Consider the following 72,089-nt stretch of genomic DNA (forward strand, 5'->3'; position numbering starts at 1 on the left):
TTCCACCTACAACTTTGAAACTTCACATGTAGTTGCACCTTGATGAGTTCTACATGCCACAACCATTTTTGGGTCACTAGGTCAAAGGTCAAGGTCACTGTGACCTCTAATATAAAACTTTAACAAAAACCTTTACATTGCCTCTAAAATCAAAGTGCTTCCACCTACAACTTTGAAACTTTATATGTAGATGCACCTTGAGTTCTACACGCCACACCCATTTTGGGTCACTAGGTCAAAGGTCAAGGTCACTGTGACCTCAAAAAAAAAAAAAATTCTGACAAGCTTTCACAGCCGAGCGTGACACCCGTTATGCGATGCTCTTGTTTTGTTAATCTGTTGCTTTTAACAGCTGTGTAATTCTTTTTTAGTATTGATGGCCATTTGGCCACGTCTCTTCTTTCATACAATTACTGTACTTCTGTTTTTTATAATCTGCCTCACACTTCTGACAATACAATAGTATACCACAAATATCATCTTGCATAAAAATTGATTCCATGAGATTTGCATTTTCTTTGGGCAGACAGACAGACAGAAAGACAATCGGGCGGACAGACGGACAAGCAGACAGACAGACCGACTAGTTTATTAACGTTTCATTTTTTGTACATAACACGACAGTAAAGCAGTAAACAAACTTTATATGGGTACAAAACCGCTCTAAAAGATTTAGGAAAGACGTGTTAAACATTTAAAAAGAGTTCAAAGATTATACGCATCGTAAAAACTTTCACATTTGTTAGAAATATAAACGAAGATCCTTATGGAAATTAAAATGATGAATTTTCTTTTTAAACAATTTATAAAAATATATTAACACACATCAATGCAATGTGTACATTATTAACTATTAGTTAGTTATGAATTACAAGGTAATTACTATTTGATACGCAATTGACACATCTATGCGTCGCTTCATTAAAATGTCATGACATGCTCTGGAAATGGGTTTAATGAGGCATTCATCTCACAGCAAGAAGTTCATTTTCTTTCTTGGGTTTAGTGCGTTGATTTACCAAAAGAGCACCTTTTGTAAAAGTGGCTTTTATATTTGGGTATAGCGGAAACATCATTAAGGCACGCTGTTCACTTTCGACACACGCATCAGATAAAACAATATTGTTCATTTTCCGGTACACCTTCATAACGTCCTGTTTCTATACGAACAGGTGCAACACCACCGCGGAATTTTGCCAAGGCACTTCGTAGTGTTCGACCTATTGTAGTACACTTTACGTATGGCTCTACAGTGACCTCTGTCTTAAAATGCCTCTAGTTTCGTGTAAATACCCACATTTGCGCGTATTTGACCATGTTCTCTATTAACGATGTCTTCCCATTTACACTTAAAATCGTTCAGCATAGCTTAAAAGTAACTATGAATTATTGAATTTTGTTGATCTTTGCTGTATATAAGACACGGCCAAGAGCGGCATTTTGTAGATTTGTATTGACTGATGTAATGATTGCTTTGTATCAGTTGTTTCGTCGTGCGCCCTGTCTAGTTAAGTAGTCAAAGGCATGTTTTATTAAGTTATGTGGAAGATGTCAGGATCCCCATTTGTCACTCAATCATTTTTAGAAAATGGTTCGATTGGTTTCTCCTCTTTAAATGTATGTGCAATGGGAAAAATCTTTGGTCAGAACATTAGCTCAATGACTCGATTTAGTTCAAAATTAGCGTAAACAATGTTTTGTCTAATCATCATTAATAACATTTGTCCCAATCGTAGCTCGGATGAGGTCTCATTTGGGTCATGTGGGATCAAAACTGGGCCAATAAAAAGCTTTCGAACACTCTTAAGGTAATATTGGTTATCGCAATTGTCATTAAATTTGCTCTGAACATTTGTTCTAATGATTTTTTTGACGAGTGAGACATTGGTTAAGTCTAGAGAAATAGTAAACAATTTCACATGAGCTTATCAATAATAAAGCAGAAATTATAACCCAAAATGACATGCATGCTTAAGTAATATCTACAGCATGCATTAAATTCTACAAAATTTCGTAATTAAAAAATAGACGACACCTTTCTTTGTCTAGTAAGTCGCACGAGTTGTGCAATTTATGATAACAGTTGAAGTTTAAGGACATTGACATTGCATATTGACGTCGAAATGAAATCACGGTAAGGTTCATTTAACAAACGGGTATTTTTGGGCCTATCCTATCCACTTGTCCTCCGATGACGCACATTTGTTACCTTAATTTGTCTTGCTATTCGGGTTGCAGTTAGACTCGCCTTTTCTTAAGCGTACACACTCCTCGTGGTAATAATTATTGTTATTATTGTAAATTATGTTCACTAATTAGACAATTATATCCTATTATGATGATTGACATAATAATGACACATATTTTTGCGAAAAATTTACACTTATCGCGTGGTAAATATGAATAATGTTTACACAACTGTTTATATCGCAGTATCTATACGTGTATCACATACTGATTTTACCTTAAAAAAGACACTTATCGAAACAGTTTTCATATTGACAGAAGATAACAAACTTTTCACTCGGGTCGTTCAAAATATTAACATGGACGAATCCGTGATTGGTAGATGCTTTATTGTGGAAAAATGACATGGCAGTTGCAGACATTAGTTTCAAAAATATATGATGGTAAATAACATGTTTTTTTCATAAATTATATTATTATAAACATTTATTTAAAAGCAGTTCACCTATTTTTATCCTGAATGTGTGTTAGTTTTATTTCACTTGTATTTAATTAATAAGAATAAAACTTTACATCAGTCATTTTTTTAAATGCGAAATTATAAAGGTGTTTTATACGTAGGTCAGAATACAAGAAATGCTGGTTTTTGGATTATTTGAAAATTGCGTGTTATTTTAAACCATTTTTACATTAAGTCGTAAGCCTGTTGTTAATAAACGAAAATATGTTTTGTTCGACATTCATCGAGTGAAACCTCGTTGGAAGATTGCTTTGAACACCTGAGGTCCATTTGTTTATACAATTTAATTTGTAATATACATTTTAGATACGTGTACATATAAGGACGTTGTATGAGAGAAGGAATATTTTGGAAACCGTTGACTAGTTTCCGTACCATGCGTTTGCTCTGTTATTTTTTGAACAGTGTATTAAATGTGAAATGGACCGATGCTTCCATACATAAAATTATGTCAAGAGCGATAAGAAATACTATTTTCGTTGGGTATGTTCGTGTTATATTTATTGTCCTAATATAAAATAAAACTTTTACTCTTCAAAGAATATTTTTTCGACAGTTAGATACGCCAAAGAAAATTGAATAGACTACAAAAAGGTAGTCAACACACAATCAAAAGATAAAATAAGATATCACAAAAATAGACAAACACGTTTGTTGACATTTTGGTATTTTGTACAACCTGAAAATGAAATCATGAGTCAGCTTCAATACATGTAAGTTAGTTTTCAGTTTTGCAGAAAGAAAATATGTCCAGGAAATAACAGCCAGATTGTTTTAAATAAAAAAAAAATATAATTAATACAAATGCTGTAATGCTGCAATGTATAGAGAAATTTTATTGTAACTCAAACACATCTTGACACAATTTCGTATTGACGGCATTAATCTTTGGCCTCTAATAGATGATCACGTTGTGTATAATTTGCCCAAACGTGTATTGACAATTATATGTGTAAAGAGTCTTGAGAAACGTCGAGACCACGTTTTAATGGTAAATACAATGTTCTGGTTAAACATGCTTTTATAAACCAAATGAAATTCCAGTTGCATCAGCACCATTGACCGAAGTTGTTCATGGTAAGTACAAACGCTTAAATTTGTAAAACTGGGGTCATCGCCTTGGAATGCTGAAAAACAGACCATACCACGTTGTAGATTCTATGTGGAAATACATTGGTTCAGATAAATAGTAAAATGGTATATTTGGAATGATTATACAAATGTTTTTCGTCGACGAACAGTGTTTTCCTGTTTCAGTTCATGTTTTCGGAATGAAACTGTTGACTGACATTGACAGATCTGAAAAAGTGAACAGAAACATGAGATTTGTATACAATTATATATATATAGATCTAGCTGGATAAGGATAAACGCTGATAATATCATAATAATTATGGATATGCTTCGAAATGTTCAACGAACACGCATTATTATCAGCTTTTATCCTTGTGGACCCTGTATTTACTTTTACGCACTAACTATTGTGGTTATTAAGTAAAATAAGTTAAAGAAACACTACTATATATACTATAGACTTAAAGCACAGCATTATTTTTTAATCGACCTGTCAGTTTGACATTGCTTACCTCGTTTTTTTCATCCGTGGCTGAATCTTCAGTTTCCAGATGACAATTCCGCTAATTATCAAAGCAACCGCCAACACGGAGCTAACTACGACGCCAATTATCACGGCCGTCTGATTTTGCGGTTTCTCGGGCTCACAAACTTAAAATAACACAACATAACGAATATAGTGCATATAGAAGTAGTTGTTAACTTACACTATGCTGATTTCTGCTCCATGGTATACGCTAAAGATAACATAGAAATAATAGCATAGTAATGTGGACTTGTTTAAACGAACACCATATGCATTGCAAACACTCACACGCAAGTAACATTATTAAATAAATATACATACTTTGATGTCCTTAAAACATATTGTGAATCAAAATGAAGACAATATTCGTGTTTAATGACTGTTTACCTTGTGTCCAGGCGTATTTGTTGGTGCTCGGCTCACATTGATAGCATTCATCACTGATATGTGAACCGTATGATGCTACGCAGGTCCCGTCAATGAAACAGAAGTCGTCCTGGAAGTTAAAAAAAAATGTTTTCAAAACAGTTTACATATAATTTACTTGCATGATATAGCGAAACTAAAGCATTGTGTGATACTGGATATAGTCTGTAAAATATGTGGTGTAAACAATATCACTTCTAATTAGTTTTTTTTCTGTTTCTTATACGTGAGTCTTAAACGTCCCACTGTTATCTAAATGGTTTAATATAATTCGTCTACTCTACCTTTAATGTCACTTCGCCTAGGTCTAAAACTTCCTGACAAACAGAATCAAATACAATCATGGACACAGGGCTTCCAAAGTTTGTCCCATCGTTGCTTATAGCGATATCATACTTCTTCCAAAACAAAAGACTCTCCGCCACAGAGCGTCTTTCCCTTGATGGATCTTCAGATGCTTGTACGCAGCACACACCGGTAAACATGTCGTCATATTCACCCGATAAATGGACTGGCGTTTTACCTAATATGGTACCATCTGTCAATCCCTTACAAAATAAAATAAATATAGTGTGTATTTGTCACTTGCTGTAATATTTTCATAGCTTACATTTTTATATGTTATATATTAATAGAGGTATTACATTATTAATATTTAAGATAATAAATGATGATAATAACAATAATAATAAATAAATGATTGTTATTAAAATAATGAAAATAATCATAATTATTATTGTAAAAATAATAATAATTATTATTATCATAATAATAATAATCATAGTAATCTTAAAACATTATTAATAATATTATTAAGATTATTATAATTAATTATTATTATTATTCATTTCAGCGGTGCATACATAATTTAACAATTACCTTAATTTTAGTAAATCAATACAAATTGATAACAACTTATTTAATATGCATATTGATAATTAATATTGCTGAGAAAATGTATACCGATGCACACTTTTACATAATGATGGAAATGAATATATATTGCATGCAATCTTCTTTTTTTATCGAATGACTGAAAACACACGTTCACATATTGAGGAACACATAATAGCTAGATGATCTATACATTTTTTTAATTGAAAGCCTGAACACAGAAAAATCCTCAACAAAGCCAATTGTGTTTCGACACTTGACTTACGACTTTCGTGTTTATCTGACATGAAAAGTTCTGTAGTAAATTCATGGTCCTGACGTAAAAGCAAGTGCATCCGTCTCCATCTGTCAAGTTGCAGAGACCTCCACCCTCTATGTCGTCAATTATCAATGCCACCCTCTCATCGATACTGCAGTCTGAACCATGTGTGTACTTGCTACAAATGCAGGTTCCTAAAATTTTAGAAATCAATTCATGTGTTATGAGTTTTTATAAAAGACTTGTAACCGTATGCACAATTTATTAATTGGTTCTGTAATTTTATCTTAATTTTAAAACGATATTCCGTTAATTTTATGACACTTTATAAATATGTTTTTTTTTCTGAAATAACTATTCATAAGTTCGCTACTAGAACTATCAATAAATACGGTTATTGTTACGTCTGTAAGCCCTACAATTAAACAAAATAATACAATTATAATGTCAAACAAGACTGTTACCTTCATCCGAGCATACCCCCTGTCCGCTGCAATTTGAAGGACAAGAGTTTTTAATGAATGTTTGGACTTTATCAGCGTTGTTAGCAACATATTCTGGATCCTTAGCGAGTTCCTTCTCAACAAGTCCATTCAGTGAATCTATGTGAACTTGTGCCAGCGAAAGATCGTCGCCAGCCTGCAATCCATTGTAGTGTCACAATAGCATTTTTATATCTCATGAAATACTTTTAAACCAATATCTATGTTGGTTTACAATTGACACATGCTTAATTAATTCATGATAGTTTAAAACGCATACAATAGTATTTGAATATATTCTTAGTCATAATAATGGTTGAACTATCAATATTCTTTCATTGATGTGTATCTATGTTTAACTTTAATTTCTTTGAAACAACAATTTTAACAGTTGCGGTAATATTTGAATGAACTTAAACGCAACACAATCGCACCTGTACATCAAACATGCATTGGTTGATGACCTCATCGGGGCTTTCGCCACCTAAAGACTCTGCGTTGTTCGACACTGCGACGGAACCGTTTATGGCAGCCGTGCAATGCCTGCGCGCCACCTCCACATCTATACTTGATCCATTAACGCTCATCTCGCTTCTCTATAATAGAAAGGACAAACATAACAAAAAGATTAAAACTGATTTTCATATGTTAAACCCAACCATTGTTTTGGCGATCAGAGGTCATATTAAATACAAATAGCAATATAACTAACAATTGATGCGTTGAAAATAGTTCTAGTTCGTGCAAGTTGTTTAATAAATTTTGGGTATTTTATATTGTGTATTTATCACATGTCATACCCTGTTTCCCATGTAATATAACCATTACATATATTTTTATGTTACACATGTGTAATATACCTTTAAGCGTTTTCATTGGCTTAGTTTTCGTTTATTGACCAATCGCATTTTGTTATTTTGCTGAAATGACGTTGCAACGTCAAATGACGTCAAGAAATGCAAACAGCATTCGGGATTTATCATTATGTTTGCGTAAATAACTATTTAATTTGCTCATTTAAAAGCATGTGATAAAAAGATCTGACACTCGTTGTCATATAATACCATATTTTATTAAACTCGTCCAGGAAAATCGTTAGTAAGCTCGCCAAAGGCTCGCTTACTAAGAAAATTCCTGAACTCGTTTAATAAAATATGATATGATATGACAACTCATGCCATATCCTATATATATTGTATATACTGGTAGGCGTGTACATTCAATTGCGTTAATGCGACAGAATGTTAAACGGAATAAAATTATAAAGCGATTCACAACAATGTCAAGAGTTGAAGATGGAGAGTAAGTTGGTTCCTTTTTCCTAGTTCCTTATTCCTTATTCGAATAAGGAATAAGGAACAGTTCCTTATTCCTTATTCACGATTCCTTATTCGAATAAGGAATAAATAACGGTTCCTTATTCCTTATTTACGCTTAACATATTTGACTAAGCTTTTAAAGAAAAATAATGCAAACAATTCTCAATTAAATCAAAGCTAAATAACAAGAATACATTTAATTTGTGTATAACGATACATATTCATGTTTCTTCTCAGCGTTTTAATAGGATTTTTTGAATAACCCGAGCCGGCATTATCTACTTCGAATTCTAACTTCAAATCAACCAAACCTTAAGCCTGTATACTTATTTAACATTTATGTGATATAAAAATGCAATCTAGTACATTTCCTAATTTTTGTTTTCATTTAAACTCAATTTCCTTTTTCGCGGCCGAATAAGGAAACGGGAACCAGTTCCTTATTCCGTATTCAAGCCGAATAAGGAACCTGCATTTTTTTACTTAAACATCAATGAAAATGATCAAAATTGTTCAACATATAAATGAACATCATTATATACATGTGTATACATAGGTTGGATATTTAAAATACGCATTGCAATACATTTTTACTAAGTTTTAAGTAATGATACACCAGTTCCTTATTCAGTTTGAATAAGGAATAAGGAACTGGTTCCTTATTCCTTATTGAAATCGAATAAGGAACTGGAATGTACTTACTATAAATAATAAATCAAAATCGAATAAGGAACGGCATTTTCTTACTTAAACATCAATGAAAATGATCAACATTGTTCAGCATAAAAATGAATATCATTATATACATGTGTATACATAGGTTGGATATTTAAAATACGCATTGCAATACATTTCTACTAAGTTTTAAGTAATGATAAACCAGTTCCTTATTCAGTTTGAATGAGGAATAAGGAACTGGTTCCTTATTCCTTATTGAAATCGAATAAGGAACTGGAATGTACTTACTATAAATAATAAATCAAAATCGAATAAGGAACGGCATTTTCTTACTTAAACATCAATGAAAATGATCAAAATTGTTCAACATATAAATGAATATCATTATATACATGTGTATACATAGGTTGGATATTTAAAATACGCATTGCAATACATTTCTACTAAGTTTTAAGTAATGATAAACCAGTTCCTTATTCAGTTTGAATAAGGAATAAGGAACTGGTTCCTTATTCCTTATTGGAATCGAATAAGGAACTGGAATGTACTTACTATAAATAATAAATCAAAATCGAATAAGGAACGGCATTTTCTTACTTAAACATCAATGAAAATGATCAAAATTGTTCAACATATAAATGAATATCATTATATGCATGTGTATACATAGGTTGGATATTTAAAATACGCATTGCAATACATTTCTACTAAGTTTTAAGTAATGATCAACCAGTTCCTTATTCAGTTTGAATAAGGAATAAGGAACTGGTTCCTTATTCCTTATTGAAATCGAATAAGGAAATGGAATGTACTTACTATAAATAATAATTCAAAATCGAATAAGGAACGGCATTTTCTTACTTAAACATCTATGAAAATGATCAAAATTGTTCAACATAAAAATGAATATCATTATATACATGTGTATACATAGGTTGGATATTTAAAATACGCATTGCAATATATTTTTACTAAGTTTTAAGTAATGATAAACCAGTTCCTTATTCAGTTTGAATAAGGAATAAGGAACTGGTTCCTTATTCCTTATTGAAATCGAATAAGGAACTGGAATGTACTTACTATAAATAATAAATCAAAATCGAATAAGGAACGGCATTTTCTTACTTAAACATCTATGAAAATGATCAACATTGTTCAGCATAAAAATGAATATCATTAAATACATGTGTATACATAGGTTGGATATTTAAAATACGCATTGCAATACATTTCTACTAAGTTTTAAGTAATGATAAACCAGTTCCTTATTCAGTTTGAATAAGGAATAAGGAACTGGTTCCTTATTCCTTATTGAAATCGAATAAGGAACTGGAATGTACTTACTATAAATAATAAATCAAAATCGAATAAGGAACGGCATTTTCTTACTTAAACATCAATGAAAATGATCAAAATTGTTCAACATATAAATGAATATCATTATATACATGTGTATACACAGGTTGGATATTTAAAATACGCATTGCAATACATTTCTACTAAGTTTTAAGTAATGATAAACCAGTTCCTTATTCAGTTTGAATAAGGAATAAGGAACTGGTTCCTTATTCCTTATTGAAATCGAATAAGGAACTGGAATGTACTTACTATAAATAATAAATCAAAATCGAATAAGGAACGGCATTTTCTTACTTAAACATCAATGAAAATGATCAAAATTGTTCAACATAAAAATGAATATCATTATATACATGTGTATACATAGGTTGGATATTTAAAATACGCATTGCAATACATTTCTACTAAGTTTTAAGTAATGATAAACCAGTTCCTTATTCAGTTTGAATAAGGAATAAGGAACTGGTTCCTTATTCCTTATTGAAATCGAATAAGGAACTGTAATGTACTTACTATAAATAATAAATCAAAATCGATTAAGGAACGGCATTTTCTTACTTAAACATCAATGAAAATGATCAAAATTGTTCAACATATAAATGAATATCATTATATACATGTGTATACACAGGTTGGATATTTAAAATACGCATTGCAATACATTTCTACTAAGTTTTAAGTAATGATAAACCAGTTCCTTATTCAGTTTGAATAAGGAATAAGGAACTGGTTCCTTATGCCTTATTGAAATCGAATAAGGAACTGGAATGTACTTACTATAAATAATAATTCAAAATCGAATAAGGAACGGCATTTTCTTACTTAAACATCTATGAAAATGATCAAAATTGTTCAACATAAAAATGAATATCATTATATACATGTGTATACATAGGTTGGATATTTAAAATACGCATTGCAATACATTTCTACTAAGTTTTAAGTAATGATAAACCAGTTCCTTATTCAGTTTGAATAAGGAATAAGGAACTGGTTCCTTATTCCTTATTGAAATCGAATAAGGAACTGGAATGTACTTACTATAAATAATAAATCAAAATCGAATAAGGAACGGCATTTTCTTACTTAAACATCAATGAAAATGATCAAAATTGTTCAACATATAAATGAATATCATTATATACATGTGTATACATAGGTTGGATATTTAAAATACGCATTGCAATACATTTCTACTAAGTTTTAAGTAATGATAAACCAGTTCCTTATTCAGTTTGAATAAGGAATAAGGAACTGGTTCCTTATTCCTTATTGAAATCGAATAAGGAAATGGAATGTACTTACTATAAATAATAATTCAAAATCGAATAAGGAACGGCATTTTCTTACTTAAACATCTATGAAAATGATCAAAATTGTTCAACATAAAAATGAATATCATTATATACATGTGTATACATAGGTTGGATATTTAAAATACGCATTGCAATACATTTCTACTAAGTTTTAAGTAATGATAAACCAGTTCCTAATTCAGTTTGAAAAAGGAATAAGGAACTGGTTCCTTATTCCTTATTGAAATCGAATAAGGAACTGGAATGTACTTACTATAAATAATAAATCAAAATCGAATAAGGAACGGCATTTTCTTACTTAAACATCTATGAAAATGATCAAAATTGTTCAACATAAAAATGAATATCATTATATACATGTGTATACATAGGTTGGATATTTAAAATACGCATTGCAATACATTTCTACTAAGTTTTAAGTAATGATAAACCAGTTCCTTATTTAGTTTGAATAAGGAATAAGGAACTGGTTTCTTATTCCTTATTGAAATCGAATAAGGAACTGGAATGTACTTACTATAAATAACAAATCAAAATCGAATAAGGAACGGCATTTTCTTACTAACAAAAACATAAATAGGAATTAAAGAGATCAATAAGTCACTGTAAATATAGGTTGGGTATAACAAATATTTATTGAGGTACATTTCTATTTAGTTTTTTATAATTATAACCCAGTCCCTTATTCGATTTCAATAAGGAAAAAGGAACTGGTTCCTTATTCCTTATTCAAATCAAATAAGGAACTGCCATTTTCTTGCCAAAAAGATAAATTAAAGTGAACCAAAGAGACCAGTACATCAATGAAAATCATTATAAATGTAGATTGGGCATCAAAAATATGTATTGTAGTACATGTCTACTATTTTTATTTAATTTTATCCTTGTTCCTTATTCGATTTGAATAAGGAATAAGGAACTGATTCCTTATTCCGTATTCAAATCGAATAAGGAACTGGCGATTTCTTAATAAAAAATAAGTGAAAATGAATCACTGAGATCAATGAATCATGAAAACCACTGTTAATGTAGGTTGGGTATAACAAAATAGTTATTGAAATACATTTCTAATAAGTTTTATTTAATTATTACCCAGTTCCTTATTCGATTTCAACATGATGAAAACATGTCTCATACTCATCTATCGGATAGTCTTGGCCAAAGGTAAGGTCCAGATGCTAGAATGATGCGATTAAAGTATCCGAAATTATGGCCTCTGAATAAGGAATTAGAAATAAGTTAGTTCCTTATTCCGGAGCCTGTATTTCGGACAATCACTTTCGGATATTTTATTTTTTAGATGTGTGTGTTATTTAAGCTTGATTATGTTATATAGATATATTCTGTCACATTTCTTTGTTTATTTTATTTTACGAAATACGCTGACAACAAATATTATTAAGACGATAATAAGGAAATGGCATTGTCTTACTCAAACATAAATTAAAATTAACCAAACAATACTACATGTCAATGAAATGATGGTACACGTAAAACAAAAAATATTGCAATACATTGCTGCTAAGTTTTATTTAATGAGAATCCAGTTCCTTATTCGGTTTGAATAATGAATAAGGAACTGGCTCCTTATTCCTTATTTAAATCGAATAATGAACTGGCGATTTCTTACTAAAAAAAATAAATGAAAATGAACCAAAGAGACCAATATATCAATGGCAATCATTGTTTTTCACGTTGTGTATCCAAAACTTTAACTGCTGTACATTTCTTCTTAGTTTTATTTAATTATAACCCAGTTCCTTATTCGATTTCAATAAGGAATAAGGATCTTGTTCCTTATTCCTTATTCAAATTGAATAAGGAACTGCCATTTTCTGAATAAAAAGGGAAAAAAAGAGACAAATAAATCAATTAAAATCATTGTACATATAGGTTGGGTATCGCACATATGTATTGTACAACATTTCTACCTAGTTTTTATGTGTAATGATGACCAGTTCTTTTTTCGCGGGTGAACAATGACAAAGTAACCAGCTGCACTGACTCGGAAAAATAGGACTGGTAACCACCGATACCAGCGCCATTTTGTCGCGTCCCACGATCTTTTATTGTGTGCCATTATTGAAGGTCGCCGGATGTACCGCTGGCATCCAAGATCGGGAAGACGCGTTTTCGGAGATAGAAAATGAATTTTAATATATAAACACTCAATAAGAGCTTGTATACGCATTTGTTTTTTAATGGAAAAACAAAATACGTAGGCATCTCGATGAAACTTTCCAGACTAATAAAGGCACCTGGCCGCTGCTTCCGGTGCATTATCGCCTTTATATTGACGTCTGTGACGTCGAACTGACGACAACGCTGTCCGAAATATTGGCATTCGGTAAGAAAACAGAGCGCAACTGTTACGCTAAGATCAGCGAGGGACTGTTTACCATCGAGGCCATCGCCGTTTTGTAGATCCCACAGCCAATAATCGTGTGACGAGGTTGAAGGTCGCCGGATGTACCGTTGGTCTGCATGAAGACAAAACGTGTATTCGCACTAAAACAAATCTACGAAAAAAAAACACTATTTCAGCTAGTATTCGCGCAGGTGTTTGAATGTTAAATAAAATTAAATGTTGATGCATCTCGATGAAAGTTTCCAGTCGACTAGAGGCACCTTCAACGCTGCTTCCGGTGCAGTCTTGATTTTATGGTGACGTGTTGAAATCTCTTTACATCCTTAATCATATCCCTTCGTAACCGCTTACGTATGAAAACGGAGTGATATATCTAAAACATGCTTAGTAATGAGATATCGTTTATTATTGGCCAAAGGTAAGGGTCAGATAAAACTCAAAGAACTGTATTAGAGATATAAATAAAAAATTAACCAAAGAATACTAAATGTCAATGAAATAATGGTACATGTAACAAAAATATATTGCAATACATTGCTGCTGAGTTGTATGTAATGATAACCCAGTCCCTTATTCGGTTTGAAAAAGGAATAAGGAACTGGTTCCTTATTCCTTATTCAAATCGAATAAGGAACTGGTATTTTCTTATTAAAAAACTGAATTAAAATGAACCAAAGAAACCAAATAATAAATTGAAAGCATTTTAAACGTAGGTTGGGTATTAAAAACTTTAATTGCAGTACACCTGTACTTAGTTTTATATAACGATAGTCCAGTTCCTTATTCGGTTTGAATCGGGAATAAGAAGCTGGTTCCTTATTCCTTATTCAAATCGAATAAGGAACTGGCATTTCCATGCTAAACAAATAAATTAAAATGGACCAAAGAGACCAATTAATCAATGAAAATCATTGTAAATATAGGTCGCGTATCAAAATATGTACTGCAGAACATTCCTACTTAGGTTTTTGTTAAATGATAACCCAGTTCCTTTTTTCTTCTGAATAAGGAAAAATTAGCAGCCAGTTGCACTTACTTCGGAAAAATAGGACTGGTAATCAAAAAGACCAGCGCCATTTCTTTAGTTCCCGCGACCTTTTATCGTGCGCCAATCTTTACGGTCGCCGGATATACCGTTGGCATCCAAGATCGAAAAAACGCGTTTTCAGTGAAAGAAAACCTATTTAATTAGAAACACTCAATAAGAGCTTGAGAACGCATTTGTCTTTAAATTGAAAAAAAAACACAAAAAACGGGGGCATCTCTACGAAACTTTCCAGACTACTAGAGGCATCTAGGCCGCTCCTTCCGGTGCAGACATTTTTTATGGTGACGTCAGTGACGTCGCACTGACGACAACGCTGTTCGCAATTTTGGCATTCTGTTCGAATACAGAGCTCAACTGTTAAGCTAAAAACGGCGAAGGACTCTCAACCATTGAGACTATCGCCGTTCTTTAGATACCACGGTAAATAATCGTGTGCCGAGGTTGAAGGTCGCCGTATTTACCGTTGGTCTGCATGAGCGAGAAAACGCGTATTCGCATTTAAACAAATCTATGAAGAAAAAAACACTATTACAGCTAGTATGCGAGCAGGTGTTTGAATTTTAAATAAAATTAAATATTGAGGCATCTCATGGAAACTGTCCAGTCTTCTTGAGGCACTTGGACCGCTGCTTCCGGTGCAGTCTTGCTGTTTTGTGACGTATTAAAATCTCGTTGCATCTTAATCATATCTCTTCGTAACTGTTTACGTTAAGAACGGAATGAGATATCTAAAACATGCTTAGTAATGAGATATCGTACAGTCTTGGTCCAAGGTAAGGGTCAGATAAAACTTAAAGAACTGTATCAGAGATATAAATAAAAAATCTTACATTAAACAGAGCCAATAGTAACGAACATAAAGTTGCGCTTTGCGAGAATGATCCGAATTTAAGTATCCGAAGTTATAGTCTCTGAATAAGGAATTGGGTAATAAGTAAGTTCCTTATTCAGAAGCCTGTATTTCGGACGATCACTTTCGGATATTTTATTTTTCAGATGTTGTGTGTGTTACTTCAGCTTGATTATGTTGTATGAATGTATTCTGTCACATTTCTATTGTATATTCTATTTGACGATACACGCTGAAAACAAGTATTATGAAGAAGATAATTAGGAAATGAAATTGTCTTACTCAAACATAAATTAAAATTAACCAAATAATACTAAATATCAATGAAATGATGGTAGATGTAAAAAAAATAATATTGCAATACATTGCTGCTAAATTTTATTTAATGAGAATCTAGTTCCTTATTCGGTTTGAATAAGGAATAAGAAACTGGTTCCTTGTTCCGTATACAAAACGAATAAGGAACTGGTATTTTCTGATTAAAAACCTTAATCAAAATGAAACAAAGAAGCCAATAAATCAATGAAAAGCATTTTAAACGTAGGTTGTATATCAAAAACTTTAATTGCAGTACACCTGTTCTAAGTTTTATATAATGATATTCCGTTCCTTATTCGGTTTGAATAGGGAATAAGGAACTGGTTCCTTATTCCTTATTCAAATCGAATAAGGAACTGGCATTGTCTTGCTAAAAAAATAATTGAAAAATAACCAAAGTGACCAATTATTCAATGAAAATCATTGTAAATATAGGTCGCGTATCAAAATATGTATTGCAGTATATTCCTACTTATGTTTTTGTAAAATGATAACCCAGTTCCTTTTTTTCTGAATAAGGAAAAAGTAGCCAGTTGCACTAACTTCGGAAAAATAAAACTGGTTATCAAATAGACCAGCGCCATTTCTTTGGTGCCCTCGACCTTTTATCGTGCGCCAATGTTTAAGGTCGCCGGATATACCGTTGGCACCCAAGATCAGAAATCGCGTTTTCGGTGATAGAAAATCTATTTAAATGGAAACACTCAATTACAGTTTGAGTACGCATTTGTGTTTAAATTGAAAAAACAAAATACGGAGGCATCTCATCGAAACTTTCCAGACTACTAGAGGCACCTGGGTCGCTGCTTCCGGTGCAGTCTCGCTTTTATGTTGAAGGCAGTGACGTCGCACTGACGAGAACGCTGTTCAAAATATTGGCATTCTGTTCGAATACGCTACGTTACGCTTAAAACGGCGAAGGACTGTTAACTATTGAGACCATCGCCGTTTTTTAGGTACCACGGTCAATGATCGTGTGCCGAGGTAGAAGGTCGCCGTATGTACCGTTGGTCTGCATGAGCGGGAAAACGCGTATTCGTACTTAAACAAATCTACGGAAAAAACACTATTGCAGCTGGTATTCGCGCAGGTGTTTGAATGTTAAATAAAATAAAATGTTGAGGCATCTCTATGAAAGTTTCAAGTCGACTAGAGGCACTTGCACCGCTGCGTCCGATGCAGTCTTGCGTTTATGCTGACATGTTGAAATCTCTTTACATCCTAAATCATATCCCTTCGTAACTGTTCACGTATGAGAACGGAGTGAGATATCTAAACCATGCTTAGTTATGAGGTATCGTTTAGTCTTGGCCAAGTGTAAGGGTCAGATAAAACTTCAAAAACTGTATCAGAAATATAAATAAAAAACTTACATTAGACATAGCTAATAATAACGAATATAAAGCTGCGCAATGCGAGAATGATCCGAATTTAAATATCCGAAGTGATAGCCTCTGAATAAGGAATTGAGTAATAAGTTAGTTCTTGATTCAGAAGCCTGTATTTCAGACGATCACTTTCGGATATTTTATTTTTTTCGATGTTACGTGTATTATTTAAGCTTGATTATGTTATGTGGATGTATTCAGTCACATTTCTATTGTATATTCTTTTTCACGATACACGCTGTAACAAGTTTTATGAAGACGATAATAAGGCAATGGAATTGTCTTACTCTACCATTTGTTCTACCATTATACAATATACTGTACTATATTTCTGATGTCTATAGCCAGAATATTTGGTATATTTTGGAAGGGGTCGGCCCGGGAGTAAGCTCACGGGTCGGCCCGGGGGAAAGGGTGGGAAATTAAGCGCGCCACGTGCGTTCTTAAGGTGGTTTTTGGACCTTAATAGGACATTTTGATAAAATTGTGTGATTTTTTTTATCGAAATATATTTTTATTTAGTATTATTTGAGTAAACGTTGGTGAATTAAAAGTAAAATCGAAAACATAATCAGGAAAAGTTGAAAGATGTTTGATAGGGGTCCGAAATACCGAATTTGCACTAACATTATACTGTTTGCTGGCCTGTTTGGTATTGAAATATTATAACACCCTAGCCATAGGTGTCGCATGTCTTTCTTTTCCGTTAGTTCAAAGTACCACGAACACATTGATGTGCGCATTGGGGTTTAGTTGTGCCCTGGGGTCGAAATAGGGTGTGTCAAAGTAGGGAACCCTCGTCAAAAATGAGATTTTTTTAGGCAGGTATGTTCTTTTTAATTTTTAAAGTTACCAAACTCGGTCATGGCTGCTTCAAACTTAGCAAAATTATTTTTATTTGTATTCCGAAGCGAAAAAAATACTTTAACCTACATATTGGTGTGGGGGTGGGCTAAGGGGGGTCAAAGTGTCCATTTTTCTACCCTAATACAATATACATGACAATATTACTGATGTCTAGTTCAGGATATCTGGTATATTCATGTAGCCTTAGTCGATATCTACCAACTTTTGCAATATTGATCATAGCAACTTGATATTTGGCATGCATGTGTATCTCATGGCGCTGCACATTTTGAGTGGTGAAAGGTCGAGGTCAAGGTCATCCTTCAAGGTCAAAGTTCAAATAGGGGGCATTGTGTTTCTGACAAACACATCTCTTGTTAATACTACATTTAAACATGTACATTTGAGCTTAAATAATCATGATAAGTCATTCCAGCTTCAGATCTGTAACACTTAATGTTTGTACTGTGTACACATGTTTTGTTATTAAAAGACATGATTGCTTGTAGATGCTCCTTTTTGTATACAGACTCGATATTTCTGTGTTAAGTATATTCTTATTAATTGCATATTGTCTGCGAAAGTAAAAGCCAAAGTAGGACTCAATGCTTGATTCAAGGAACAAGCACATATTGCCATGATGTTAAATTGTGAAGAGTTGTCAACACGACTTTGACTTTCTTATACTGTAATCATATTTAACTTCATGTTATCATTTGTCACAGGTGAATTTCACAATAAAATGACTTAAAATGATGTGAATTGTTAAAATAATATCATCATATATCAAGTTATAAAGGTATTCCCCGTACCTTAACAGGATTGTTATTGTTTTACTAATTAAAGTGTCTTCATGTTATACAATTGTTTTGTTTTAGCAATATCTTGACTAATTTAACAAATGGTGCCGGTTTGTTAATAAAAATAGCATTCAGGAGGCGGGGAAAATTAGCTTATATGACTATAGTTAAACCATGTGAAAACTATAGAAATCACAATCTAGCCGGATCATCATTAAATTAGGAATATTTGTTCTAATGATATCTTGGTCGAGTTCCAAAACAGTTTGGATAATATGAAAAACATGGCAGCCAGGGGCAGTTCAGTTATGTTTATAAGGCTATAGTGAAAGCTTCTGTAGATTTCCAGCTAAGCAATGTTTTATTTATTTGGTTCACAGATAAGAGCCTTTTAGCCTTTTTGTGATTAAATGTTTCGAAAACTTTACTACCATTTTATATGATAACTTACACCATGTTGGTAATGATCTTCCTATTTGTAATTACTTACAAATACTTTATAAAGTATATTTGTTTGTTTGTAAATTGTTGTCATGGTTTGAATGCCTTTAATTATAATGTTGTATAATATGGTAATGTTTTGATTTTTTGAGTATGTATGATGCATAATTTCTGTTTAAACTGTTATGACAAATTTCTGTCTAAACTGTCATTACAATGTACTTATCTAGCACAAACCTCTCAATATAATTTACACTACTCTCGCCAGATGTTCACTTTGGCTGCACAGTTTTCAGTCTTTCAAGTTTGGAACTACTCAGAAATGTTTGGTATTTCAGTCAAAATTTAACCATTTATTCCCCATATTTGTGGTACATAAAGAAACAACAAAGAGTTTGAATGTGTGTACTGCCAATTAGTTGCATTTTATACTTGCCCATCTTTAAACAAACTAACGAATGATGGCCAAAAATGGCTTTGTGGTTTTCTATCTAACATTAAACACAGCAACCCTTTATTTTCTATAAATGAAAGCACTTGCCAGTTTATGTAACTGTATATTTTACAGAAATATATATATATTGTAATGAATGTGTTGTAGAAAAATTCAAGTTACTCTAACGAGAAAAGGAAACTTCGAGGGCAACTGCGACATTTCTTGTTTAGTTTTATTATGCCCCCCTTTGAAGAAGAGGGGTTATATTGTTTTGCTAAATGTCAGTCGGTAGACCAGTTTGTTTGCGATCAATAACTTGTGTACGGTTTGACCCATTGGCTTGATACTTCACATGTACTTTAGTCTTGGACAGAAGATGACCCATATTGATAATTAGGTTACAAGGTCAAAGGTCAAGGTCAGTCACACTAAGTTTGAAAATTGTTTCCGATCAAAAACTCGTCAACAAATTGACCGATTGTCTTGATACTTCCGTTGTGCATTGGCGTTGGACAGTAGATGGCCCTGATTGATATTGGGGTTATAAGGTTTAAGGTTAAGTTCAGTCATTCTAAGTTTGAAAATTGTTTCCGATCAATATCTCGTCAACGAATTGACCGATTGTCGTGATACTTCCCTTGTGCATTGGCGTTGGACAGTAGATGGCCTCGATTGAAATTGGGTCACTAGTTTAAAGGTCAAGGTCACTGTGACATAAGGTTTTATTAAAGTGGCTTAGTCAAACTAATATGATAAGATTAACATTTATGGTCAGTTTTGTTGCAGAAAACCCTGTGTCAAGACCCTGTTGGGGGCAAAAGTCTCCGATCATGGAGCTCTTGTTGCTGTAATTTTCGCTTTAGATTTTGACAAATTCTGTTGTGTGTTATTGGTTACACTATAGTAATTATCAGATATGGTTTATATGATTGCCGAATAGTGTTTTTTTCTTTGAAGTGTATAAATCTCCAAACCATATTTAAGTGTTCAATCTTTATAAAGCTGTATGATTCGACATTTTACCGATGTTGCTTAATTTCTTAACAATGTATGCTTTTGGTTAAAGTTATTGCTGAACTGCGTAAGGTAATAGTATTTATCAAATTTTCAAACCTTACAGCACTGTCGGGTGTAATATTTAATTTTGAAAAACACATACGGGTATGTTTGAAGGTATGCCTCATGTATATATATAAATATATTTATATATATTATTAGCGTTGCATATATATAACAACATTACACTTATTTTCTATATGTCTGCTTTGTTATTATTTCTTGCACCTGTCAATTTACGTATCCTGAAATAAGCTAGCTTTTGCGGAACAAAAACACACAAATCTACTGGAACAAAAGCTGGCTGATTTATAATTCTTTCAAAATTACATACCATATCGACCTTTATTATGTGAAAAAACTAAGTCCATTGGTGAATAAAATGGGCTAGCGTTCTTAGTGTTGTTGTTGTTTTTTTTTTACGAAGCACAGCTCAATCTGTGATAGGTCTGTTTTGACCAGTCAATAAATGCTTACTTTTTTATCAGTCCCGGATTTTATATGTGTAGTGCTTAACAAAAAGATCATGGCTGCATAATCCGAAATATTTACTGCAACCTGTGGCCAAACAACCGAGAGGCGCGGAAATTCTCTATAGACACATGTTTCATCTTATGATATGAAATGAAATAAGATGAACCATTAAAGAAAAAAAAATGTTTAAAGTTATTTGTTTCAAAATTATTTATTCTAACGTACATGTGTATTATTTAAGTCTTAAATATTGCGTGTTCTTCATCCGTTGTGAAATAAGTCTATGGAAAAAGGAACGACAATTTCAAACTTACAACGGGGTTGTTCGCCTTCCAACTGTGAATTATAAATATGACAAACATGTAGACATGTGCATAGAAAATATTTCTTATATATTTCTACCTAGTAATATTCAGTATTGTTTAGTTTACTTTTTCGCGGCATTATAATAATTAATCACATGCATATTCAAACCGATCGGGGTATGCTTACTTTAACAGTAAACATATACCAAATCTGTTTTGGAATCATTTTATTTGCTTTCACCTTTTTAGTATGATTCTCTTTTTTTCACGTTAGTTCTTCCGTCAACTTCAGAGATTAAATAAACAACTCTTAATCAGTTATTTCTTAACATGAATAAGGGACAAAGTCCATGTCAATGGCCGTAACCATTTCGACTCTTTATTTATAGCTGGCTTAGGTATCGACCATCCGAATGTGTGTTTCTGGAATACAGAAGTGGTATCAAATACGCAAGTAGTAAATGAAGTTTAGTTCTCAGGTGTAAAAGCAAAGCAGAGACGAGCCAAATTCTAGGTTGTACGAGGTGGTTAATAAGTTATTATCTAGTATCTGCCAATTACAGTTAGAATAGAAAACGAAACATATTTTAATAACGTCTATTGATTTGCTTATATAACCAACTAACAAAATGTCAATTTACTTTCACAACGATGTACTGTGTGATTGACACTGTGACGTACCCATTTTAAATCAATTATATTTTCCAATAAACAACAGTAAAATATAAAGGAAAATGATTGGTCACAAACAAAAATGTTTAATTGTTTCGGATGAAGTGTGGATAGCAAAATAATGATTTTTTTTTCTTTAACTAATCAAAATTGTGTCGCATTTTATTACGTACTAAATATTCCCCAGATCAAGTGTTTAATTAAGTTTGTACGAACCTAGGCACACGATTATTCGGATCTACAAAACGGAAATGGCCTCGATGGTGAACAGTTTTTCGCCGTTCTTAGCGTAACAGTTGCACTCTGTATTCGAACCGAGTAAGCAAATGGGTTATCATTAAATTAAACTTAGTAGAAATGTACTGCAATTAATGATTTTGATACCTAACCTACATTTTAAATGCTTTTCATTGATTTATTGGCTTCTTTGGTTCATTTTATTTGTATTTTTTATTTAAAAAATGCCACTTCCTTTATTATTCGATTTGAATAAGGAAAAAGGAGCCATTTCCTTATTCATTATTCAAACTGAATAATGAACTAGGCTATCATTAAATAAAACTCAGTAGCAATGAATTGCAATAAATATATATTTTTTTATTTCCAACCTTCATCTTTATACCTTGATTTTCTTTGACATTTAGTATTCTTTGGTTTATTTTAATTTATGTTTGAGTAAGACGATGCCATTTCCTTATTATCGTCTTCATAATACTTGTTTTCAGTATCGTCAACTAGAATATAAAATAGAAATGTGACAGAATACATCCATATTACATAAGCAAGCTTAAATTACACACACAGCATCTAAAAAAATAAATATCCGAAAGTGACCGTTCGGAATATAGGCTTCCGAATAAGGAACTAACTTATTACTCAATTCCTTATTCAGATGCTTTAACTTCGGATAATTCTATTCGGATCATTCTTGCAGAGCGCAGCTTTATGTTCGTTATTATTGGCTATGTTTATTGTAAGATTTTTTATTCTATCTCTGATACAGTTCTTGAAGTTTTATGTGACCCCTTCCTTTTGCCAAGACTATACGGTATCTCATTACAAAGCATGTTTAAGACATCCCATTCCGTTCTCATACGTAAACGAATACGAAGGGATATTATTAAGGATGCAAAGAGATTTCAACACGTCACCATACAAGCAAGACTGCACCGGAAGCAGCGGTCCAGGTGTCTCTAGTAGACTGGAAAGTTCAATCGAGATGCCTCAACATTTTATTTTATTTAACATTCAAACACCTGCGCGCAAACTTGCTGTTATAGTGTTTTTTCTTCATAGATTTGTTTAAATGCGAATACGCGTTTTTTCGCTCGTGCAAACCAACGGTAAATACGGCGATCTTCAACCTCGGCACACGATTATTTACCGTGGTATCTAAAGAACGGCGATAGTCTCAATGGTTGAGAGTCCTTCGCCGTTTTTAGCTTAACAGTTGCGCTCTGTATTCGAACAGAATGCCAAAGTTGCGAACAGCGTTGTCGTCAGTGCGACATCACTGACGTCACCATAAAAAATGTCTGCACCGGAAGGAGCGGCCCAGATGCCTCTTGTAGTCTGGAAAGTTTCGTAGGAATGCCTCCGTTTTTTATTCAATTTAAAGACAAATGCGTTCTCAAGCTCTTATTGAGTGTTTTTCTAATTAAATAGATTTCCTATCACTGAAAACGCGTTATCTCGATCTTGAAGCCAACGGTATATCCGGTTACCTTAAACATTGGCGCGGAAAATAAAGGTTGCGAGAACCAAAAAAAAAAATGGCGCTCGTCTATTTGATAACCAGTCCTATTTTTCCGATGTTAGTCCAACTGGTTACTTTTCCTTACTCGGAAGCAAAAAAAGGAACTGGCTTATCATTTAACAAAAACCGAAGAAGAAATGTTCTGCAATACATATTTTGATACGCGACCTATATTTACAATGATTTTCATTGATTAATTGGTCTCTTTGGTTCATTTTAATTGGTTTGTTTAGCAAGGAAATGTCAGTTCCTTATTCGATTTGAATAAGGAATAAGGAACCAGTTCCTTATTCCCTATTCAAACCGAATAAGGAACTGGGATATCATTATATAAAACTAAGTACAGATGTTCTGCAATTCAAGTTTTTGATACCCAACCTAAATGTTAAATGCTTTTCATTGATTTATTGGTTTCTTTGGTTCATTTAAATTAAGTTGTTTAATAAGAAAATGCCAGTTCCTTATTCGATTTGAAAAAGAAACAAGGAACCAGTTCCTTATTCCTTATTCAAACCGAATAAGGAACTGGGTTTTCATTAAATAAAACTCAGTAACGATGTATTGCAATAAATATGTTTAATTTCGAACCTACATATACCATGATTTTCATTGACATTTAGTATTCTTTGGTTAATTTTAATTTATCTTTGAGTAAGACAATTCTATTTCCTAATTATCGTGTTCATAAGACATGTTTTCAGCGTGTATCGCCAAAAAGAATAAACAATAGAAATGTGACAGATTACATCCATATAACATAATCAAGTTTAAATAACACACACAGCATCTATAAAATAAAATACCCGAAAGTGATTATCCGAAATCGCTCTTCCGAATAAGGAACTAACTTATTACTCAATTCCTTATTCAGACGCTATACTTTCGGATACTTACATTCGGATCATTCTCGCATAGTGCAGCTTTATTTTCGTTATTATTGGCTATGTTTAATGTAAGATTTTTATTTATATCTCTGATACAGTTCTTTAAGTTTTGTCTGACCCTTACCTTTGGCCAAGACTACACGAAATCTCTTTTCTAAGCATGTTTTAGATATCTCATTCCGTTCTCATACGTAAAAGGTTACGAAGGGATATGATTAAGGATGTTAAGAGATTTCAACACGTCACCATAAAATCAAGACTGCACCAGAAGCATCGGTCTCTTGTAGACTGGAAAGTTCCATCGAGATGCCTCAACATTTTATTTATTATTCAATAACCTGCGCGCAAACTAGCTGTACAAGTGTTTTTCTTCAGAGATTTGTTTGAGTGCGAATACACGTTTTCTCGCTCATGCAGACCAACGGTACATACCAGGACCTTCAAACTCGGCACACGATTATTGACCAGGGTTCCTAAAAAAACGGCGATGGTCTCGATGGTTAATAGTCCTTCGCCGTTTTAAGCGTCATAATTGCGCTCTGTATTTGAACCGAATGCCAATAGGTTGTACAGCGTTGTCGTCAGTGCGACGTCACTGACGTCACCATAAAAGCGGGACTGCACCGGAAGCAGCGGCCCAGGTGACTCTAGATGTCTGTTTAGTTTCGTCGAGATGCCTCTGTATTTTGTTTTTCAATTTAAAAAAAAAGCGTACTCAAGCTGTTATTGAGTGTTTCTTTTTAAATAGACTAACTATCACTGAAAACGCGTTATCTCAATCTTGGATGCCAGCGGTATATCCGGTGACATTAAACATTAGCGCACGATTAAAGGTCGCGAGAACCAAAAGAATGGCGCTGGTCTTTTTGATAACCAGTCCTATTTTTGCGATGTAAGTCCAACTGGTTACTTTTTCCTTATTCGGTAGCAAAAAAAGATCTGGGTTATCATTTAACAAAAACCGAAGAAGAAATGTAATGCCTTACATATTTTGATACCCAACCTATATAAACAATGATTTTCATTGATAAATTGGTCTCTTTGGTTCGTTTTAATTGATTCAATAAGCAAGGAAATGCTAGTTCCTTATTCGATTTGAATAAGGAATAAGGGACCAGTTTCTTATTCCCTATTCAAACCGAATAAGGAACTGGGATATCATTATAAAAAACGAAGAACAGATGTACTGCAATTACAGTGTTTGATACCCAACCTACATTTAAATACTTTTCATTGATTTATTAGTTTCTTTGGGTCATTTGAATTAAGTTGTTTAATAAGAAAATGCCAGTTCCTTATTCGATTTGAATAAGGAACAAGGAACCAGTTCCTTATTCCTTATTCAAACCGAATAAGGAACTGGGTTTTTATTAAATAAAACTCAGTGGCAATATATTGCAATAAATATTTTTATTTTCGAACCTACATATACCATGTTTATTGTATCACATTTAGTATTCTTTGGTTAATTTCAATTTATGTTTTAGTAAGACAATTCCATTTCTTTATTACAGTCTTCATAATAATTGTTTTCAGCGTGTATCGTCAAATATAATATACAATAGAAATGTGACAGAATCCATCCATATAACATAATCAAGCTTAAATAACACACACAACATCTAAAAAATAAAAAATCCGAAAGTGATCGTCTGAAATACAGGCTTCCGAATAAGAAACTAACTTATTACTCAATTCCTTATTCGGAGGCTATACTTTCGGATACTTACATTCGGATCATTCTCGCATACCGCATCCTTTATATTCGTTATTATTGGCTATGTTTAATGTAAGATTTTTATTTAATATTTAAACACCTGCGCGAATACTAGCTGTACTAGTGTTTTCTTCGTAGATTTGTTTTAGTGCGAATACGCGTTTTCTCGCTCATGCAGACCAACGATACATCCGGCGACTTTAAACCTCGTCACACGATTAATGGCCGTGGGATCGACAAAACGGCCGTGGGATCTACAAAACGGCGATGGCCTCGATGGTAAACAGTCCCTCGCAGATCTTAGCGTCACAGTTGCGCTCTGTATTCGTACCGAATGCCAATATTTCGTACATCGTTGTCGTCTTTTCGACGTCTCTGACGTCAACATACAGGCGATAATGCACCGGAAGCAGCGGCCAGGTGCCTCTAGTAGTATGGAAAGTTTCATCGAGATGCCTACGTATTTTGTTTTTCCATAAAAAAAACAAATGCGTATACAAGCTTTTATTGAGTGTTTATATATTAAAATGCATTTTATATCTCCGAAAACGCGTCTTTCCGATCTTGGATGCATCCGTACATCCGGCGACCTTCAATAATGGCACACAATAAAAGATCGTGGGACGCGACAAAATGGCGCTGGTATCGGTGGTTACCAGTCCTATTTTTCCGAGTTAGTGCAGCTGGTTACTTTGTCATTTTTCAACCGCGAAAAAGGAACTGGTCATCATTACACATAAAAACTAGGTAGAAATGTACAAGAATACATATGTGCGATACCCAACCTACATTTACAATGATTTTTATTGATTTATTGTTGTTGTTTTTTATAAGAAAATGGAAGTTCCTTATTCGATTTGAATAAGGAATAAGGAACCAGTTCCTTATTCCTTATTGAAATCGAATAAGGAACTGGGTTATAATTAAATAAATAAAAAGTAGAAATGTACTGCAGTTAATGTTTTGGATACACAACGTAAATAACAATGATTGCCATTGATTTATTGGTCTCTTTGGTTCATTTTCATTTATTTTTTTATTAAAAAATCGCCAGTTCCTTATTTGATTTGAATAAGGAATAAGGAGCCAGTTCCTTATTCCTATTTCAAACCGAATAAGGAACTGGATTCTCATTAAATAAAACTAAACAGCAATGTATTTCAATACATATTTTTTTACATGTACCATCATTTCATTGACATTTAGTATTCTTTGGTAAATTTTAATTTATGTTTGAGTAGAACAATGCCATTTCCTTAATATCGTCTTAATAATATTTGTTTTCAGCGTATTTCGTCAAATAGAATATACAATAGAAATGTGACAGAATACATCCATATAACATAATCAAGCTTAAATAACACACACACACACATCTAAAAAATAAAATATCTGAAAGTGATTGTCCGAAATACGGGCTTCCGAATAAGGAACTAACTTATTACTAATTCCTTATTCAGAGACCATAATTTCGGATACTTTAATTCGGATCATTCTATCATAGCGCAGCTTTATATTTCGTAATTATTGGCTATGTTAAATGTGAGTTTTTTTTTAAATTTATATCTCTGATACATTTTTTGAAGTTTTATCTGGACCTTACCTTTGGCCAAGACTATCCGATAGCTGAGTATCGAATAAGGAACTGGGTTATAATTAAATGAAACTTCTGGACCTTACCTTTGGCCAAGACTATCCGATAGCTGAGTATCGAATAAGGAACTGGGTTATAATTAAATGAAACTAAGTAGAAATGTACTTCAATAGCTATTTTGTTATACCCAACCTACATTAACAGTGGTTTTCATGATGTATTGATCTCAGTGATTCATTTTCACTTATTTTTAATTAAGAAATCGCCAGTTCCTTATTCGATTTGAATAAGGAATAAGGAATCAGTTCCTTATTCCTTATTCAAACCGAATAAGGAACTAGGCTATAATTAAATAAAAAAAGTAGACATGTACGGTACTAGGCTAAAATTAAATAAAAAAAAGAAGACATGTACTATAATACATATTTTTGATGCCCAATCTACATTAATAATGATTTTCATTGATGTATTGAGCTCTTTGGTTCACTTTAATTTATCTTTTTTGGCAAGAAAATGGCAGTTCCTTTTCCTTATTCCTTATTGAAATCGAATAAGGAACTGGGTTATAAGTAAACTAAAATAAGTAAAGTACCTCAATAAATATGTGTTATACCCAACCTATATTTACAGTGATTTTCATTGATTTATTGATCTCATTGATTCCTATTTATGTTTTTGTTTAGTAAGAAAATGCCGTTCCTTATTCGATTTTGATTTATCATTTATAGTAAGAACATTCCAGTTCCTTATTCGATTTCAATAAGGAATAGGGAAGCAGTTCCTTATTCCTTATTCAAACTGAAAAAGGAACTGGTTTATCATTACTTAAAACTTAGTAGAAATGTATTGATATATGTATTTTAAATATCCAACCTATGTATATACATGTATATAATGATGTTCATGTATATGTTGAACAATTTTTATCAATGTCATTGATGTTTAAGTAAGAAAATGCAGGCTCCTTATAAGGAATGAATAAGGAATAAGGAACTGGTTCCCTTTTCCGTATTCGGCCGCGAAAAAGGAAATGGAGTTTAAATGAAAACAAATATTAGGAAATGTACTAGATTGCATTTTTATATCACATAAACGTTAAAAAAGTATACAGGCTTAAGGTTTGGTTGATTTGAAGCTAGAATTCGAAGTAGATAATGCCGGCTCGGGTTATACAAGAAATCCTATTAAAACGCTAAGAAGAAACATGAATATGTATCGTTATACACAAATTAAATGTATTCTTGTTATTTAGTTTTGATTTAATTAAGAATTGATTGCATTATTTTCTTAAAAAGCTTAGTCAAATATGTTAAGCGTGAATAAGGAATAAGGAACTGTTACTTATTCCTTATTCGAATAAGAAATCGTGAATAAGGAATAAGGAACTGTTCCTTATTCCTAATTCGAATAAGGAATAAGGAACTAGGAAAAAGGAACCAACTTACTCTCCATGAATTGAAGGTAGTTTTATTCATGTGAATTTTGTCGTTGTTATAAAGTTTCGATGCGAAATCACTTCATTAATCAAAGGCAAAAAATTAAACACTTGACCAAGGTAGTCAATAAAACTTACATACAAAAATAAATACCTTTTTAAGGTCATGTACTTCCTTAGATTGCTTCGTTAGTGCTAGTAATCGAAGTAATTCGCGTTCTTCTTTCATAACGGTCGATCTCTTCTTTCTGTTCCCCGAGAACCGGCAGTATTTCTGGGTAGTGGCCTCGTACCGCGGACATCTCATGTACTGGGTTTCAGCACACACCCCTCTGGATGTATTGCGTGTACTGGGCGGGTCACAAACACAGTACATTCCGTTGGTTTCGGACCATTTGCGAAGAGGTGATCGCACCGTTTTAAAGAGGTTTTCGTCGTCTTTGAGTCTGCAAATATGTTAAAATTGGAAATCAATTGCTATATTCATATAGCAAAGCATACTACAACAATACAATTTTAGTCAGTTGCATTGTATTTCATTTATTGATGCAGCGATTATTTTTCATTGAGTTTAATCAGGTATATAATTAAGCGGTATACCTCCAACTTCTTGTAAACGCATACGGATATGATGAAGCTGATATTGTCGTTCCGTTGCGTGTGCGGAAATCATTGGCGTTATTTCCGTCGAAATAACCGCACAAGCCCTCCGTTTGCTTTTTATCCTTCGGAGCCATATAAATATCTACGTTCATTGTATTTATATACGAGGACCCATGCATATAAATATCAATCCACGTACCTATTGGCGTGTACACCTGTAATACAATCGAGCTTTTATTTTGCATTGAATGAAATGTGTATACTTATGAATCAGTTCATCGCAAAAATAAAAAAAGGCAAGATAACAAAAAAATGAAACTGCTCTGTAAGTTTTTGTCAACGTATAGCAGTTAAACATTTAACACGTGCTAATGTTTTTCATTAGGATGAAAAAGCAGTAAATCTTACGTAAAACTGCCTGGTTCCCTGGTTGACGATCTTTAGAATTCCACCGTCCCTACAGCTCACAAACCCAGTAAAAACTGCCGTGCCACAGGTGTTGATCAAAAAAACATCCGCGCCCGCCTTGATCGCTATGCCGCAGGTGCACAAAGCATAGTTATTATTGCACCGTTTGTACTTCTCTTGTACCTTTGAACAAACATTTTACATCGTTGCACAAGAACTAGTTATAATATAAATTACAGCTATCTCAATAAAACATTTTCATATACAAAGCAGTGTCATTTGCCGACATTTCAATACAACATACCTCAATTCCATACTTTACATTTTTGTACAAAAGATACTCTCCATCTTCTTGATTTTCGTAGTATCTAAACAAAACAAATCATCACAATACAGTTCAAACATAAATATATCGATTTCGGATTTTTTATGTCAATAAACTAATCCAAAATATAGTTAATATGAAACTTACTGCCCATCTGCAGTTTTCATGTGTGGATCAACGTGAGAGTAACATACTCTTGAATATGTATTGTCTTTTAGAACATCAACCTACAAATGCAACATACGATTACTTGTTTGTGTCTAGGTGTTCAATCAGATGTGGTTAGCGTGTGGCTATGATATTAATTAGTGAAAATATATTTGATCGTTAACATTTTGTTTCAGAGAAGCTGATTTTTCGTTATAATTTGATTATTTTTCATTCAAAATTATGTTTTCACTTATTAATATCATAGCCACACGCTAAACACCTGTGTGTTCAATTATTGTTTACAGTAGTTATTTAAACTTGCAACGGACATGCTGATGACTGCGTATATGAGGTACTTTTAGCTAACGTAGCTGATGATTCACATTGCTTACGTAGTTTTTGTTATGCTATTTAACTATATATATTATTATTTAGATATGAGCAACAAATAAACATTAACAGTTACTTACGTCGACGGCGCCAAGCTTATAGTTACTGAACCATCTGTGTCCGAAATCTGTCGCAGTTAGCATGTGTAGAGAATATCTACTTTTGTCGTTTCGAGTTTCGTCCACAGTTTGTATTTTAACTTCGTAAATCGCGGATATGTTCCAGAAGTCACCCCTTTTCAGACCCTTGAATGTAATTAAGTAAGCAAATAAAAAGTGAACATAAGTGGATCGTACCAACATGCTCCGTAATTAACGTATTGTAGAAACGTTCATTAATATATGTGAAATCCGTACACGCTTCACGATTGTCCAGCAATTGTTTCAGTACTAACCTTGATTTTCTGTCCGCAATACTGACTGTCTGGCATGACTTTCAGCTGCACAATATTTCCTTGATTGCATTTGTATCCAGCTGGATCGTATATTTGCAGATCCAAGAAGCAATCTGTGTTAGGAGCATGACTGTTGTACTTGCAGCCAATCGGTACGGTAGACATCAATCGGACACTTGCTTCAGTGTCTTGTGAAAGGCTTGTCCGGTTCCCAACAATCTTAAGTATTATTTATTTAATGAATATCAGTATACAACTGAACTAGGCAATATAGTTGCAAAACACGGGTATCATTATGTACTTTCTTTTTGTAATTTTTACAAAATCAGTTCGATTTAAAAACTTAATCAATATTGTCATATAATTTAAAACCAAAGTTCAATACATTCTAAACAGAGCGTACTATAAAGATGTTTTTAAGACATAAGCATTTCTCTGAAAATATTTATATTCAAACCTTAAGTCCTGCAAAGAAAACAGTACTATTGAAAGACGGTGTTGTCCTACCAGTTTCATCACTGGCAACACGAACCCCGCAATATATCTGAAACGAATGACTGTATTTGTATGAAACCGTAAATAATATCGTTAGTGAATTACATGCAGTGTGTAGTGGATTAATGTAAAAAATGTGTTGTTATATAATTATTCAAACAATATACGTCTTTTGGAGCATGTGTGAACGTGTTTTTCCAAATGCCAAACGAATTGCCAGGGAAGAGGACAATTACAACCAGCGAGGCATGGTATAGGGGAGATACCCCTGGGTTATGGTTAGGTTAGGGTTAGTGTTAGGGGTCGGGTTAGGGTTAAGGTATGTGTTAAGGCTTATCCTAACCCTAACCCGTCCCTAACACTAACACCATAACCATAACCCTCTAACCCCCATGCGCATTACAATACAATGCCTCGCTTGTTGTCGTTGTCCGCTTCCCGAATTGCCACGATAAACGATTGTTAATAATTAATTTGATGCGTAATTTCAAAACCCCTGACATGTGACCGCGTATGATTTGCACTGGTCTCTGATTAAAATATCATATACTCAGAAACAAAGTGTGTCCCCTGTTTGATTCAATATACTTTTGTTTGAATTGTGTTTTTTGCGCCGTGTTGCGTTGATACGTCGCTTGCCAAAAACAAAAAAAGACATCTTTCTGATATAAACAGATTTATCTTTTATTCAAACATCTGGAGCTTGTGTTACTGTCTATATTTGTCACCCATACTAGATATGAAAGATATGAAAGATAAGAAACGAAGAACCACTTACGTCAATCCCTGGGGATATTTTATCATTCTCTAAATAAGTATCTGTCAAAACTAGCTCGTCTAAATTCCTGGAAGGTCCAAACGTTTTGTAGGCCACACCATTCACATACCTGACGAAAACTAAATCCGATTATAATCTGCATTCAATTGTATTTGATCCTTTGTAAGGAATAAATTGAAGTCAAGTACTAAAATTATATCATTATTTAACTCACGATAATTAAATTATTGTTTACTTTCGAAATTGTTGATTTATCGATTCAGTGTTTAACACATTCTGCCTATTGTTTTCATTTTTTATTATTGTTATTTGATTTAATTTATTTCAATTAAACAACATTATAGCAAACATATTAAAGCTATATACATGTACTCTATATAAACAACACTAAAAGCATGCCTTAACAGTAATTTATACATTATAACGTTGAAGTGTCCATGTCATCTGGGAACATATATGTTAACCCATTATGCCTAGTGGACTCTCCCATCCTTCTAAATTGGATCAATCTATTTCCAAAAGTAGGGATGTCTAGTATATTTATTTCTATATTTAGAATATTTCTTACAGAAATTCCTTTAAGCAAACAGCGCAGATCCAGATGAGACGCCGCATCATGCCTAATCTGGGTCTACGTTTGCCAATGCCTTTTTTTCTAGACGCTTGGCATAAATGGAATCAGTATAAATTAATGAAAACACTAAAGAATGCATTTTGATCAATTTGAAAAGCAACAACATCAACATCAAATAATAGGCATACTTTTTTTTAAATTTAATAACAATACATTTTTTTTAGTTCCCTGTGATATTGCGTTTGCCTTCTGTGGCATTTACTTTGACATTAACCCTTTCTCTTAGTTTACAGCCTTCAATATTTATTAAGAACGATACAAACTTGTAAACTCTAAAAACTTACCAATCTATGAAATAGAAATAGCTGCCGTCTAAAATGAAGTGGCACTTAAACACAATGTAAGGAGTGTAAGTTATTGCACCACTTGTAGTTCCGTCAAGTTGTTCCCTATACGACAGTGTGGGTAGAATGTGTATGGACTTAATGCTGACATTAGCAGGTGGGGGTAAGATTCCTAAAATTAAGTATTTTACATTGACAAGAGATTTGTCTTGCATAAAATATTATTACGACATTATTGTATGTACCACTTTAAAGGTAGTAACTTAAGTAGGCCTCAGACAATGTAAACATTGCAGATGTAGTGACCGCATGCCTTCTCGTGTGTGCATATCATAAATTAACGATAAAAGGATCATTGTATTTAACACGGTTTTATACCAAGGAATTAACATTGCATTTAAACTATAAATTTTCTGATGATTTACAAGTTACATTTAGAAGTTATTTGATTTGCTTTGAAAAAAAGTATTATAATCGCATGTGAGATAGAGTGGAACACCTATTGAAACATGCAGACATTCCCAACACGTTCAGTCATATCAATATTAAATCGTTTTTTATTGTGCTAAATAAACATTTTAAATATCGTTTTGGTGGAAAAACGCGACATTTGCTTTAAAAACAATTGTGCCATTTTGAATGTTTCACGATAACATTTTAAAAATTGTCATACACAATTTAAAAAAATTGTTTCAGAATCGCAAATTTTCGTTTTAGTTATAATATTTGTGAGGACACATCAATACTAAACATTAACCATGCTCTAAAATAGCCATTATATGCATCTTTGGAGAGTTCTGTTGTTGTCGTTATATTTGGTGAAGCTACGACGATTGCTTATATAAAGTATAAAATACATCATTCATTGTTTAAGTACTGATGGCCGAGTGGTCTAAGTGAGACATTTTACTCCAGGACTATAGGGGTCAGTGGTTCGAGCCCTGTTGTGGGTTACTTTTTTATTTTTTAAATTTTATTCTTGATTTTTTTCTGGAGCTTTTTAGATCCAATGGTTACATTTATCAATATAAAGCATTTAATTACAAACTTCAATACGTGCCAAAATCTGTCAAAAGGCCCCTTTAAACACATATTACTACCGTGAATTACAACGGCATAATCATTAACATAATTGCATATGATAATTTTTTAAATAAAATATTAATGTTAACGATATTAATGTTAACAAATACGTCAACCTTGATTTTTAGTCGTCGATTTATTGAGTAAAGCGCTAAATGTAGTCGCGAAGTTCCACATTTTGCTTTTTATACACTATTAATGTTAACAACATAAATACATAAAAAACGTCTACCTGGATTTGTCGTCGTCGATGTATTGAGTACAGAGCTTGTCGTGAAGTTCCACCCATCTGTGTATGTGAAACAATCAGAATCAATAATTGCTTATGGTAATAATAGACAATATAAATCATATTTATATCTATGGACATATAACAAGTTTACGCGTCCATGTTCATTTAAATTTCTGAGAACTTTTACATTTAACTGTTTGTTGGTAACCTTTCAATAGTGCACGGCACATTGCATGATTGTTCAAGTAAAGCCATCGGGCAAAAGCGTTATATGTTTCCACTAATATCTTAAAACAAAATAGGGTATGTAAGTCGATTAAACTTTTTTTTTTTATTATACACACATGATTTCAAACTTAAATAAAGATGTTCAAGGGAAGAAATCTTCCAAATGTATTTGGACTATGCCTTTCTTTTTATGAAACAGTTATTTTTGCAAATATGATCGAATCTAGTTTAATTGACTACAAACTCAATCTGAAATACCATAAAAGTTTACTTTAAGTCTTATACAAAGAAAATGATCGGTTACGTGTAGATTGATTTGTTGTAGGTGCTCGAGTTGTTGACCACAAAGCAGTTGTTGTAGATGGTGTTGATAGAGTAGTATTTGATGGCCACCAGGAGGTCGCTGTTGACCACCACCCTGTTGTTGTTGACGGCAACGACGGCGGTGTTGTCTATGAATATTTATAAACTTGTATTAAACATTATTTTTTGATAGTCTATAATGCGTGACTTCAAAACATATATAATAGGTTTGACGAGCGTTCGAATGTTTTGAGCATAGTATGACGCACTTAAAATTACAAACATAAATTTTCTTTCCATTGTGTGTGGTGCTTTTTTTCTATTACGTCACATTTAAATATACAGCGTTTTAAAAGGCAATTGATTAAAAGGTTGCACAAACAAGCGAAATACTTAAACTAATTAAATCTGAATCGACCCAACTTGTATTCTTCATGTGTATCAGTATTTGGATTAGACAAAACAAAAATGATAATTTATGTCGTAAACATAAAACCCAAGAAATAGACGTTTTTTTTAAACATATGATGAATGAGCAATAAAGGATAAACATGTCTCAAACTTATCTCAGAGCTGAAACTATTTTTTTTTTGCGACACTCACCTAATGTCTAAGTATTTCATTGCACAAATAGTGTACTGTATTGGCAAATTCTGCTTTTGTTATTCTCTTCGTGTTTTTCCTTCATGTGTGAATTAAACAAAATGTCAATTTTGCAATATTTTGCGAGGTTATTTGTTGATAGTCTAAACACCATGAACAAATGACATGTAATAATAACATATTGATACACTCAAGGTATAAATACAACGAATTTGGGCATTACAATTTTAATTGATCGGAAATGCATTTTGTAAAACGTATACTTACTGTTGTTGTTTGTGTGGAATGAGACTGGGGTGTGGACGACCACCATGATGTTGTATGTCCACCTTAAATCCAATAAACTAGGCTTTCAATTAAAAAAAAAAAGTAAACAACAATAATGATGATTACGTCAACGTAAAACATGCATAATTGCGACAAATGGCGTTGGCGTCTCAAATACTTAACAGTACCAATAAACTATGCAAATGGTATCAATGTAAAAACTGATGCGAGAGAAGCATACAATACAATAAAAAGTTCATGCCCAATATAACTTATATTCGACGAGAATTATGCTGAATTTATGCTTCTTTTTATGACAAAGTATATTATGGTATCATATATTAATTGGTTTAGTACTAATGAGTTATTCAAGAGTCAGCTCTACCGTTTGTTGAAGATGTGGCTGTTGATGACCACCAACTCGTTGTTTTTGTTGTTATCCATGACCATGCTATTGTCGTAGTAAACTCCCACCAAGGCGTGGTTGTCTAGATATATAAACGTAATGTACATGTATACAAAGGCTAACTATCCATTGTACCTGACATAAAACAATAATACAAATATTATTCACATATATTCCATGTATCATAGTAATACATACTGGATTTAGAGCGTTATGTCATCATTAAATATCCTTCAATATGAATATACTGTTTCACACAGAATACACTGCAGTGACGCAAATTGTGCTTCGCTTATGATACTTAATATGCATGCAAACAGAAACGCATTTGTTAAATGTTTATTTTACTGTTTGGTTTTCTTCGGAGGGACTCCCATATATTGTCGACGACCACCACGATGACGTTATTCCCCCTTTAAGCAAATGCAAAACTTCAACATATACGTAAATAAAACAACGTTAAATGAAAATCATCTAAATCCTATTTATTATAGTGATACAGATTCAAAAGATTAAGAGCGACATTCGAAATAACATGTGCCAAAAAATATGATTGGGATAGCGTTTCATTTATGCTTACTGCTATGTTTAAATATAAGTAATTAAAAAAATAATGTTTTGCTTAAAGTACGTTACTCATGGAGTTACCGCTATCGTTTGTTGTGGCTTGAGCAGTGGGTGACCACCAAGTTGTTGTCGACCACCACGATTGCGTAGATTGAGCGGTGGATGACCACCAAGTTGTTGTCGACCACCACGATTGCGTAGATTGAGCTGTGGATGACCACCAAGTTGTTGTTGACCACCACGATGGTGTAGAATGGGCAGTGGATGACCACCAAGTTGTTGTCGACCACCACGATGTTGTAGATGGTGTAATCTGAGCAAGAACATTGTATATAAAATAGATCATTTTATGAAACTATATAGCTACACTTATAATTTGCCATTTTTTTCACTGTGATGTATATAGACAATTGATGTGTAATAAGATGTATCAACATCATTACGTTAATAGTTTCATGTCAATATATTTTGATATACAGAATAAAAGGAACGCAATTTATTGATGCGTACATAAAAATCTAATCATTTGTTTTCAATTAAAAAAGTCCTTGTTACAATGCAACTGCACAATGAGAAATATTATATTTACTGTCGATTGTGCTGTGGAGTCTGGTTCTGTTGTTGTCGACGACCACCATGATGTTGTGGATCCATCTTAAATAAAAGTTTAATTCATATATACACAACTTATCCACATACATATATTCAGTTACAATACGAACATTTTGATTACGCGTGTAACAAAATAACGACTTAATCTTCATCAAATGACGACATGAAATGTAATGCTTTTAAAATCCGTCAAATCATTAATTTCCCGCATATTAGTTTAAAAGATTAAACATAATAATTTTATTTTAGTAAACGTTCGGGTGAAGAAACGTACGGCAGCTGTGCAACAAGCAGAACGCGTATATCAACCTGTAGATCTTCATCATCGAGCAACAGATCACTGGGCAATTAAACTCAGCGTTAAAGTGCGCTAATCACCGTAATTCTCATCTTTTATACCCGAAATAATACATACGTTGTTATTAAGTTGATTTTTTTATTACTTTGTTGAAGTGTTATGTTTTTGGAAATCTTAAGTCACATTTTTATTTGCAATAAATTATGGGACTTAAACTGACGTTGCATGATTTAACAGACCTTTATTTCATGTTTTTGGTTTAAATATAGTGATTCATGTTATGTCATCTGCCCTGATTTACAACGCTTTCTTATCAGTGGCTCTCAACTTGTTAACACAGTAAGTAATGAAAATTAATAGGGTATTTCATTTCAAAACAAACAGCGATAATTTTATTGTCCACTGAAATTGTTTATAAACGTACAACACATAATAAACTTGTGTTTTAAGTTTTCTGAATTAAAATGTAGAAATTTCTGCATTGCAAATAAGACCACCTTTTAGTTACAATCAGAAGTCCAAGACTCGTCGATGTTATTGTGTCTTTCTTTCATGACACGTCTGCAAGTTGTTTGTATGAATAGCAATATTCCCCGTAGTCAAACGTTTCCGCGAGATCAGTTGTTTCGCAACGTTATTATTAATATAGCAAATAATCAAACATTAGACACTATTTGGAGACAACAAATATTAATTTAATCCACTACTTTATAACAGAACGCCAACTATAAACTTAACATGATAAAAACCTGATCACCTTCTTGGAACAGTCAATGCAACGTTTTGGGGTTAAAACCGGTTTGTGGGCTAGCTGAACTTCAAAACCCAATACTTGTGTTAAGTGATGTATGATGGTATAAATAGAGAATAATAGGTTGGTGACGTGGATGGAGAATGGTTATCTGGCAAGTCGGAGGAATTTATCGGGTGAGCCGAAGGCGTACCCGATAAGATCCTCCGACGAGCCAGGTAACCATTCTCCACTCACGTCACCAACCTATTATTCTATTTATCCTGTAACATTTACAAAATGTGTTGAAATGTTTCTTAAATATCTAGCTTTCGAGTATTTTGTGTTTAAATATTTAATATGAGAAAAACCACGCGCGATCAAAAACATTGTAACGTCACGTCATGCAAAGCGCTTAGGCTAGCTTCCATCTTGTTAAACAACACAGAAATCGTTATTAATTCAATACACAAAGACGAAAGTATGCTGTTTAAATAATAATGTTTAAACAAACAGTACTCTACATGTATTTGGTATTTTTTTAAACAGAAAAAAGTATATTTTATAAAAAAAAATAGTAAAGGCATGCGCATGCGCGGAGAGCAACTGACGGATATTCGAGGTCACGTGGTCATCTAGCTTAATATCTTTTGTGATATTAGGTTACCTGGTTATCGGGCTGATTTAAAGGCATGTGACAGGATAAATCAAATAAAGCTGCTCATCATCATCATTATCATCATCATCATCATCATTATCATCATCATCATCATCGTCATCGTCATCGTCGTCGTCGCCGTCGTCGTCGTCATCATCATCATCATCATCAATCATCATCATCATCATCATCATCATCATCATCATCATCATCATCATCATCATCATCATCATCATCATCATCATCATCATCATCATCATCATCATCATCATCATCATCATCATCGTCTGGCGGACATAAGGGACGACGATACAGTAATCCTTCGCCAGTTTGTTCTGTTGTGGGCTGCTTAAAGTAATTCTTCCATGGGAAGTGATTTCCATTCTTTTACGTTGTCCATTCAGCTTTTCTTCTGAACGCATCGACGGCGGCCTTCCCTGAAGCACAGTCCTGCACAAAGAGTCGTGTCTGGTGACGTGTCCGAACAAAGCCAGCCTTCGTTGTTTGACCTTCGCCAGTAAAGGCCCTTGTGGGCCAACAAGTGTTGCATTCATGTTTCGGACGTACTTGTGGTCTTGTGTTCATGTAGGAGATAAGGAGAGACACTTATTTTTAAAGGCCTGTATCCTGCAGTCAGTGTCCGCTTTGAGCGTCCAAGTCTCGCCGTCGTACAGCAGAATGAAGACTATAAGGGACTTGTAGAGCCTGAACTTGGTGGGGACGGTCGCCTTGGTAATTCTTGTACGGACCTCAGAAACACTGGTATCATCCGTGGACAGGGTTGCTCCCAAGTACTTGAAGCAGGTCACCTCTTCCAGTTTCTTGCCGTTCATAGTGATGTCAGCACTGGTGTTGATCGTGCTGGTCACCATTATCTTCGACTTCTCCGTACTTGGTGAGATCTTGGAGTTCACTGCTTGTGCCACCCATGAGGTCAATGTCATCAGCGAATCTCAAGTTGAAGATTGATCTTCCAACGATACAGAAAGAGGTGTTGTGGTATAACATAGTCTCATGCATCATCTTCTCAAGGAAAAGGTTTAACATGACTCAGGAGAGAAGACAGCATTGACGGATGCCCTCTGATGTCCCGAAACAGTCTCCCTTCTGTCATAATACTGCGCTGCTGGCGTTTCCGGAAAATTATTGGATGACATACACAATGTTATGTTATGTTTGATGATGACCTAAATGATCCTCTTTTTTCATATGTCAATGGCTCTGTGTAGCGTACAAGTACTACAGGTACTAAGGGCGACAAGCAATTGAATACATCATTCTAAGAATTGAAGTTGTTAATGAATATATTCAACGATTCTATCGCATTTTGTAAAACTATTTTCTTTAAATAGTCAATCAATATATTGTTGTTAACAATAAATTATTTATATAAAAAAAAAACAACAACAACAACAACACATGTTTGAGAGCACACAGTTTAAAAACAACTGTGTATAGCATCCGCAATGTTTATACATATTTTAAAGATACATTTATTTTGCTCGACAAAGAGTAATTAATTATGAGAACGTGTGTTAATTCATGGTTTCGATGGTTTTCTTCACTTTCAGGTGATTGGGTTAATAAATCGTGAAAGATACACACATAAAATAACAGTTGCCGTGGAATTTTATGTTTAAATTTATTAAACTAAACAAGTAAGTATGAAGGTATTTGTAAACATTTATAGATTTTAACGTATTTATCTGCGCTTTCGTTTTCTGAAACACAAAACAGTAGCTATGGTCACCAATGTAAGCAAACATGCAGTGGAGCAGGTTTAGACTCTAACTAAAATCGGGATTTTAATGGATGTTTTTTAGTTACAACGAAAAGCTTATGTTTTTTTCCGTAACTTGTGTTCATCACTTTACCCAAAATAGAGTGACTGGCACTGTTTTTTGACTCCACAGTCTAAACAAGGTTTTTAAATAGGCGAATACGAGTCTGCCATTTGAGCGGCGAAGAAAACGGATTGTGTATGTATCTCGAAAAGGAGCCGCTTAATAGAAATCGGAAGTTTTTATTTGGCTTCTGCGAGCACCAACCAACTAGATAATAATAAAACTATTTAAAACTATATAACAGTATACGTTCATGCCTGGAGTATGTTATTTCGTATTTTTGCCATTTCCTTTGCTATGGATATTGACATCATCAGCATTATTGCTTGAATCGTACACTCAAAGAAAAGATATTCAATTGACATCCACTGGAACGAAATCATAATTGTGCTAAAACAGTGTCTTGTGTCACACTGCACTACTTAATGCAAGTGGTTGAGATGGGACATTGTAATCACATTAATCATTAAGTTAAACAAATGCCATAGTATATTCACGTTCACTTATTTCCACATACTTATGTTTCTTTAATCACAGCCTGAGTGTGAATAAATAAGAATATTAATAATTGATGCTAAACAGCATGAAGAGATACAATAAAAATCTTAAAACCTAAATAATATGTTCTATGACAAAAAGTAGTAAACTTTAAACTTTTTGAGTAGTTCATGCAAACCATATCCTAGTTTTGAGTCTTGAGTTTATTTGTTAATCAAGTGTTACATGTATAGTTTATCCTCATATCTGTATTTGTAATCATCATTATGTACTATTAACAATATTGCATGGAGATAAAATGTTAACAACTGTACGGTTAGTAACACCGTGTCGGCGATAACCTTCTGTGCTTCAATAGGTTACCCACATAAGTGTTTTCGTATCTTCCATTGTCTTGCAAAACAAATTAACATTCTTAGATTGCTTGTCTAATTAATTGAACCACCATGTTCGTAGCTAAAAGGATGCTGTGTCGTGTATTGATTTCATGGGGTTTTATACTATGTAGTACATACATAATCGGCGAAGGTAGGACGTTTTACTATTTAAACATAGTTCTTTAATAAAAAAATCATACGCACTCATTAAGATTTTCTAATATTTAAACATAAATGTATTATATGTATTGTTTGCATCTTAGAATTTACAAGTAACAGAACTGGATTGGCGTCGAGCACTAATTTAAAATGTTGTTATATGAAGAGTGCAATGTAAAACACTCTTATATTTACATTGTATTATAGAGTCAAATACTCTTTAATAAACTCAATCATTACTCAAATCCTTCAAGACATTTAGTGTGCACGCATACTCGTAATCATTAACGTTAAATGTGCACATTTTTAAAATTAAACCAATCGTATTTATTTTTAATCTTACTTTAATAGTATCCTATTACCTAAATATAAAGAACATGTGTGTTGTACATGTAATTATGTTTAAACATAACGACCAGATTTTCATTTGTGAAACAAAACTGTTGATTTTACTAGGAAGGCCAATGAAGCGCCCTGACTTTGTGAGTGACTGGCTGTATCTCTCAGTACAGACAGGCAAGGACTTGCTTAAGGTTCCTCATGGCCTTGGGCAGGTGCCCGTATAAGTACAGGTCCAGGCCACACCTCCTGATGGACCCAACAAGGATTTTGTTTTCAATGGAATGGGTGGGTACGAAAGGTTAAGCAACGCAGCAAGAACTACTTGTTAAATCTGTGAAAATGTGTATCATTTCCTGTTTAATTAATTTGTTCGTCAAGTTGTCAAGCAAGTTTTACACGATTTATGCCGATATCAATCAGGGCAATCGTTTAAATATTAATTCATCGAAAATACTTTATTTGGTTTAAAAACTGCAAAGAGAAGAATTTTTAATATTTAGTTTGAACAATTTAAATGCGTTTTCATTGGTTATTTTCAGGCGAAGTTCCGCGTGACGACAGCATTTACGATAAATATGGAGCAGTTTCGTACTTGTACGACGAAGAATTCGTCGTGGTCACAACGATGTCCAGTGACGATCATGAGCCAGGAAAAGCAATTTTAACTAGTATGTGGCTTGTAAATAGTTTTATATGATCGTGTTTAATTTGTGTGCATATTTGTAGCAACGGGTGCAAACATTCGTATCCGAATTTTAGTATACAATAACCAGAGCCTACCCGATTAATCGGGTCATAGTGGTTAAGATCGTGCGCTTGTTCGAGTTGTAAAATAGAACGCAGCAATATAATTTATTTTTTAATTCCGATACTTGAACAGATGAAAAAACTTGTGTATTATTCATACAAACACATGTATAAATATTATTATTCATGTGTAATTTTAGTATGTTGCAATCTTGCCATAATTCCGCATTTATGATTTCAGTGAACAATTCCGAGTATATTGGCCCAAACTCCCAAGCAAGTGACGATTGTTATGTTCGTATTTTCGCATGGCACTCCACGTCCCTACCGGAACCTGATTTCCACGTTGGTAATATCAGCCTTCAATCTGGCTGTCAACATGGTTAGTTTTAGCATTTTGTAGTGACTAATTGACAGATAATTGTATTTTTGAAAAAAAAAACTTGATGTAAACACATCCAGATAAGCGGGTACTATAGATTTGCCCGTCCGTCTAATTTTTGTATCGCGCACTTAACTCAAACGGTATTGCTGCTAGAGGGTAGAAATTGATCAACAACAACATCCTCTTCCTTCTCCTCCTCCTCCTCCTCCTCCTCCTCATCATCATCATTAGAACCATCAGCAGCATAAGTACCATCATGATTATGATCATCATTGTATTTGTTTACGGACAAACAGAAACATTCCTATTTCTATTTGAAAGTTCGCGTTATAACCCATAGTCATAACGTGTTCAAACACAGATTGACCATGGTAATATGGCCGCTTATGGAGCATACTTAACATGAATATTTACAAGATCATACACATTCGTAATCATTTTCACAATAAACATGGTAAAACCATGTTTGGCTAAGGTACTGGGGCGGATATAAAATTAATAAATTACGATGTACGAAACAGGTTTGACTAAGGTAATTTTGTAAAGACCACGAAACAAGATTATACATGGTGTTTACAAAGATAATAGTCGACCATAGTCACCAAAGCGGAAATAAAGCACGACATGAAACATTGTTGAACATGGATCAGAGGGGGTAATCACGTGATAGTCAAAATGGCGACGTCCACGCCGAGACAGTTATTTTTCGCCGTTGTATACCCTTTATTACTATTGTTTAATTTTTAAACGACGCCCACTTTCCAGCCATATCAGTAAAAAAGTGATAAGCGTTTATTTCGTATTCGCTTTGTATCTCGAGTTTACTCCCCGCAAATTGTCTTAGTGGAACCGTAATTAGGTCATCCCGCTAAAAAAATTCGCACCGAGTAAAGTCGAGATATAGAGCAAATATTACTATGAAATAAACGCCAGTAACAGTTTCGCTTATATGGCTGGAAAGTGGTCGGACTTTAAAAGTTATTAAAGGGTATAAAACGGCGATAAATACCGGCCTCGGCAAGGACGTCACCATCTTGATAATCACGTGATACCCCCTCTGTGGATGAAGCATGGTCATTTCAATGTCAACCATGGTATTTTACACATGAGTGTGCTAATTACACCGGAGGTATTGTGCTATGTAAAGCCCCAGTCCCATATAAGCATGGATGTCCCGGTTCGTCCCGGATTCCCCCCCCCGGATCAAGAACCGGGACGAACCGGCACGATCCGTGGCCTTTTGGGACTTTTGAGTGTTGACGGTCTTCCTAAGATCACCACCATAATGACAACACGGTATCCATACTGACCAAACTCGGCATCAACACGCCATCAACACGACGCCCACGCGGATTGTCCCGGAAAGTCACGGCAGAGCTACGGACCTACACGGCAGAAACACGGATAAACACGGACCAACACGGCATTTACATAGACCATGTCGGACCTACACGACAACGACACGGACTAACACGGCATCTATACGGACCAAACCGGATGTGCGCCGGACCGACAATAACTAGTATAAAGCAGGTTGATGTTCGGTGATTCCATCACTCAGCAATCAAATCTCGAAGGTGTAACCTCGTATACATATATGATACGTCAACATGTCACCTAAACTGAAGCGTATTGACAAAGTGGGCCACAAAGTTCCCCAAAAATCGCCACGAGCAGCATCCGCTAACGATGAAGAACAGCACCAACAAGGAGAAACAAGATCGAGGCCCATATCAAGATTGCCATTACATTTAAAAGTAGATCAACAACCATTAACACCACCCACGGAAACTGACGCCTAAAAAAAAAGAAGACGCCCCTCGTCCTTTCAGAGAAACATGAGGTCATCATGACCGATTGGCTCACTGAAAACACTATGATGAAAACGAAATGCATTGCTGCCTAATTCAACCCAAATGAATTTGTAGTCGGCGTCGACTAAGGCAATCAAGATTATGGAATGCTAATAGTTGTAGTATAAAGGGCTACCACACCGAGGAAAATGTACGGCGTTGTGCTTCCCGTTCAATACAACCAAATAGTAAATCAACTGCTATAGGTCGCCAAACTGTTTTACGATGCTCTTCTACTCATCTGGCATTTCAGGACAGGACATCGGTTCCACGGCAAATTCAACAAATACTCATCGCAGACCTGAATATAATGATCTTTAAGATGGTGCTGTGTGTTACATACATCAGGCAGCGGTAATTGTCCCCGATGTTAGGTAACGCAAACTTAATGCCAGCTGTCAGATGCGGTTCGGTTTGATTCTTTGCTCAATACGTGTCAGGATCTGATGGTATATCTGATAGCCCATGTGCAGGATATTAAAGATGCCGTTTGCGTCTTTTTTCTTGATTTCGGCCAGCAGTCGTACGTAATCAACCAGGCCAGGTGGTCTTGCGAGCCATTGTCTGACTCAGATGGTTCTCCTTTACATTCTAATCACTGGTTTAGACAAGTCCTTTTCCGCGAATTTACTATTTCTCTGTCGTAGCTTCGCGTAAGCAATCAGTATAGTGTATTCAAACTGAGCTTTTTGAATTAGAAGCTGGCATCACATCATCATCAGCTTGTCCTCATTCGTCATCTAATCGCCCATGTTGCATCGTCGGTAGCACAGGGGACATCCGTGCAACTGCCGTCGATGCCCTTGAAGGACAGGGGTCTGAAATGTGTTCCCGGACTGTCAATGACGCACACGGACAACCAAGGCATAAATACGGTTGTCCCCGGATCCTATACGGCTGTCCTCGGACCACACACGACAGCTACAAGTACCATCCCGGATGGTGCTATCATCCCGGATCGTCACGGATCAATACGGCAGTTTTGTAAAGTTCCCGGAGCGCCAAGGACATTATCGGACGTCCCGGGACCTACACGGATCGACACGGAGCTTCACGGTGGCTACACGTTTCACATTCCGGATCAACTGTATGAGACTGGGGCTTTAGTCATACATTTGTTTTTCGATATACCATGAAATTGTTTTTCAAAGTTTAAATTTTAAACCATTTGATGGATCGCGTTCATGCAAAATTGAAAATGTGCCAATCTTGAACGCAATTATATTTATGTAGTGAAAAGTATTTTTATAGCGACTTAATTATATCTAAATGGGCCGTGCTTTGTGGAAAGAGGGTTTAATCATTGAGCGTAAAGTGTCGTCCAAGACTAGCCTGTGCAGTCAGCACAGGCTTATTAGAGACAACACTGTCCGCATTTATGATATTTTTCGTTTAAAGAAAGTCTCTTCTTAGCAAAACTCTAGTTTAATCGGAAAGGGTCGTCCCTGATTAGCCTGTGCGAACTGCACAGGCTTATCTGGGACGACACTTTACGCTCATTCATTAAAACCTCTTTTCACAGAGCACGGCCTAAAATAAATGTAATTGTATAGAGTCATCAGTGGTGCATAACATTTACTTTTTCTGATCAAAATACTTTTTTTATCCTACAATATCAGGAAAAATAAATTACTGGTATTTTTGGAAAAGTATCAAAGACAATTTGCTGACAATCCATTCCTTTTCAAAACACAGGAGAAGACTGCCTTGTGGAAGTGAATCACGACTTTGGAACGTATCCCAGCCTTGTAGTAGTGCGGACTCGGCTTGATGACTTCTCCTTGACGAATCATTCTTTGATGTCTGACGCCATTGGTAACTGATGCACTGTATACGTTTATATTTATAAAAGCACAATAAAAACCCTTTATAGATAAGCATTTTAAAACGATTTAGTTAAAACATATTATTTTTGCTCGATTGCATAGAACGTATACGGTTTATTGAAACGCTGCGTTTTCTTGGTAAAACCAATACTAGGTGTCTTTTGGGGGAGATTTAACGAAAGCCCCGAAGTGGGGATCGAAAGCGTGAAATCTCAACCACAAGGCGAAACCCTATCCAGTACGGCATGGTGGCCTCTGAAAGCGATTCTGTTTGTATTGCGATCCTAATGAATAGTTTTGTCTCGATAATACATGTTGCAGAAATAAAACGATTTCTTCGATTATGGCTATTTTCTTAATTATAGGCTCAGGGTTCATTTTCGCAAATACCGACGAAGTCGGTCTGCATCACGGATTTGTGGTTTATGGTTTCAACGAGTCGGCATTCAGAATTTGGACAGAATCACAGCGGTATACTCAGCACTGTATGTTATACACGATGCGGTTCATACTAACGGTGTATTGATATAATGATTTAAAACTTTGCAAAGTTATACTCACTTGTAAATTGTATCTGCTTCTTTTAAATTATAAACAAAGATACGTTTATAAAGATTGATAGAATTTCGGCCTCAATCGCTTGAATATCATCGCGTTTTTTCATCTCGCGCTAGTAAGTGTATGTTCATGTATTGGTGAATTTCAGATATTTTCTGTGGAAAAGACGGTACAGGGTTTGGTATTTGTGTGAGTAATGGAACGCTAGAAATTCTTGCTTGGAAGGAGTTTACATTGTCACCAACGGAGAAGATGGAAATGCTTCTTGGGGCACAGGCTAATGAAACATTTGACCAGGAAAAACTCATGTCAGCGAAAACAAGTGGACGCGAATATTTCGTTCAACTTTGGGTAGAATAGTTCAAATATGGCCTAATTGCATTTATTATCTTATGGACTAATATTGTAATTATGAACAAATAATCAGCATTTTATTTGTGTTCGCGGTTGAATATTTTGTTTTCATGTGTTTTCGTAATCATATAAGAATTTATATCATTATGTGAAAGAAAGACATCAACAAAATTAAAATGTTCAGAAATATGTCCTATATCCACTAGGCAGTTGCCCGCAGTGGACCCAATAACAACTTCCGGTTTCTAGCCAGCGGTTCCATGTCAGGATATAGACTCGGCAAAGTAACTCCATGTACCTATGGTGGACTCGTATTCGCATATTCAAACACAACGCTCAGACTTTGGAAGCCAAACAGCTTTGCCAAAAGGGCTGCAATCATTTGCATCTCAGACGTTTTTGCAGGCGGTAAATACTCACAGAGCACGAATGATGCGTTTGCGGTTGCCCACGTATGGATTACTTTAGGTAATTAGGCAACACATGCAGATTAAAAAAACATTTTTTTAATTTGATACTTCTTCAATATAGCGTCTTATTTTTGTACTTCCATATGTTGTCCGCATTATTGTTACCAGTCACTGACGTCACCCGGTTGAATTAAATAGTGTTACTTTCCATGCTCAGACCACACATTGCACGAGGAATGCACTACCTCTCGTGATTGTTGGGAGGCATTTTCCACATGCAGAGATTTAACATGCCAATGCGAGGCCGGATTTACTGAAACACACCAAGACACAAACCATACGGTAGCATATTAATATTGGGTGTATGTTTATATACTACATCATACAATTTTGCCAGCGAAGTTATTTGAAACAACAACAACTGTATTCGAACTTTTATTTGTATCGCTTATTTTCTTTCCATGTAATCAATTTTCGATTTAAGCATGACACAGTATTGTAACGTTTTTAAAAAAAAATGTTATAAACTTTAGTCGACATAATCTTATTCAGACCACAGGATGTTATGTTGACGGAGAATGTAATCACGCAAACGAAACTGCTGGCGACTGCATACGATGTCATCTGCCCTTTGACGCATGTCACTGGCCCGGTGGTAACCGAGTTTAAGCATATAATACATTTAAAAGTGGGAAAATCATTATATGATTTATTTGAGAATTGACGTTTGTCAAAACCTGGTAATTTCATGCTCCCTTTTATTAATTTTATTGTATGAAGTAAATTTACATGCCTTATTATGTTCACTAGAATCGAGATTTTGCTTTCTAATACATAAAGATAGTCAAAAAAGTAATCATGTAATGAAATGAATTCCCTTAAATATGTATTCCAATGTCTTATTTTGTGTTTTAGGCCCAGCTCCTAATACGCACACTACTACAATAGTCAATTCAGGTAAATATATGCGGTAATGTTTAAATATTATAATACTATATATATTTTAAATATACTGCAATAAATCCATGTTATGACTCTGATCACATTCGTTATACATGCATATAAAAACACAGCTATTTGTTATGTTTCTGTCAAGTCCACTGCCAGGGTGCAGCATCAACGGGGTTTTCAGGGGCTTACACACGGGCTTGACAGAATGTAAACACACCGTTAAAGGGGCCTTTTCACAGATTTTGAAGTTTGTCATTAAATGCTTTATATTGATAAAGGTAAACATTGGATCTAAAAAGATCCAGTAAAAAATCAAAAATAAAATTTAAAAAACAGAGAAAAAAAGTAACCCTCAGCAGGGCTCGAACCAGTGACCCCTGGGGTCCTGGAGAAAAAATCAATTAGACCACTCGGCCATCCTGCCAAGTATGCATAACAGACGTATTTTATACTTTATATAAGTAATCTTTGTAGTTTCACAAAATTAAACAACAACAGAACTCTCCAAATTATTCAATCATTTCGCGTTGCAACGCTTTATAATTTAAAGGTTTTTAAATCGTCAAAAGATGCATATAGTGGCTATATTAGGGCATGGTAAATGTTCAGTATTACTGTTTCCTCACAAATGTCATAACTAAAACGAATATTTGCGAATCTGAAACAACTTTTTTCAATTTTGTCAATTTACCAAAACGTGAAAAGGCCCCTTTAAGAACTTTATTTTTGCAAACATCTCAAGTTATTGAAATACATTTGCAAACATCTGAAGTGCATAAAAGACAGCTTTTCTTTCAGTTTGTGGCGATATCTTAAGGTATAAGAATAACTCATTGAATACGTCTAAAATCGGTGACACAATTTAACGTTGCATGAATGATATACATGTTCAATAAATGCAGTTAAATGGAAATAGACAGCTGTGTTTTATGCACTAGTTGAGATTCTTAAGAAAACTTGTTTTAAAAAGTTATTTGAAATAAAGCACATCTTACCGTCGTTTTTAAATCCAATAAAGTTAAAAAGTGGAACCGAAAAGGTCACGTGATCCTGCATCCTGCTTATGTTTCTGTCAAGTCCATTTCTATAGTTGTCTGGAAATATGAAGACATGGCAATGGAAAAATGTTCATCTATTTATAACGCGGTTTCTTAACAAGATATGAACTCTCATGCTTTCGATTTCTGTTATAACTACACAGCCTTGGTTAGACTCTATATTATCATTGGTGGCTCCGCTGCGGGTTTGCTTACACTGGTGACCATAGTTACTATCCTGTGTCTCCGACAGCGAAAGCGCAAGGCAGCCCGTTTAAATCGGTATATGTTTTTAAATAATGTACAATTGTACATCTTAAACGTTTTTGTATGTATTGAGGTATAAAATTACAAAGAACCTATGAACAATATAAAATAAATCTTGTAAAATTTGAGTACATATATATTGGGAAAAAACGTTTAAATACCTTTTTTTTAAATTTACCTGAGGCAACAGTCATGTCATAGATGTTAGTTCAGTAATTATACTTAAAATCTTATTTGTTTAAGGTTAATTTATTCTATTTGTAAGTATAAGGGTAACACTTTTCAATCTTTAGTTATGAGCTGATGCAGACGTTGTAGTGATTGACAACCGCCATTATCAGACATGCAACGTCGCTGTTGATGACAAGCAAATGCAAGTCGTGATAAACGCTTGGTTTTGTAAAATTTCATGGTACATATATGTACAAACATTTGCGTGTATTAACAAAGATAATTCACCAGTTTGGATTTTGAATAAATATATTTGTAAATGAACAATTCTTTATTTTATTTATTGAACTTTGGTCCACTATAGTCGTGATAAACGCTTGGTTTTGTAAAATCTCATTGTATATATATATAGTTCTATACATATACATGTGCGTGTATTAACAAAGATAAATCACCAGTTTTGTTTTTAAATAAATACATTTGTAAATGAACCACTATTTTATATATTGAACCTTGGTCCACTAAACAAATAATAGAAAACATACATTTGGATGAATATTTGACAAGAGTATCACCCAGTAATATATGCCTTCATAAATAAAATATTCAGTGCATCCTTTTAAAATTATTTAAAAATTAGATTACATTGTGTTTCAGAGCACAGTTGATTAGATCGATGACGAGTTGGTCACGCGAGCTGTGTATTTTGTTCTTTCGTTAAATTTGGCACAGCATTTTTACTAATATTGCAAGATATGCACATTTCCGGAGAGGAAATCCATTTCTGCGATGAATAAGACCAAGTTCATGGAAATCGCTGCACAATTGATGACATTATGCCTGTTCAAAGCGATGCACCCTGTTTTCGGGTCATTTTGAGTTGGAAACCTTTTTATATTTATTTTTTATAGTGAAACATTGATTTTTCGTTATAATTTGATTATTTTTCATTCAAAATGAGGTTTTTACTAATTAATATCATAGCAACACGCCACTCTGGATCAGCAGACGATTTATTTCATAAATCAATCTCTGGGTTAATGGTCGCCATCTTTCGAACTACTTTCAAAAGAACAACAACAACAATAACAGTAGAAGACAAGTTTAATTGCGAAACGTGTCACGGTTGTTGAGTGAAATAGTGTTATTTTCAACTGTGTATGAAGCATGTGAACTGGTAGTGAAATAACCGAATTGTTGGTGGAAATGGAATTTAGAAATATATCTAATAATTCATCATCGTGTAGAATTATCATCAGCATCATTTTTGTGGAACATTGCACTATTCAAAATACAAGTGTTTCATAGATATGGTGCTTTTGACATAGTTCACTAACCATCAAGACTGAAATGATTCATGCACACAGGTAAAGTAAATATAATTGAATTTGTGCAGAATGTTTATTTTTTACAAATTATTATTTAATTTGACCAATTTATTTAAGATTGAGTGCACTGAAACTCAAAGTCTAAAGCTTAGTAAGACACTTAAGCCAGTTTTCTGAGAAGAAACAATACTTGTTCAGAGTATAGCAGGCTCATGCGGCCTCTGGTTTATTTATTTTGCCTCGGCCTTTAACCTGGGTCGCTTTGATTTCAGGTGTTTAGCCCCCATATCAACAAGGCTCTTGACCCTATATGTAGTTATTCATATTGTTTAAAGATTTTGAGAACCCTCACTCGGTGCCAGTGGGGATAAAACAGGGACCTTCTTATAGCTAGATGAATGCATCAAATATGCCAGCAACACTTTATAATCAATAACTTTATAATTGATGATTCTGCTCATTTAACTACATTACTAATTTACCAAAACAATGTGAAACACATTTTTATGCCCCCAAAGGAGGGCATATAGTGATCGCACTGTCCGTCTGTCTATCCGTCACACTTTGCATTTAGGTTTCGAAAAAATGCTCATAACTTCTATGTCGCTTCAGATGTAACATTCATATTTGGTATGCATGTGTATATGGACAAGGCCTTCCCATACACACACACATTTTGACCCCTTTGACCTATTTTGTGAAAACTTTCAAAATCTCCCGTCCATAACCATTGGGCCTAGGGCTATCAAATTTGGTATGTAGAGACATCTAATAGTCCTCTACCAAATTTGTTCAAATTATACCCCTGGGGTCAAATTTGACCCTGCCCCGGGGGTCACAAAATTGAATATATGCTTATAAAGGTCTTATTTTTTGAAAACTTTAAAAATCTACTCGTCCATAAACATTGGGCCTAGGGCTACCAAATTTGGTATGTAGAGACATCTAATAGTCCTCTACCAAATTTGTTCAAATTATACCCCTGGGGTCAAATTTGACCCTGCCCCGGGGGTCACAAAATTGAACATATACTTATATAGGGTATATTTTGTGAAAACTACAAATCTTCTCGTCCATAACCATTGGGCCTAGGGCTACCAAATTTGGTATGTAGTGGCATCTTATAGTCCTCTACCAAGTTTGTTCAAATTATGCCCCTGAGGTCAAGTTTGACCCTGCCCCGAGGGTCACAAAATTGAACATATGCTTATATAAGGCCTATTTTGTGAAAACTTCAAAAAATTTCTTGTCAAAAACAATCCGGCCTAGGGCTATCAAATTTGGTATATAGTGATATCTAATAGTCCTCTACCAAATTTGTTCAAATTTAATCCCTAGGGTCAAATTTGACCCTGCCCCGGGGGTCACAAAATTGAACATATGCTTATATAATGCCTATTTTGTGATAACTTAAAAAAAAATCTTGTCCATAACCATTAGGCCTAGGGCTACACAATTTGGTATGCAGTGACATTGTATTGCCCTCTACTTAGTTTGTTCAAATTATGCCCCAGGGGTCAAATTTGACCCTGCCCTGGGGGCCACAAAATCAATTATATGCTTATACATGTATAGTGCCTATTTTGTGAAAATTTTAAAACTCTTATTGTCCTTAACCATAAGGCATAGGGCTACCAAATTTGGTATGTAGTGACATGTTATAGTTCTCTACCAAGTTTGTTCAAATTATGCCCCTTGGATCAAATTTGACCCTGCCCGGGGTCACAAAACTGAACATACGCTTATATGGGGCCTATTTTGTGAAAACTTTAAAAATCTTGTTGTCCATAACCATTGGGCCTAGGGCTACCAAATTTGGTATGTAGTGACATCTAATAAACCACTACCAAATTTGTTCAAATAATGACTCTGGGGTCAACTTTGACCCTGCCCCGGGGGGTCACAAAATTGAATAAACGCTTTTAAAGCGCCTATTTTGTGAAATCTTTAAAAAATCTTCTTGTCGAAAACCATTTGGACTATGGCTACCAAATTTGGTATGCAGTAACATCTTATAGACCTCTACCAAGTTTGTTCAAATTATGCCCTTTGGGTCAAATTTGATCCTGACCCGCATGTCACAAAATTGAACATTACATACGCTTATACATGTATCTTGCTTATTTTGTGAAAACTTTAAAAATATTCTTGTCCTTAACTCTAGGACCTAGGGCTACCACATTTTGTATGTAGTGAGATATAGTAGTCCTCTACAAAGTTTTCTCAAATTATGCCCCTGGGCTTAAATTTGACCCAGCCCAGAAGGCCACAAAAATGTACATGTGCTTAAATAGGGCCTATATTTAAGTACTTGCACATGCAGAGAAATTTGTTTCAGCCTTTTTTTCAGCAGTGGAGTGATACACAGCCATCATAGCCCTCTTGTTTAAATACTCAAAAAATGAAACCGTGTTCATGCTTGCATGAACACAGTTTATAAATGCTGTCAGAATTATAAAATATGCAATTACTATAAATACAAATGCCAGGGAAAAGTGCTTTTTGTACTAAAAAATTCGAATGAATATTACAATAATACATTCTGAATACTTAAGTATGTAATTAACAGTTTTTGTCTGAGAAAATCACTAAATTTTATATATTTATTCAAATTCACATAAATCATATTTCAAAAACACATCATTACTTCAAATCCTTTCAAACAATACTGAAAAAAATGCACAGTTTCTGATTGTTATTGATTCTTTATTAATTTATACATGTACCATTTTTTAATCTTGATGCATCCTCAATTGTATAATGCTCTGGAGGTCACTGGTGTGATCCCCAGTGTGGGAGCATTCTTAAGAAATCTCAAAGAGACACCCAAGTACTGGTTCTAGGCCCAGGAAACGAACTCAAGAGCATTTCACATACATGTACGTACATGTAGTTAGTACTTTAAATTTAATCGAACTAAAAATGGGTTAAAACTAACAACTGAAACCCTTATTAATAGATTTTATTTTGAATCAAGCAAATGTGCAAATTCATTAAAAATAATGAGTAAAATTTAAAAATTCTACTTTAAAGTAATCATGATAATTTAGATCTTCAGAATATTTAATGATGATAATGATACAATTATATATTCCCTAAATGATAAAAATAAAACATGTAATGTTAATTTATGAAAAAAAAAAGTTTTAATTTTATCAATATCATGGTAATTACAACTAGATACAGGCAATTAGATCAGAAACGTGCATTAATTATATTAATGAACAACCCAGACATTTGTAGTGATTTATGGTCACTATTTGATTAACGTTCTATACATGACCTGTCATAAAAGGTATTTTTTAGCCAGTATTACAATCGGCAATGATAGTCTGTATTGCATACATATTCCAACGTCTATTATCGATTCGCTTCCTCAAACTGAACAAATATTTAATGTTTACATCGCGAAACGTAATGCATCCAGTTTCACTTTCGGTTTGGTTGGTTTTGTAAACACCGTAATTTCATCTTAAAAATTGGATGATAGGGTGATTAAATAATAATGGAAAAGTAAATCACTTGGATAATAGGTCAAAATGCAACACAAATGAACGTTAATAGTGCTATTAATATCAAAGTTTCGGTAAAAAGTTTGGCGCTAGTTCAACGCGCATCGTCACTCTGGATCAGCAGACGATTTATTTCATAAATCAATCTCTGGGTTAATGGTCGCCATCTTTCGAACTACTTTCAAAAGAACAACAACAACAATAACAGTTGAAGACAAGTTTAAATGCGAAAAGTTGAAAAATTTAGTACATGTGTCACGGTTGTTGAGTGAAATAGTGTTATTTTCAACTGTGTATGAAGCATGTGAACTGGTAGTGGAATAACCGAATTGTTGGTGGAAATGGAATTTAGAAATATATCTAATAATTCATCATCGTGTAGAATTATCATCAGCATCATTTCTGTGGAACATTGCACTATTCAAAATACAAGTGTTTCATAGATATGGTGCTTTTGACATAGTTCACTAACCATCAAGACTGAAATGATTCATGCACACAGGTAAAGTAAATAATTGAATTTGTGTAGAATGTTTATTTTTTACAAATTATTATTTAATTTGACCAATTTATTTAAGATTGAGTGCACTGAAACTCAAAGTCTAAAGCTTAGTAAGACACTCAAGCAAGTTTTCTGAGAAGAAACAATACTTGTTCTGAGTATAGCAGGCTCATGCGGCCTCTGGTTTATTTATTTTGCCTCGGCCTTTAACCTGGGTCGCTTTGATTTCAGGTGTTTAGCCCCCATATCAACAAGGCTCTTGACCCTATATGTAGTTATTCATATTGTTTAAAGATTTTGAGAACCCTCACTCGGTGCCAGTGGGGATAAAACAGGGACCTTCTTATAGCTAGATGGCATCAAATATGCCAGCAACACTTTATAATCAATAACTTTATAATTGATGATTCTGCTCATTTAACTACATTACTTATTTACCAAAACAATGTGAAACACATTTTATGCCCCCAAAGGAGGGCATATAGTGATCGCACTGTCCGTCTGTCTATCCGTCACACTTTGCATTTAGGTTTCGAAAAAATGCTCATAACTTCTATGTCGCTTCAGATGTAACATTCATATTTGGTATGCATGTGTATATGGACAAGGCCTTCCCATACACACACAAATTTTGACCCCTTTGACCTTGAACTTAGGATCGGCGTTTATCGGGGCGTATGTAATCCTACGGAGACAGCTCTTGTTTTTGTCCTCTGCACAAACCATGATATATCTGCATATATGCATCCAACCAAATCAGTTAAACTATGTGTCACCTAATTACAGTAAACTTATTGCATGTTAACTTTTCAACAATATATATATACATGTATATATAATTATATATAACAGATCTTGAAAAAAAACACACATCAAACTTCAAATTGTTTTAGTAAATTATAGGCTTTACTTGGTATTGTGACATTGACACCACTCATGCATGCGACTATACAATTATACAACTATGGAACACATTATTTATGAGAAATTCCAATACATCAACACATCGTCTCAGATTTAAGGCAGATAATCTAGTGCTTTTTTGCTGCCATTTTTACTATTACACATATTTTCATTTTATGTTATGATGCATTGATCTTGTTTCTAAATTAACCAAGCAATCATGTTAAACTTTTGAAGAAAGATGTTGTCTGATAAATATAGAAAATATAATCACTACAAAGTGAACAAAATTCAGTTGACTACTGTGACCAACAAAGATTTGCCAAAGAGCAATTCAGATCATGATTTAAATTAAATACAAGTAATATGAAAGTCTGCCTATTGGATCCCAGTTAAGACTTATTTGTCAAATCTGCACATTAATTTTCCCTTAGCCATGTAGAATTGGGGACTAAATACCATCAAGTCATGTAAAAAGGAGCAGGGTATAGCACGCTGCTATTGATCTCTTGAGCTTTCACATGAATTTTACAGGCAATTTTCATACAACAAATGATATTATATAGTGTAATGATAAAGCATTATGAGCACAAATTATATCTCTTACTAGTGGTGCAAAAATCTATTAAGTGTCACATTTCAAAAGAAAATTTATATAAAAAGGTATTATTAATTGTTAAAACGTTATAAAAGGTTATTTCAATTCATTTAAGCATTTAATTACAAGAACAAGTGCATTTTATGTCCATTACAATACATGTAACAGTATTGGCATTGTATTTATCTGCATTTGATGTATTTAATACACTTAAAAATGCAGACAAGACACACTTCTAACAGAAACAAATGTATTTTTTTCTGCATTTTTCCAGCATAAATACTCTTCAAGTGTATTTTTTATCATCCCAAATACACTTTACCAGGAAAAAGGTATGTTAAAATGCATTTTTAGTTTGTTTTAAGTATATTTTCAAATGCATTAAGACACTCTTCTTTTGCAAAAAATGTTGAACAAAAACTTGAAAATATTTAATATACTAAAGTGTTGTAATAATTAAAGTTTTGTATGAGCATCAAAAACAGTGTCAAATTCATACCAGTGCCTATTTAGTAGCAGTAGGCCTTATATGGTCTACTTGTGGTAGAAATAATGCATTTTGTATAATACAACATACATAAATTAAAAAATATAGCTGCCCATACAGTTCAATACAATGTTCAATTAACTACACTATGCAAAGTTGAAATATGACATCAAGCTTGGAATAATCTTTTCAATAATGAATAATATGCTGTTTAAATTTATAAGTGAAATAGACACTTGCATATAAAAACTGATTTTACATCAAAACTAAATGTTTAATTTGATTTTTAGCTCCACTGGCCAAAGGTCATGTGTCCATCGTGCATCCATGCATAAACTTTTCCTTTAAACATCTTCTCCTAAACTACTGGTCCGATTCTGATGAAATTTCTTAGGAATGTTCCTGGGGTGAACCTCTTTCAAATTTGTTCAAATTATGCCCCTGGGGTCAAATTTGACTCTGCCCTGGGGGTCACAAAATTGACAATTTGCTTAAATAAGGCCAATTTTGTGAAAACTTTCAAAATCTCCCGTCCATAACCATTGGGCCTAGGGCTATCAAATTTGGTATGTAGAGACATCTAATAGTCTTCTACCAAATTTGTTCAAATTATACCCCTGGGGTCAAATTTGACCCTGCCCCGGGGGTCACAAAATTGAACATATGCTTATATAGGGTATATTTTCTGAAAACTTTACAAATCTTCTCGTCCATAACCATTGGGCCTAGGGCTACCAAATTTGGTATGTAGTGGCATCTTATAATCCTCTACCAAGTTTGTTCAACTTATGCCCCTGGGGTCAAGTTTTACCCTGCCCCGAGGGTCACAAAATTGAACATATGCTTATATAAGGCCTATTTTGTGACAACTTCAAAAAAATTCTTGTCCATAACAATCCGGCCTAGGGCTATCAAATTTGGTATATAGTGACATCTAATAGTCCTCTACCAAATTTGTTCAAAATTAATCCCTAGGGTCAAATTTTACCCTGCCCCGGGGGTCACAAAATTGAACATATGCTTATATAATGCCTTTTTTGTGATAACTTAAAAAAAATCTTGTCCATAACCATTAGGCCTAGGGCTACACAATTTGGTATGTAGAGACATTGTATAGTCCTCTACTTAGTTTGTTCAAATTATGCCCCAGGGGTCAAATTTGACCCTGCCCCGGGGGCCACAAAATCAATTATATGCTTATATAGTGCCTATTTTGTGAAAATTTTAAAACTCTTCTTGTCCTTAACCATAAGGCATAGGGCTACCAAATTTGGTATGTAGTGACATGTTATAGTTCTCTACCAAGTTTGTTCAAATTATGCCCCTTGGGTCAAATTTGACCCTGCCCGGGGTCACAAAACTGAACATACACTTATATGGGGCCTATTTTGTGAAAACTTTAAAAATCTTGTTGTCCATAACCATTGGGCCTAGGGCTACCAAATTTGGTATGTAGTAACATCTAATAAACCTCTACCAAATTTGTACAAATAATGCCTCTGGGGTCAACTTTGACCCTGCCCCGGGGGGGTCACAAAATTGAATAAACGCTTTAAGTGCCTATTTTGTGAAATCTTTAAAAATCTTCTTGTCGAAAACCATTTGGACTATGGCTACCAAATTTGGTATGCAGTAACATCTTATAGTCCTCTACCAAGTTTGTTCAAATTATGCCTTTTGGGTCAAATTTGATCCTGAACCGCATGTCACAAAATTGAACATTATATACGCTTATATCTTGCTTATTTTGTGAAAACTTTAAAAATATTCTTGTCCTTAACTCTAGGACCTAGGGCTACCACATTTTGTATGTAGTGAGATATAGTAGTCCTCTACAAAGATTTCTCAAATTATGCCCCTGGGGTTAAATTTGACCCAGCCCAGAAGGTCACAAAAGTGTACATGTGCTTAAATAGGGCCTATATTTAAGTATTTGCACATGCAGAGAAATTTGTTTCAGCCTTTTTTCAGCAGTGGAGCGATACAGGGCCATCATGGCCCTCTTGTTTAAATACTCAAAAAATGAAACCGGTTTCATGCTTGCATGAACACAGTTTATAAATGCTGTCAGAATTATAAAATATGTAAGTACTATAAATGCAAATGCCAGGGAAAAGTGCTTTTTGTACTAAAAAATTTGAATGAATATTACAATAATACATTCTGAATACTTTAGTATGTAATAAACAGTTTTGTCTGAGAAAATCACTAAATTTTATATATTTATTCAAATTCACATAAATCATATTTCAAAAACACATAATTACTTCAAATCCTTTCAAACAATACTGAAAAAATGCACAGTTTCTGATTGTTATTGATTCTTTATTAATTTATACATGTACCATTTTTTAATCTTGATGCATCCTCAATTGTATAATGCTCTGGAGGTCACTGGTGTGATCCCCAGTGTGGGAGCATTCTTAAGAAATCTCAAAGAGACACCCAAGTACTGGTTCTAGGCCCAGGAAACGAACTCAAGAGCATTTCACATACATGTACGTACATGTAGTTAGTACTTTAAATTTAATCGAACTAAAAATGGGTTAAAACTAACAACTGAAACCCTTATTAATAGATTTTATTTTGAATCAAGCAAATGTGCAAATTCATTAAAAATAATGAGTAAAATTTAAAAATTCTACTTTAAAGTAATCATGATAATTTAGATCTTCAGAATATTTAATGATGATAATGATACAATTATATATTCCCTAAATGATAAAAATAAAACATGTAATGTTAATTTATGAAAAAAAAAAGTTTTAATTTTATCAATATCATGGTAATTACAACTAGATACAGGCAATTAGATCAGAAACGTGCATTAATTATATTAATGAACAACCCAGACATTTGTAGTGATTTATGGTCACTATTTGATTAACGTTCTATACATGACCTGTCATAAAAGGTATTTTTTAGCCAGTATTACAATCGGCAATGATAGTCTGTATTGCATACATATTCCAACGTCTATTATCGATTCGCTTCCTCAAACTGAACAAATATTTAATGTTTACATCGCGAAACGTAATGCATCCAGTTTCACTTTCGGTTTGGTTGGTTTTGTAAACACCGTAATTTCATCTTAAAAATTGGATGATAGGGTGATTAAATAATAATGGAAAAGTAAATCACTTGGATAATAGGTCAAAATGCAACACAAATGAACGTTAATAGTGCTATTAATATCAAAGTTTCGGTAAAAAGTTTGGCGCTAGTTCAACGCGCATCGTATACAGCCTCATAACAATAGACTGACAACCTTTTGGGTAGTAAAGTAGTAATACAAGGCAATATGGCGACCGTTAGCCACGAGGCCTATCTTACGGAGGAATCCGAGATAGCCGATGTATCACGATTGACCGGTCTTACTGACCTGTGTGAATGCGCGCTAAGGATTGTGGGAAACGGACTTTTTTCCATCATGGCGTTGGTAAACATAATAAACACGGAAGTGAAAAATGGTAATTAATTATTATCAAAAACAGGCCCCATCAAACCGGGCCAGCTGTAATATATACATGGATGCAGTTTGTGCTTCAAAAGGAGCCACTTTTTATGTCAGTCTATTGTTTGTAAGAATCACTAAACACGTAACTTAGACTAACTAAACACGTTGCAAGACTGTATCTTCGAAATAGTAAATAAATCAAAATCATAAATAAATATTTATAATTAAATACCTGCTAAAATTTGAGAACGTAAACAATTTAAAATAAACGCTGTGAACATTACAAGGAATCTTACATGTAGGCCTCATGTGTGAGAGGATTAATCAGGGATAAAATAAATGGAGTTCAAAGGATCTAACATTTTGAGGAGGACGTCATGGTATCTTGGACATTTGGCACTTTCATATATTTATTTAGTAGATACTGAAAATGCTGAATGTGCTAATTGCAACATCAAAGACGAGCAGGTGAGATTTTTACAGCTTTATTTTTCTTGACATTAGCAACCCCAGCTAATTTTTCATCAACATCTGTTTTTAAAGGCAATTGCATATTTGAAAAGAGCTCTTAAAGAGCTTTTCAGAACAGTTTTTCTTTTTGAAATATCTTAAAAAATAAAAAAAGTTATGGAAATTTGAATATTGCTAAAATGCGCCCAAATTCTGAATTTTCTCCCAATATAAAGTGAACAAGGAAGCGCGACATTCGCGGCACCGGAAATTCAAGTTCATACATTTTTACAATTTTAGCTCGGCTGTTTTCGGGGAAAACCCTAGGTATTGTCATAGACAGCTCGTCGTCAGACGTCTGCGTCGTGCTAAGACCTTTACATAGGCTCAAAAATCAAAGTGCTTCCACCTAAAACATTAAAACCTCACATGTATATGCACCTTGATGATTTCTACACACCACACCCATTTTGGGGTCACTCGGTCAAAGGTCAAGGTCACTAACCTCTAAAAATTCTTTTAATAAATTTCATTTATTCAAAACTGCACCGCAGCCTAGTTTGGCACCCATAATGTGGTGCTCTTGTTTATATATAATTAACCAGGTTTTCCGAAGGAAAAAACTGGTTATTAGATTGGCGAATGCGGGCGGGCTGGCTGGCTGGCGGGCTGGCGGGCTGGCTGGCGGGCTGGCGGAACAAGCTTGTCCGGGCCATAACTTTGTCATTCATTGTGAGATTTTAAAATCATTTGGCACATTTGTTAACCATCATTAGACGGTGTGTCGCGCGAAAAAATTACGTCAATATCTCCAAGGTCAAGGTCACACTTTGAGTTCAAAGGTAAAAAATAGCCATAAATGAGCTTGTCTGGGCTATAACTATGTCATTCATTATGACATTTTAAAATCATTTGGCACATTTGTTCACCATCATGGGACGGTGTGTTGCACGAAAGAATCACGTCAATATCTCCAATGTCAAGGTCGCCACGACTAAAAATAGATTTATTTTAAAACAAACTTACAAAGGGCGTTAATTTTGTTTGTTCATTTCAAAAGTTCAGTTTGAGTTGTCTCCCTTTATCAGATTTTTTTTCACAATGAAAACCTAGTTTTGTGACAATTTTGTCCCTTGTTTTAAAAATGTATTAATAACCAGAATATTTGATGCATGTATAAATAAAAAGATACAGCCATGAACAGTGTGTTTTAATTTTTAATAAATATGCTTTGATTGCGTATATGCAAAACAATGAAGTCCATATATTGTTAACTGATTTTTAAAATGTTGAATGTCACACATTACGTACCAGTCCGTTTATGTACCGACACTTTATGTACCACTATCTGACACTTTATGTACCATAGTTATAATATAAAGAGATAACTAATTTGATATGAATGTGTGTTATTGATGAAATGTATTTTGTGTGATAGTATTTATGAATTTAGACTTATAGATCTATATTGGCCATAGATTTTATATTTTGTCAGATTGTCTAAGTGTCACTGAGTGTCTTAGTTTAATTTATTAGCCCAAGTACATGTAGTACTTAATAAATGATTTATTAGTCTTACCTGAAATTGAAGTAAATTATAAAAATTCATTTGTCTCTTATCTTATCCTGACTAAGGATTATAAAGTCTAAAATGTTTGTATTATATTGTATAATTGAAATGTGATACTTTGAAGAGAAGAGAGAATGACCTTAATGTTCAAACTGTAAAAAAATCAAATTATTTCCTTCTTTAGACTTTAATCATGTTTAGAGAATGACCTTAATTCATTAGGACTGCTATGAATGAATGGAAATAACACCTTTATTTTATGTAGGTGGTACGTAAAGTTTCAAAGTGCCGGTAGTACATAAAAGGTCTGGTACATGTACATAAGGTGTTACACCCTAAAATGTTCATGGTATCAGTGTTTCAATAATGTAGTGTTTCTTATTATGTATTGCTTAGGTTGTTTTGTTTCAAATTTCAAATTTGCATTTATTTTAAAGCATTTTCATTCATTTTGTGTATTCCATGTTTTGTGTAATAAGGTGAATTATGTTGTACATGGCATCAAATATTAATTCATGGTCGCTATGGTGTAGAGAATGATGTCCGCTGGGCGAGGGTTCGATCAATACTCTGGGAGTTCTCATTATCGTCTCCATGGACAACAAGTTCTGGTGTACCAAGTAGTAGTAGTAGTAGTAGTAGTAGAAGTAGTAGTAGTAGTAGTAGTAGTAGTAGTGGTGGTGGTGGTTGTGGTGGTGGTGGTGGTGGTAGTAGTAGTAGTAGAAGTAATAGTAGTAGTAGTAGTAGTAGTAGTAGTAGTAGTAGTAGTAGTAGTAGTAGTAGTAGTAGTAGTAGACTAGTAGTAGTAGAAGTAAGATCAGTAGTAGTAGTCATAGTTGTTGTTCTTGTTGTAGTAGTAGATAATTAATTAATTAGTAGTAGTAGTAGTAGTAAGAGTTGTAATGGTTGTGTTTGTATTTGTATTGAATTCTGATAATACAACACAATGATGCTGCTGCTAACGATGATGATGATGAATATGATAATGCTGCTGCTGATTGTGATGATGATTATATGATGGGACTTTGGTATTATAAAATTTGTGAGGTTCAAACACAAAACCTGTTGGATAATAAAACTTCTCATTTTATGACAAAAGAGCTAGATTGTAGAGTAAAAAATAAGTATAAAATTCCCTAATAGGAAAGCTACCATTAAAGGACCATGACTTGTGGGCTTCAACAAAAGATATTCATGAAACAGTTATATCTCTTTCAAATGCATTCAATATTGCTGTTCCAATTGATATGCTCAGAAATGCTTCTGGATGGGCATACACCAATAAGTACTTTCCTTCAGTTATTTCTTCTAAAGACACATTAACAACACTGTCGCCCTTAGCAGGAATTCCGGACGCCCGCCCTAAGATGTTCCCTCCCCAGACATTTCCCCCATTTTAGTTTTAGTGCTTACATTACCCCCCCCCCCCACCCCACAATAAATTTATAATGGTTTGGTTGAAGTATAATCTTGATTTATTATCAAAATGATTATTTTGCTTATGTAATCTTATGTAATAAACTTTTTATATGAAGCAGCTTGTTTGTTGTTTTCTTTGGATTAATCATTCATTATTTTTGTTAAACTGTTTAAGGAGTGCATGTAAATCATTAGAAAGACGTGCATGTTGGTGTACTAGAGGAATACTAGAGGAATACATGGGATATTCTCAAAATCTTACACATGTTGTTTTTTTTATATAATTAAATAGGATCAATTGATGAATTAATTCAGTTTGAGTCAACTTGGGCTGGGTTGTAAAACTATAGTTTTTTGTTGTTTTTAATCCAATTAAATAGGGTACTATGTAACTGTCAAAGAAAATATGCATTCATACGCATATAAGCCAAGTTTTGGATGTCACTGATATTTTCAATTTTACTAGTACCTAATTAAGACTAATTAAAACAGAATTGGACTTTCCTTGCAAAGTATTTATTATTAATAATATAATAAGCTAATGTAATCAAAACATATTGATATTTTAATAATTTAACTCAATTATATTAATAATATTTAAATTTGCCCCAAAAAACTAGGGCAGGTAGATAGGAAGGATTTTTTTCGGAAAACCAGCAGTGTTGTCAGTGCAAAATATTTGTAAAGCTTCTTCAATTTCAGTTTTACATTTTATGACCTGCAACATATTCTATGCTACTTTATTTTACTATGGTAAGTCATTAAAGTGTTATTTATTTTTCAACTATGTAATGTGCTAATCTCATATAATGAATTACTACCCCATTTAAAGATGACACCTAATCTAAATTCATTAATACAATAGTTATAATTGTTTTATTGTAACATACTATTCCACTAAAAAATGACCATCATAGAACATCAATGCTGTGCGTTTACTAAAATTTTCATTGATCTCAATTATTTAAAGAAAAAAATCTAACAGGCACTTATAAAAAAATATATAATTAGGATGTCAAAATTTAACAAACTGAAAAAGTCAATTTGAACTTCTCTTGCAATTCAAATGGAGCCACTTGAAATACCAAATTGTTCCCATACTAGTCGGCAATATAGCTATGACATTGTGTCTATTCATAACATGCATCAGATACACCTTCTGAAACTTTTTAAGCGGTTTCGAAAACGCTATTTCATTGCAAACTTTCGTCAATAAAGGATACACGTTGTTATACAACCGAAAGTGAAAGTACATTTTAAAAAAAATGAATAAAGAGCGAAATTGTTGAAAACTTACGAAAATTTTAATTGATACTTACATAAGACCGTAAGACTGAACAAAATTATACTTAAATTTTAAATCATAACATGAAAGTTTACTTATAAAGCAAATTCTTCATTCATCCGCGGACTTCTTTGTGTCGTAGTCATAAATGCCTCCAAATGGAGGTGCGTGATGCGTCTAAGTATAGAGGTGATAATAACGTAGTGACGTCACCATCTATGTATAGAATGATGTTTCCCCATTCTATACATAGATGGTGACGTCACTACGTTATTGACACATTGATCGTCTTCAACTTAATTGTATATCGGTGATTTAGTTGTGAACACAAATTCTTACCCGATCAATATCTCCAACAGATTAAAAAAGAATAGCAATCTAAAGTGTAAAACATGCCTTCAAGTAAAATATGGTGAGTTTTTTTTAAGAGTACAGCCCTTCATGACTCGATTATTTGGTATAATGTAACCTTGATTAGCTAGCGTGTTGCCAATCGTGATACATCGGCTATCTCGGATTCCTCCGTAAGATAGGCCTCGTGGCTAACGGTCGCCATATTGCCTTGTATTACTACTTTACTACCCAAAAGGTTGTCAGTCTATTGTTATGAGGCTGTATACGATGCGCGTTGAACTAGCGCCAAACTTTTTACCGAAACTTTGATATTAAGAGCACTATTAACGTTCATTTGTGTTGCATTTTGACCTATTATCCAAGTGATTTACTTTTCCATTATTATTTAATCACCCTATCATCCAATTTTTAAGATGAAATTACGGTGTTTACAAAACCAACCAAACCGAAAGTGAAACTGGATGCATTACGTTTCGCGATGTAAACATTAAATATTTGTTCAGTTTGAGGAAGCGAATCGATAATAGACGTTGGAATATGTATGCAATACAGACTATCATTGCCGATTGTAATACTGGCTAAAAAATACCTTTTATGACAGGTCATGTATAGAACGTTAATCAAATAGTGACCATAAATCACTACAAATGTCTGGGTTGTTCATTAATATAATTAATGCACGTTTCTGATCTAATTGCCTGTATCTAGTTGTAATTACCATGATATTGATAAAATTTAAACTTTTTTTTTTCATAAATTAACATTACATGTTTTATTTTTATCATTTAGGGAATATATAATTGTATCATTATCATCATTAAATATTCTGAAGATCTAAATTATCATGATTACTTTAAAGTAGAATTTTTAAATTTTACTCATTATTTTTAATGAATTTGCACATTTGCTTGATTCAAAATAAAATCTATTAATAAGGGTTTCAGTTGTTAGTTTTAACCCATTTTTAGTTCGATTAAATTTAAAGTACTAACTACATGTACGTACATGTATGTGAAATGCTCTTGAGTTCGTTTCCTGGGCCTAGAACCAGTACTTGGGTGTCTCTTGGAGATTTCTTAAGAATGCTCCCACACTGGGGATCACACCAGTGACCTCCAGAGCATTATACAATTGAGGATGCATCAAGATTAAAAAATGGTACATGTATAAATTAATAAAGAATCAATAACAATCAGAAACTGTGCATTTTTTTCAGTATTGTTTGAAAGGATTTGAAGTAATTATGTGTTTTTGAAATATGATTTATGTGAATTTGAATAAATATATAAAATTTAGTGATTTTCTCAGACAAAACTGTTTATTACATACTAAAGTATTCAGAATGTATTATTGTAATATTCATTCAAATTTTTTAGTACAAAAAGCACTTTTCCCTGGCATTTGTATTTATAGTACTTACATATTTTATAATTCTGACAGCATTTATAAACTGTGTTCATGCAAGCATGAAACCGGTTTCATTTTTTGAGTATTTAAACAAGAGGGCCATGATGGCCCTGTATCGCTCCACTGCTGAAAAAAGGCTGAAACAAATTTCTCTGCATGTGCAAATACTTAAATATAGGCCCTATTTAAGCACATGTACACTTTTGTGACCTTCTGGGCTGGGTCAAATTTAACCCCAGGGGCATAATTTGAGAAAACTTTGTAGAGGACTACTATATCTCACTACATACAAAATGTGGTAGCCCTAGGTCCTAGACTTAAGGACAAGAATATTTTATAAGTTTTCACAAAATAAGCAAGATATAAGCGTATATAATGTTCAATTTTGTGACATGCGGTTCAGGATCAAATTTGACCCAAAAGGCATAATTTGAACAAACTTGGTAGAGGACTATAAGATGTTACTGCATACCAAATTTGGTAGCCATAGTCCAAATGGTTTTCGACAAGAAGATTTTTTAAAGATTTCACAAAATAGGCACTTTAAAAGCGTTTATTCAATTTTGTGACCCCCCCCCCCCGGGGCAGGGTCAAAGTTGACCCCAGAGGCATTATTTGTACAAATTTGGTAGAGGTTTATTAGATGTTACTACATACCAAATATGGTAGCCCTAGGCCCAATGGTTATGGACAACAAGATTTTTAAAGTTTTCACAAAATAGGCCCCATATAAGTGTATGTTCAGTTTTGTGACCCCGGGCAGGGTCAAATTTGACCCAAGGGGCATAATTTGAACAAACTTGGTAGAGAACTATAACATGTCACTACATACCAAATTTGGTAGCCCTATGCCTTATGGTTAAGGACAAGAAGAGTTTTAAAATTTTCACAAAATAGGCACTATATAAGCATATAATTGATTTTGTGGCCCCCGGGGCAGGGTCAAATTTGACCCCTGGGGCATAATTTGAACAAACTAAGTAGAGGACTATACAATGTCTCTACATACCAAATTGTGTAGCCCTAGGCCTAATGGTTATGGACAAGATTTTTTTTAAGTTATCACAAAAAAGGCATTATATAAGCATATGTTCAATTTTGTGACCCCCGGGGCAGGGTAAAATTTGACCCTAGGGATTAATTTTGAACAAATTTGGTAGAGGACTATTAGATGTCACTATATACCAAATTTGATAGCCCTAGGCCGGATTGTTATGGACAAGAATTTTTTTGAAGTTTTCACAAAATAGGCCTTATATAAGCATATGTTCAATTTTGTGACCCTCGGGGCAGGGTCAAACTTGACCCCAGGGGCATAATTTGAACAAACTTGGTAGAGGATTATAAGATGCCACTACATACCAAATTTGGTAGCCCTAGGCCCAATGGTTATGGACGAGAAGATTTGTAAAGTTTTCAGAAAATATACCCTATATAAGCATATGTTCAATTTTGTGACCCCCGGGGCAGGGTCAAATTTGACCCCAGGGGTATAATTTGAACAAATTTGGTAGAAGACTATTAGATGTCTCTACATACCAAATTTGATAGCCCTAGGCCCAATGGTTATGGACGGGAGATTTTGAAAGTTTTCACAAAATAGGCCTTATTTAAGCAAATTTTCAATTTTGTGACCCCCAGGGCAGAGTCAAATTTGACCCCAGGGGCATAATTTGAACAAATTTGAAAGAGGTTCACCCCAGAAACATTCCTAAGAAATTTCATCAGAATTGGACCAGTAGTTTAGGAGAAGATGTTTAAAGGAAAAGTTTATGCATGGATGCACGATGGACACATGACCTTTGGCCAGTGGAGCTAAAAATCAAATTAAACATTTAGTTTTGATGTAAAATCAGTTTTTATATGCAAGTGTCTATTTCACTTATAAATTTAAACAGCATATTATTCATTATTGAAAAGATTATTCCAAGCTTGATGTCATATTTCAACTTTGCATAGTGTAGTTAATTGAACATTGTATTGAACTGTATGGGCAGCTATATTTTTTAATTTATGTATGTTGTATTATACAAAATGCATTATTTCTACCACAAGTAGACCATATAAGGCCTACTGCTACTAAATAGGCACTGGTATGAATTTGACACTGTTTTTGATGCTCATACAAAACTTTAATTATTACAACACTTTAGTATATTAAATATTTTCAAGTTTTTGTTCAACATTTTTTGCAAAAGAAGAGTGTCTTAATGCATTTGAAAATATACTTAAAACAAACTAAAAATGCATTTTAACATACCTTTTTCCTGGTAAAGTGTATTTGGGATGATAAAAAATACACTTGAAGAGTATTTATGCTGGAAAAATGCAGAAAAAAATACATTTGTTTCTGTTAGAAGTGTGTCTTGTCTGCATTTTTAAGTGTATTAAATACATCAAATGCAGATAAATACAATGCCAATACTGTTACATGTATTGTAATGGACATAAAATGCACTTGTTCTTGTAATTAAATGCTTAAGTGAATTGAAATAACCTTTTATAACGTTTTAACAATTAATAATACCTTTTTATATAAATTTTCTTTTGAAATGTGACACTTAATAGATTTTTGCACCACTAGTAAGAGATATAATTTGTGCTCATAATGCTTTATCATTACACTATATAATATCATTTGTTGTATGAAAATTGCCTGTAAAATTCATGTGAAAGCTCAAGAGATCAATAGCAGCGTGCTATACCCTGCTCCTTTTTACATGACTTGATGGTATTTAGTCCCCAATTCTACATGGCTAAGGGAAAATTAATGTGCAGATTTGACAAATAAGTCTTAACTGGGATCCAATAGGCAGACTTTCATATTACTTGTATTTAATTTAAATCATGATCTGAATTGCTCTTTGGCAAATCTTTGTTGGTCACAGTAGTCAACTGAATTTTGTTCACTTTGTAGTGATTATATTTTCTATATTTATCAGACAACATCTTTCTTCAAAAGTTTAACATGATTGCTTGGTTAATTTAGAAACAAGATCAATGCATCATAACATAAAATGAAAATATGTGTAATAGTAAAAATGGCAGCAAAAAAGCACTAGATTATCTGCCTTAAATCTGAGACGATGTGTTGATGTATTGGAATTTCTCATAAATAATGTGTTCCATAGTTGTATAATTGTATAGTCGCATGCATGAGTG

At 33.8% G+C, this 72,089-nt stretch overlaps 2 protein-coding genes across 3 annotated transcripts; one reads left to right on the plus strand and one right to left on the minus strand.

Moving 5' to 3' along the window:
* Positions 1–2,559: 2,559 nt before the first annotated feature.
* Positions 2,560–38,613, minus strand: LOC127880977 (von Willebrand factor D and EGF domain-containing protein-like). Its single transcript, XM_052428530.1, has 25 exons — positions 38,465–38,613; positions 38,168–38,232; positions 37,660–37,891; positions 37,360–37,424; positions 36,991–37,093; positions 36,606–36,667; positions 35,737–35,884; positions 35,205–35,261; positions 33,890–34,061; positions 32,972–33,080; positions 32,156–32,242; positions 31,699–31,917; positions 31,385–31,549; positions 30,912–30,991; positions 30,744–30,807; positions 30,440–30,622; positions 30,029–30,246; positions 29,583–29,874; positions 6,803–6,964; positions 6,351–6,525; positions 5,893–6,080; positions 5,018–5,281; positions 4,695–4,803; positions 4,294–4,432; positions 2,560–4,006 (listed from the first exon to the last, which is right to left on the minus strand). Exons 1-25 carry the CDS (start codon positions 38,514–38,516, stop codon positions 3,961–3,963), a joined length of 3,456 nt encoding a protein of 1,151 aa, XP_052284490.1. The 5' UTR covers positions 38,517–38,613; the 3' UTR covers positions 2,560–3,960.
* Positions 38,614–42,527: 3,914 nt separating this feature from the next.
* Positions 42,528–51,987, plus strand: LOC127877283 (uncharacterized). Of its 2 annotated transcripts, XM_052423013.1 has the most exons (13): positions 42,530–42,746; positions 43,211–43,381; positions 43,636–43,764; positions 44,085–44,225; positions 47,777–47,896; positions 48,273–48,392; positions 48,614–48,816; positions 49,026–49,287; positions 49,447–49,571; positions 49,782–49,884; positions 50,145–50,186; positions 51,382–51,499; positions 51,778–51,982. In XM_052423013.1, the coding sequence occupies exons 2-13, from the start codon at positions 43,378–43,380 to the stop codon at positions 51,800–51,802; spliced, it is 1,392 nt and encodes a 463-aa protein (XP_052278973.1). In that variant the 5' UTR covers positions 42,530–42,746; positions 43,211–43,377; the 3' UTR covers positions 51,803–51,982. The 2 variants fall into 2 exon arrangements, with proteins under 2 accessions (XP_052279052.1, XP_052278973.1); XM_052423092.1 differs by lacking the exon at positions 48,614–48,816 and having other exon boundaries at positions 42,528–42,746; positions 49,030–49,287; positions 51,778–51,987.
* The last annotated feature ends 20,102 nt before the right edge of the window (positions 51,988–72,089 follow it).

This window comes from Dreissena polymorpha, chromosome 1 (assembly GCF_020536995.1).
Source record: "Dreissena polymorpha isolate Duluth1 chromosome 1, UMN_Dpol_1.0, whole genome shotgun sequence".
NCBI classification, from domain to species: Eukaryota; Metazoa; Mollusca; class Bivalvia; order Myida; family Dreissenidae; genus Dreissena; species Dreissena polymorpha.

Excerpts from the sequence above, each read along its gene's own strand:
- LOC127880977 (XM_052428530.1), bottom strand. The coding sequence starts at position 38,516 with ATGATGAAGATCTACAGGTTGATATACGCGTTCTGCTTGTTGCACAGC. Across the intron at positions 34,062-35,204 it reads ATCGACGACGACAAATCCAG|GAATCTTACCCCCACCTGCT; the intron begins GTAGACGTTTTT and ends ACTTAATTTTAG. Across the intron at positions 4,804-5,017 it reads TAGGCGAAGTGACATTAAAG|GACGACTTCTGTTTCATTGA; the intron begins GTAGAGTAGACG and ends TTTAACTTCCAG.
- LOC127877283 (XM_052423013.1), top strand. Across the intron at positions 48,817-49,025 it reads AATATTTCGTTCAACTTTGG|GCAGTTGCCCGCAGTGGACC; the intron begins GTAGAATAGTTC and ends TATATCCACTAG. Across the intron at positions 51,500-51,777 it reads AAGGCAGCCCGTTTAAATCG|TTATGAGCTGATGCAGACGT; the intron begins GTATATGTTTTT and ends TTCAATCTTTAG.